Source organism: Zingiber officinale, chromosome 11B (assembly GCF_018446385.1).
Source record: "Zingiber officinale cultivar Zhangliang chromosome 11B, Zo_v1.1, whole genome shotgun sequence".
Lineage (NCBI taxonomy): Eukaryota > Viridiplantae > Streptophyta > Magnoliopsida > Zingiberales > Zingiberaceae > Zingiber > Zingiber officinale.
Window position 1 is genome coordinate 66,875,453 of NC_056007.1, and position 53,399 is coordinate 66,928,851.

The window sequence follows — 53,399 nt, forward strand, 5'->3', positions numbered from 1 at the left end:
ACCTTTTTTCAAAGGTCATCTGCGTTCTCATATTCACCTACATTCAATATTGCATTAGGAGGTAATAAATTAATTAAAATTCTAGTTACTTGCTTGTCCGTCTCTGATTGCTCCCTTTTCTCCTTGGTCCAATATCGACGTCGGAGACGCTTTCCCTTCTTGTCCGTTGGAGTTTTAAACGGTTCCTCCAACGCAATCCATTGGTTTCAATTCATTTGGAACCACATCTCCATGTGATTCCTCCAATAGTCGAAGTCCTCACGCTCGCATGGAGGTGGGATTCGGATGTCCCATCCGAGAGGTCCCTCCGACTCTATCTTCTTCCTCTAGCCGCTCGCTTAGCGATTAATCCAACAAGAGCTCACCTAGCTCTGGTACCACTTGTTGGGACCTTGACGCCCACTAGAGGGGGGGGTGAATAGCGTCTCACCCAAATCGATTGCTTCTTCCTACACTTTTTAGTTACGCAAAGGAAATACACACAAACAAGTAGAAAGCTAATATAAATACAAGACAAGAAATGCAAACCAAACTACGTGATCATTTAACGTTGTTCGGAGATTAAGGCTCCTACTCCACGGCTGCCCATAAGGTAGACGATCCCGATCCGTCGGTGGATGACTCACTGGTAAACTCCAGCTAGCTCACGTAACTCCTTTTGGGTGGAGAAACCTCACCACAACTCTCACAAGAACACTTGAGACGCTAGGGCACAGGTTGTAAAATACCGGAAATAGGCGAATATTAATAAGGGAATTTTCCGAAATTTTTGGAAATTTTTCGGGAATTTTTCGGAGCTCGTATGGACGAGTTAACGGGGATGAAAACGGGGCCCGGGGAAAAGCCTGTTTAGGCGACCCATTTAAGCGAGGAAATGTTTATTTTATATTTCCTTTTTCTTTTTCCTTTATTTTTTCCTTTTCCTCTCCGTTTCTTTTTCTCTCCCGTGCGTGCCCGACACTGCCTTCTCCCGTGCCCTAACCGGCGCCGAGCTAACCGCTCGCGATTTAAGCCCCGATCAAGGTTTGTTCCTTTTTCTTCTTCTCCGCTCTGCCGTCCCCAATTCGCCGGTGCCTAGCCTCTGCCCCGACTCCAGCGATGCCACTGCCGGCACCGATTTCCCAGCCTCGGCTGCCTTTCCTCTATGCCCTAGCATCTCTGCCGATGCCACTGTCTCTCTTTCTCCCGACGCCGAGCAGCACCGAGCCCTAGGTGCCAACGCCGTCGACGCCTTTTTCCGACCTCTTCTGTGCCACTCCGAGACTCCTTGTCTGAGTTCTCACCGTGCCCTAGCCCCCGCTCAGCAGATAGCCGGCTGCCAACACTCAAAGCAATTGTCGATTTGTAGCCTCTGCCCTAGCCTCTGTTTCCGACGCTGGTAAGGGTTCTGCCGTGGCCACCACTTGGGATCTGTATGTCGTCGTCGCCCCTTTGCTCTGGTTTACTGCCTCAGTAGCCCTTGCTGGAAACAACACCGGTGACCTAACTCCTCCGTCCTCTAATCCAGTGAGCTACTGGATGAAGGTAAGGATTAGGTTGAAATTTTAGTTGTGCACTAGTAGTTGATTGGGTTGTTGATGCATTTGTAGTGTGATTTCTTTCGATTCGATTGTTGGAAGACAGTGACCTAGTTGGTTCCGGTTATCACAGCATCAAGAGTTTGTTGCTGTCTCTGTTTGATTCCGGCCACCACCCCCTGTCAACAGCTTGACACACCTGAGGTAAGATTAGGTTGTAAGATGGGTTGTTGTTTGATTTGTGATTCCCAATTATTGATCTCAACATGATCTGATCAGTAGGAAGGATTCCAGCAGCAAACGATCCTACTTCCAACAGTGATAAAACGACTGTGAGTTTCAGGTAAGGCATAGGAATTTGATATATGCTATTGATCATGTATGGGTTGAATTGGGTTTATGTGTTGGTCAGGGATTTGCCCTAAACTAGGGTTAGAGAGTTATTTAGCTATTTATGAGAATGTAGCTAAATGAAATATATTTATATTCGTGACACAGGATCTTGACGCGAGACGAGTATCTTGGAGTCAGATTTGGATCACTTTATTGGAGGCGGGTACTTTGACTTATGTCTTTTGATATGCATGATAATATGTTTAACATATAACAGTAATTGTGTTACCTGTTTATTTTGGTTGGTCACTACATGATTAGTACATGTTGTTTGTTTATTGATTCTGCACTGCATATTATCTACCTGATCACATATGCCTTAGGTAGTGACCTAACCACATGCTCTGTTATATTATGGACCTAGGGTTTATTTGATACCCTCTTCGATTTGTGTACCTTCTATTTGATACGTCTTCTTGTGGTACACACTTTGTATCTATTTATATGGATCATGCCATGTTATTCATGAGATTGCCATGTTCAGTATCATGCATCATGATTGCATGCTGTGCGATTATCGGCTCTACTTTGGTTGAGCTCATCGCCAGTTACATGTACTGCACACATCACCCATGGATTTGTATATCTGGCTGGTGTGTGGCGGTTCTGCTGTTTGGCTCCGTTGGTCGGAGACTCGGCGTGGCCGGCAGTCGGTTCCGCTCTGTTTGGCTCCGTTGGCATTTAGGGTAGCAGCGTGCCGGCAGATGGTGGACTTTGTTTGGCTCCGTTGGTCGAGACTCGGTGGTAGGCCGGCAAAGATATCCTCCCGTCATCGTGTCCGGAGATGAGCATTGAGCTCCCCATTTATGATTTGGGGTCACGGGACGGGAGTACTCCACAAGATCCCGTTTACTCTGTCATTGCACAGGAGCATTGATTTCGAGTATGGGGTTGACATATGCATTTATTGCATTTTATTTACTTGTGATTGCACTTATATCTGCATTTGTTTGGATGCATTGATTGACATGCATACGATTATGACTCACTCGATCGACGACTGTTACCTTTATACTTTGATCCGTCGATCATTATCTTGATTTCATTTCGATTGCATTTATCCTCCTCATATTCAGGAGACTGCATGATTAGTGTTGTCTATTATTTGTTTTATTATGCATATCAGTTGTACTGCTGAGTGTTGGACTCACCCGCCTCCATTGTTGATATTTTCGGGTTGCGGAGCAGTTCCAGTCCATGGCCCCCATCTGCACGTAGAGCTAGTTCTCTACTAGGTTGTTATTTGCTTTATTTTGGTTTTTCTTCCATCAGACTATGTTTTAGTTTTGTTTTGGATTTTATTTATGGATATTGTACGGATTGTTACCGTTTGATGGACTTTTGGATGGTTTGGTTTTTATTCTACTATATGCCTGCCTGGACGGCAGAAGAGGTGAGTTCGTTGGATTTGAGCTTTACGAGTGTAGTAGAGTAGGATGGATTTTGAGTCAGAGTCCTATTGTTATGGATATCTTTATTAACTGCGTGGTGTTTGTCTTTATTTTTTTGTTATCATTCCAGCCGCCTGTGGCTGATGTATATGTGATATGTAGAAAGTTTCATATTGTCCGCTGTACAGGGGAGATGCTGCCGGAATTTCTTCGGACAGAGACTCCTCTGGGGCGTGACAATTTAGTGGTATCAGAGCAGGTATACGATACTTGCTATGTGTTCTGGATTTATACGATCTTTGTTTTCGTATTATGGATACTTTGAATAATCTGATATCAGTTTATTGGGTATCAGCGCGCCAAAGTTTGGCGATATTTATTTGATTTCCGTGTGTTGGATTTTCGGGATTTATCTGATACCAATTTATTTGGTATCAGAGCGGGTTATGATACCTGCTTTCGGTGTTCTGGTGATTTATCGGATACCTGTTTTTGGGTATTCTGGATTTTTGGATTAGCCCAAGTTTGCGAGTCAAACTGGGTAGTTGTTTGAGTGACATGGATTTTTCCATTACGATTGGGTTTGGATTTCCGTTTCGGATTTATATGGATTTCCGTTGTTGTTCTCGATCGGAAATTTTGAGGTCAATTTGGGGACTGGACAGCGACGGAACATCTCCAGACGGCATATAGGTATGATGCTTAATTTTATAGTTTATGACAGGTATTAGCATTCTTTATTTAGTACCTGTCTGGTTGCTGTAGCACATATTTTTTTTTTTTTTTTGTGATGAGTTAGCCATTGAGCATGGTTGACCTTAATAGAGATCAAGGATTATAGTCTCTGGTGATTTTTCACATCATACCATCAGTAGATTTTAGCTTCTGTTACTATTAGTAGGAGATGGAGGCACATACCAGCCTCTGCTATTGTTAGCTGGGTAGTGGATGATACCTACATATTTATGTTGTTTTAGCCAGTGGAGGTTTTATACTCATATCTTTTGGATATTAGGATACCCGATATGATGAAAAATTGTTCATTAGGGGAGTTACCATGTTTGATCATTGTTGAGAATGGTTTGAGGTTGAGGGATATTGTGAGATAAGATATTTTGATGTGTTGATTTCTAATGATTTAAGAGAGTAAATGTTATGTGGTTGTTGATGATCTTTTAGTGGATAACTATTTTGATGATCTTTTATTTGGGTTGTCATTGATGGTGATATAGTGAGTATCATGTATAGTGTTCACAGGTTGATGTTTATAGTTGGTGATCAGATTATAAATTGGAAGCTAGAGAGTTTATGTGCCTATGAGATTTTTGATTTTAATAAATCTGGTTAATTGTGGTTAGTTAACAGGATGATAAAATTGATATTTGTTTCATCTGATATTAAACTATGTGGATAAAAAATGATTTGATGTTTTGAATGCTAACTTACCCTCATGGAGAGTAGAGACTTATTCATCTGATATTAGTGGGCTGATATTTTTGAGGAAAAAAAAAATGAGGGTGTCTTGATGATATTGAATTCTAGCTTTTTCTTTTGGGTCGTACACGTTTATTCATATGATATTATGTGGATTGACATTCTCTAGTTTGAGATGATGTATTAGTGTTGAATTGACCCATGAACTGATTTAGTTATTTGATAATGTAGTATACCATTTGATCGTGGTTTGATATACCTTAGTTGCTTGTGGAGGATTAAGGTATTCTTGATTAGTTAGTAGATGAATGATTTAGTTTTGTTGGTTGATCAGTAGAGGATTGTCATACTCTATTCTTAGAGGTTTGAACCTTTAGGTTGTTTGTGCTTAGTTATGTATCTAGAGCACATTTGAGTACATGCTTTGTACTGACGTGGAAAGGACGGATTCAGCCGTATATCATTGTCGGCTTGGATAGGTTATAGAGGATCGATGTATTCTATTCCATGAAAACTTTGACCATGGACTGTATATACTTGGTGGGATAACTTAGAGGGTGCATTGGGATATGTGACCCTGCTGATGTAAGGAAGTGTAGAGCTAATTGCTTAACACTTATGGGATACAATCGTTACTAGTGTATACTGGGAGAGTACATTTGGATTTATGATGATAAAATTTTCCCCATTAGATATGGTCTTGGTAGGGTATGACATTGTCTTGCAATGTTATACCATGGTGTGTATATCTTTCTTGTCCGATATTAGTTCCTTGAACCTGGAGCAGGGTTGTTACTAGATGATTAGACTGCTTTATTTTGGGTTGCTTCTGATTGATGGATTCATGCTTGATACATATGCATGAATTTTGTTTAGATATACCTGTAACCCATGAGTGTTGGTAGCATAAGGTTGGTCTTTTTGGTTGAGCTGATATGCTGATTTTGCATGTATATTAGGATTGTTACGTGTTGTAGGAGACCTATGGTAGACTGTTCATTTGCAAGTAGTATATGTATCCATGTTCTGATATGATTTGAAGGCTCCTTGTGGATTATAGATATGTAGTTCGGAGTATGTATCCGGAGGTATTATTGAAGATAGCTTGTTGATTAAATCCGAGATGTAGTATAAGTACATCGGTGGTGTTTTGATGGAGGCATTTTGTCGACTTAATCTGAGTTGTGATATGTACATATGTGTTTGATGTGGTATCTGAGGTATCTTTTTGGATTATGTTTGATATGTGAGTGCACCTGGGTTTAGTATGCTTTATTGGAAGTATATGTTGGTTATACTCTTGGCATAGGTGAAGATATGTCATGTGAGGGTTGTTTGAGGTGTATTGTTGATTTTACCTACATTGATTTTGTACACGTGTTCGGTATGTATTGTTGGAGGTATCATACTGAATATACCTGAGTTGTGAGTATGTTTGGTGTATAATAATTGGAGGATTTTGTTGATTATACATATGTTGTGTGAGCATGTGTGCTAGGTGTATTATTGGTAGCAGTATGATGATTCTACTTATACTGAATGCAGAATGTGGAGTGACTGCATTATGTCATTTGTTGGATTAACCCATCAATTAATTTTCCTATCAGTGGATGACCCACTAGGATGCTGATAGAGTTGATGATGGATTTGATTAGTTACTAGGTAGTTATAGCCTAGGCTAACCACAGTGATTTGTGGTAGAGAGATCTTGTACAATCTCTAGTTGGATAGTTAGGTGCCTTGGGGTACTTATGTATTATTTTGTGGTGAGCGTTGCTCCCACATATCATGGATTGCTGGTAGTGGAGCATTGCTCCTATATTTATTACAGATACATATTTCAGATTATTTGTGGTGGAGTGTTGCTCCCACATATTGAGGATTTCTTGTGGTAGAGCGTTGCTTCCACATATGTGGTGTTTCCTGTGATGGAGCGTTGCTCTCACCCTGGAGGATTTATTCTTTGGTGATTTATGTTATTGATGATCAGATTTTTTGATTTATTATTGGAGATCTTATGGATAGGAATGTCTGTGATACGGACATTATGTGTATTGGTTTTTGCCATGTAGGCTTACAGTGCCTTAGATGTTTTCAGGGACTCGATGATCCTGGTATGTCGAGGATGTTTGGATAGGTGTCCATTATCGTTGTGGACGATGTTGTGATCTATTACGGATCCGAGGTGAGTCACGTACACTACCTTTGGATAGATCTAGAGATGATTCGACGAGAACATCTATATGTGATTATCGGTAGTGCGGTATGGATTGTCTTTTATGATGTTTGGGACACACGGTCACCGTAGGAGTGTACCGTGGTTCCGCAGAGATAGAGGTTGTTACCGTTGGAAGTAATCGAAATGTAGGAGATCCGCAGTCTTTTGTGACTCGCAGGATATTACAGACCTTTCATCGAGGGTATCTTCCGCATAGCTATGCTACTTTCACGCATGACCATGAAAGACGTGAAGTTTACTTGGACTGAGGATTGCAAGACCAGCTTCTAGGAGCTGAAGCGGAGACTAGTGTCGGCTTTGATTTTTGGCTTTTACCTTCTGGAGAGGACGAATTTGTCCTCTACACCGACGCGTCTCTACAGGGTATGGGTGCTGTTCTTATGTAGCACGGTAGAGTATTCTTATATGCTTATCGATAGTTGATGGAGCATGAGAAGAAATACCCAGTTCATGATCTGAAGTTGGCCGCTATTATTTTTGCTCTGAAGATTTTGCGGCAATACCTGTATGATATTACATTGAGATTCTCACTGACCATCGGAGTCTCAAATATCTGTTTCACTCAGAAGGAACTTAATCTTCGACCGAGGAGATAGATGAAGTTCCTGAAGGATTATGATTGTACCATTAGCTATCACCTGAGAAAAGCTAATGTGGTTGTCGATGCACTTAGCCAGAAGTCCAGAGGGACTTTAGCTTGCCACCGAGTTGTGGTCACAGATTTGATTCAGGATTTCTCTGAGTTAGACCTTGAGGAGCAGGGACAGACAGAGCAGGGTATTCTTGTTACCATAGTTGCTCAGTTGTCGATCAGGACGAGAATCCCTGAGGCCCAGTTGTTGGGACCTCATAGAGGTCAGCGTGAGGCAGAGTTGGTCTATATTATCAGACAGAGGATGTCAGAGGCATAAGACTGCCAGAAGTGTTATGCTGACCGGAGACAGAGACCTTTAGAGTTCTCCATTTGCGACTAGGTATTTCTGCGAGTTTCACCCATGAAAGGGGTGAAGAGATTGACCTCAGAGGTAAGCAAGCTCCGCGATACATTGGACCTTTCCAGATCTCGGAAAGGATTGGAGCAGTAGCTTATCGGTTGGCACTATTGCCGTTCTTGGCAGGCGTTCACGCCGTATTCCACGTATCTACGCTGAAGAGATACGTACCCGATCTGATACAAGTGTTGATAGATAATCTCAGTTCTCCTTTCAACCTGTCGTCACCTATGAGGAGGTTCCGGTATGGATTCTAGACCGGAAGGAACGTCAGTTGCGGAACAAGACTATCCGGCTGGTTAAAGTCGGATGACAGCATCATTCGGACGAGGAGGTTACTTGGGAGCTCGAGGATACGATCCGAGCTCGATATCCCCATCTTTTCACTTGAGGTGTGTGATTTAATTCACCGTTCAGCATTTATAATCGTTACCAGTTATTAGTACTTGCTGATGGTAGATATTGAAATTTGGGGACCAAATTTTTATTTGTGGGGGAGAATGTAAAATACCGGAAATAGGCGAATATTAATAAGGGAATTTTCCGGAATTTTTGGAAATTTTTCGGGAATTTTTCGGAGCTCGTATGGACGAGTTAACGGGGATGAAAACGGGGCCCGGGGAAAAGCCTGTTTAGGCGACCCATTTAAGCGAGGAAATGTTTATTTTATATTTCCTTTTTCTTTTTCCTTTATTTTTTCCTTTTCCTCTCCGTTTCTTTTTCTCTCCCGTGCGTGCCCGACACTGCCTTCTCCCGTGCCCTAACCGGCGCCGAGCTAACCGCTCGCGATTTAAGCCCCGATCAAGGTTTGTTCCTTTTTCTTCTTCTCCGCTCTGCCGTCCCCAATTCGCCGGTGCCTAGCCTCTGCCCCGACTCCAGCGATGCCACTGCCGGCATCGATTTCCCAGCCTCGGCTGCCTTTCCTCTATGCCCTAGCATCTCTGCCGATGCCACTGTCTCTCTTTCTCCCGACGCCGAGCAGCACCGAGCCCTAGGTGCCAACGCCGTCGACGCCTTTTTCCGACCTCTTCTGTGCCACTCCGAGACTCCTTGTCCGAGTTCTCACCGTGCCCTAGCCCCCGCTCAGCAGATAGCCGGCTGCCAACACTCAAAGCAATTGTCGATTTGTAGCCTCTGCCCTAGCCTCTGTTTCCGACGCTGGTAAGGGTTCTGCCGTGGCCACCACTTGGGATCTGTATGTCGTCGTCGCCCCTTTGCTCTGGTTTACTGCCTCAGTAGCCCTTGCTGGAAACAACACCGGTGACCTAACTCCTCCGTCCTCTAATCCAGTGAGCTACTGGATGAAGGTAAGGATTAGGTTGAAATTTTAGTTGTGCACTAGTAGTTGATTGGGTTGTTGATGCATTTGTAGTGTGATTTCTTTCGATTCGATTGTTGGAAGACAGTGACCTAGTTGGTTCCGGTTATCACAGCATCAAGAGTTTGTTGCTGTCTCTGTTTGATTCCGGCCACCACCCCCTGTCAACAGCTTGGCACACCTGAGGTAAGATTAGGTTGTAAGATGGGTTGTTGTTTGATTTGTGATTCCCAATTATTGATCTCAACATGATCTGATCAGTAGGAAGGATTCCAGCAGCAAACGATCCTACTTCCAACAGTGATAAAACTGCTGTGAGTTTCAGGTAAGGCATAGGAATTTGATATATGCTATTGATCATGTATGGGTTGAATTGGGTTTATGTGTTGGTCAGGGATTTGCCCTAAACTAGGGTTAGAGAGTTATTTAGCTATTTATGAGAATGTAGCTAAATGAAATATATTTATATTCGTGACACAGGATCTTGACGCGAGACGAGTATCTTGGAGTCAGATTTGGATCACTTTATTGGAGGCGGGTACTTTGACTTATGTCTTTTGATATGCATGATAATATGTTTAACATATAACAGTAATTGTGTTACCTGTTTATTTTGGTTGGTCACTACATGATTAGTACATGTTGTTTGTTTATTTATTCTGCACTGCATATTATCTACCTGATCACATATGCCTTAGGTAGTGACCTAACCACATGCTCTGTTATATTCTGGACCTAGGGTTTATTTGATACCCTCTTCGATTTGTGTACCTTCTATTTGATACGTCTTCTTGTGGTACACACTTTGTATCTATTTATATGGATCATGCCATGTTATTCATGAGATTGCCATGTTCAGTATCATGCATCATGATTGCATGCTGTGCGATTATCGGCTCTACTTTGGTTGAGCTCATCGCCATTACATGTACTGCACACATCACCCATGGATTTGTATATCCGGTGGTGTGTGGCGGTTCTTTGTTTAGCTCCGTTGGTCGAGACTCGGCGTGGCGGCCGTGATCGATTCAGCTCTGTTTGGCTCGTTGGCATTTAGGGTAGCAGCGTGGTCGGCAGATGGTGGACTTTGTTTGGCTCCGTTGGTCGAGACTCAGGTGGTAGCCGGCAGAGATATCCTCCCCGTCGCTATGTCTAGGGAGATGAGAGCATTGAGCTCCCCCATTTATGATTTGGGGTCACAGGACAGGAGTACTCCGACAGCATCCCGTTTACTCTGTCATTGCACAGGAGCATTGATTTCAGAGTATGGGGTTGACATATGCATTTATTGCATTTTTATTTGCTTGTGATTGCTGCACTTATATGCTGCATTTGTTTGGATGCATTGATTGACATGCATACAGGATTATGACTCACTCGGTCTGACGACCTGTTACCTTTATACTTTGATCCGGTCAGTACAGTTATCTTCTGATTTCATTTCAGTTGCATTTATCCTCCTCATATTCAGGAGACTGTACGCATGATTAGTGTTGTCTGTTATTTGTTTTATTATGCATATCAGTTGTACCTGCTGAGTGTTGGACTCACCCCGCCTCCATTGTTGATATTTTCAGGTTGAGGCTGTCCGGAGCAGTTCCAGTCGCTGGCCCCCCATCTGCACGTAGAGCTAGTTCTCTACTAGGTTGTTATTTGCTTTATTTTGGTTTTTCTTCCATCAGACTATGTTTTAGTTTTGTTTTGGATTTTATTTATGGATATTGTACGGATTGTTACTGTTTGATGGACTTTTGGATGGTTTGGTTTTTATTCTACTATATGCCTGCCTGGACGGCAGAAGAGGTGAGTTCGTTGGATTTGAGCTTTACGAGTGTAGTAGAGTAGGATGGATTTTGAGTCAGAGTCCTATTGTTATGGATATCTTTATTAACTGCGTGGTGTTTGTCTTTATTTTTTTGTTATCATTCCAGCCGCCTGTGGCTGATGTATATGTGATATGTAGAAAGTTTCATATTGTCCGCTGTACAGGGGAGATGCTGCCGGAATTTCTTCGGACAGAGACTCCTCTGGGGCGTGACACAGGTAAGACTACTAATAGGGGTTAACCATCTCTATTTCATCAACCTCAACCAACCTCCCAAGTCTTGGTTATATAGGCCACGGGTTGGAAAACCCCACCTACCAGTCAACTGCCCTTTGTGGAAATTCGACCGTTACAGCTCAACGGCTCGATACCAGCCCTCTGTTCGCTCCCAGTCGACTGGTGCAGTCAACTGCTACAGTACTGCTATAGTAACGCTACAGTACTGCTATATTACTGTTACAGTGCTGCTACAGTAAACCCTAATCCTAGGATTTAACCCCCGAGTACATTCACTCAGCATTCGTCCTCACCCGACCAACATAGATCTAGCCTTCTAGCCTCCTCCATTAGCCTTGTGTCCCTCGGATGTCTCCTCATCCTTCACGCCTTGCCTTCTGGAGCTTCCATCGGCCTTGTGATTATTGTCGGGTCTTCCTTTGCCAAAAGGTCGTGCCTCCGGGACTTCATCCATTGTCAAGTCACACTTGGACTTACGTTGCCAAGACTACATGCTTGGACTTACACCGCCAAGACTCATCCTTGGACTTTCCTCGTTTGCCAAGATTACACTTGGACTTTCCTTGTTGTATCTGTATCATACACACTCACAATGCATATCAAATACAACAATAAACCTAACTTAAACTTTTGCCCAAACATCAAAACTTAGGATACTCATATTGTTCCAACACTACTAGAACTACGTTATCGAGTGTCCGGTCAAACCCTTGACCCACTCGAACTTTTTTAGCTGTGCCAAGTGTCCAATCCTCTACGATATACTTGGACTTTGAAACACCAGATGTCTTGTCACCCTAGACCCACCTGGATTTTCACACACCTGCTTTCACTCACCAAGACTTTCTTACTGCCTAATTTCACTCACTAAGACTTTTAAACTGTCTGCTTTCACTCATCAGGACTTTCACCTGCATTCACTTACCAGAATTTTCTCATTGCCTAGCTTCACTCACTAGGACTTTCCATCTGTCTGGTTTCACTCACAAGGACTTTTGATAGTGTGTTCATGTGATGTTCCATTTTTGTTGGAATGGTTCGGTTATGAAGATTATTTTGTTTGGGAAATTGATTTAAGAGTTGGTTTTTGCTAAGTAAGGAATATTTTGAGTTAATCTAATTAATGACTATTAATTCATAACGTGTGTTTTGTGTGTTTTAATTTAGTTTTGTTGGTAAAGAGTTGGATGCATTATCACACTCGGGTTCACTCAAGTTCAGCCAACCTAGAATTTGAACTTGATTTGCACTAACCCAACCACTGTTGAATCAAGCCAAGCCAACTGAACTAGCTCAACCATTGTTGAACCCAAACCAGGACAGCTACTATGCGCATTGATTCAATACAACGTTTAAAAATGTGAGGCTGGCACGGTTCACCACTGTTCTTTATGTCAGTCTCTTCCTGAGGCACACTTGGCGGAGCTCCGTTCATTATTTTCAGATCTGAGAGCTAGTTCCTTCATCGATGGTGAATTCTAAGCTTCCGACAACCAGTGTCAAAAGGGACAGAGCATGACGGCGAAGTGTTTTTCCACGTCGCGACATTGTCTTCTGCATTTCTCTGCCACGTCACAGATCGAGGGCGCTTTCCTGATCTGTGATTTCCACCAGCCATCGGAGGTACTGGCGGTCTTTTCCCGACATTTCCAATCCATTTCCATCCTCCATCTTATCAATGACACCCTGATAGATTGGATCAATCGCTCGGGTGAATCATTTACCAGATTTCAACCTCTGATCCTTTGCATGATAAGATTGCCAGCCGATCGTGAGTTTGAAGGGTGTTTTCCAAGAGCTATGAGTGTAGTATGCTTTAACTAGAAGCTTAGGTATTCACTGTTGGTTGCTCAAAGGGTGTTCTCCAGAAGCGATTATGTTTCACGACAGAGGGGAGGAGCTATGCTTCACAATATGCGTTTGTGAATGTTTCATTTAACTTTATTTTTTTTCTCCATCAACTCACTCAGATCGAAGGATTTGATTTCTTTGCAATTGAAAATTTTCTTCTGTACATTCCTGCATTTCGTAACTACATTTTGTTGGGGCAATTTCCTTTGGTCAAGTTTGACCAGTTTGACTAAGCTTGAGTCAGGATTTGAGTTTTGATGTTTGACAATATAAGGAGATTGACAATATAGAAGATTGCTGGAGCAATCGTCCGGTTATGGAGATAGTCAAAGGGTTGACCAGGTTGATAAGAAGATAAGTTAAGCAGGTCAGGGATGACAGGAGACTTGACTCGGTAAGTCTTAACTGGAGGTTAGGCGTCTGGAAGTCCTAACTGGAAGTTAGGTAGTGGCAAAGTCCTAATGAAAAGTTAGGCAGGGGAAAGTCCTGGTGAGGTGCCAGGCAACGGGAAAATTCTAGTGAGGAGTTAAGCAGGAGAAAGTCCTGGTGAGGAGCCAGACAATTGGAAAGTCTTGGTGAGGAGGCAGGCAACGGGAAAGTCCTAGTGAGGAGCTAGGCAGGAGAAAGTCCTGGTGAGGAGCCAGACAATTGGAAAGTCCTGGTGAGGAGCCAGGCAATTGGAAAGTCCAAGTGTGATCTTGGCAAAGGTTGTAAGTCCAAGCATGTGGTCTTGGCAAGGTAAGTCCTAGTGTGACTTGGCAAGGAGAACGTGACAACTAGGATGAGGCCGAAGGAAGCTCTTGAAGGCAAGGCGTGAAGGATGGGGAGATATCCGAGGGACGCAAGGCTGATGGAGGAGGCTAGAAGGCTAGTTCGAGGTTGGTCAGGTGTGGCCAAATGCTAGGCATGGAGACCCAATAGATCACGGTTGACCAAGAGTTGGGTTGAAGATTTTGGACTTGAGTTTGAGTCAAGTTCAGGTTGGTAAATCGATCGGGCGATCGATTGAACTAGGGTTCAATCGATCAGTGGATCGATTGGAGTGTGTTGCGAAGGAAGGAATGACCCAATCGATTGGTCAATCGATTGGGACCATAATTCGCAAGCATAGAGGTCTTCCCAATCGATCGAGCTATCGATTGGGAGCTGTCGATCGATCAGTCGATCGATTGGGCAGGGGAGTTCTTGCGTGATCGCGAGAACACTGAAAGCTTCTGAATCGATCCACCGATCAATTCAGATGTTCCCAATCGATCGGTCGATCGATTGGCATTCGATCGTTGGGCAGGATGCAGGTGATGGACGGCTACAATGGAGCGGTGCTGATGTGGCAATCAATTGGGGATGGATTGGATCGATTGGGAGCACTGTTTAAAGCCTTGGCTGAGCATTTTCTCCGCAGAACTTTGCGTTCTTCTCCTGCGAGCTTACAGCGATTCTCATGGCGATTTCTCCAACACTCACGCTAGTTCTTGAAGGCACTTGAGGAGCATCTTCAAGGTTCAAGAGACAACGACAAGTAGCAAGAAGAAAGAGTATTCACTTGTATTCCTAGGGTTTTTCTTGTATTTGTGTTTGTGTTGTGTGTGAGTTTGTACGAAGCTTCTCCGCCTCCGGTTGCGACCGAGAATGAGTGTTTCATAGTGGAGGAGTGAGTCGGTGTGTGGATCCTTGGATTAGTCACCTCTTCTTGAGGTGGATACCAAGTAAATCCTACTTGTTAGCATTGTATAGTTTGTCTTCGAGTTGTATTCCGTTGCAAACCATCAAGACGAAGCAAACGATGCAAGTGCGCGACGAACCGCTATTCACCCCCCTCTAGCGGGCACAAAGATCCCTACACATTTTGCCCAATTCTTTGTTCAAGTCAGGAACCCTTAATCTTAGCGTTTGATCCATAATAATCTAAATTCTAATTGTTTTTCTTGTGTTTAGAGATTTGGATCTGAAACATCCTGCATAATTTTGTAGATATCATTTCTTATTTCTCAATTGTGTTACTAAATCTGATTAAATTCCTTGAATCTGACCAATTAATTTGAATTACATTGAATCAGAACATGTGGTCAACACAGTGTATTAACTCCAGTTTAATTCTTGCACTTGCATTAACTTGTTGTTGCTGAAGGGTTAGTTAAGAATAAAAGAGAGAGTGGTTAGAGCTATGAAGTTGACTGGATCAAGCTCAAGTTTATAGATTTGTTGCTTATCTATTAGCATTTAAATGTGAAGCTTTATTCATGCAATTCAGAGTGCATATTGAGAGCTCTAGTTAGCTTAATTGGATTCAATCTGATTTTCTAAGAGTTATCTATAAGAGAAGAAGATAAGCTGAATTCCACTTGTTCCTCGATTGAGTTTGACTAGAATATGAGCATAGTTTGGTTGATATTTGAATTCAATAAATAGATTTGACTTAGTTACAATTCACATTCCATTTGTAGATATAATCTCCTTACATTGAGTTAAATTTTATTGTTGATCTTAGCTAGCATATCTAGTGAATTTTCATTGTTTTGATTTCGACTAATTTTCCTTTGTTTAAAATCTTAAAATAAAACACTATTTCATTAAGAAAACCTAAAAAGAATAATTTGAGTCTAGAATACACACACATTTACTAGTTTTCCTTGAAAAAATATGACTTGGGAACTCTTTACTACATCTTATTTTTGAATTATAAGGATTTTCAATCTTAATTAATTTGAAGTGTCACGTGACATGCAATATGGGCTATATCAAATTTCCACATCAAGTGTCCGGTCAACACTGATCCACTTGGATTTTCATCATCTGCCAACCAACCCGTTGGACTTGCCATTGCCTAACTTCTAATTGGACTTCCCAGTCAAGTATCCGGTCAACCTTGACATATTTGACTCTTCTTCACACCAAACTGGTCAAACATTGACCAAAGGAGAATTGCTCCAGCAATCTCTCCAAATGGATAATTGTACAGACAATCTCCATATATTGTCAAATATCAAAACAACTATCAGACTCAAGCTTAAGCCAATTCAAGATTAGTTAACTTGATCAACCTTTACCTAGGGAAATTACACCAACAAAGACTTTGAATTAGAGAAAAAGTTCTTCCTCTCTACACACCAAAGAAAGCAGACAGGATGTCAGTGCTAAAAACCAAGGAGAGGATCCCTAGCGTAAGCTTTCCAATGCTCAAGTTAGTATAGTGCTTGAGTGGGAAAAGGGAGAAATGAACAGTAAATGCATGTACGTAAGATTGTCATAAGATGTGTACTTGGCCAACAGAGAGGATCCTCTTTATATACCACCTCTCATAACCTTCGCAATCATGAGATGACAGAGAATGTCGAGTATTAGAGGTTATCGGGTATGGGAAGATGTACAGCCTGGGAGATGTACCATCATCATCCAAGGAATCTTCCGACTTATTCTTTTCAGTCTCCCTGATGTGATTCTCCTTTTACTTAACGGGTTAAGCCCTTTGGCACAATTGATCTCATATCTCGTGGTCTGACACCATAAGTGATACAACACATGGGATAATGTGTGGATTGTCAAGGTATGTGGAATAATATGATTATATAGATATGGAATATAGCCACATGACTGTATGATACTGCGGAGATACGACGATGGGACATTTTCCATACTGAGATATAGTGTCTAATTAATGAAGAAGATATAGTTCCTTCTCTAGTAGTGTTATAAAAGGAGCCCACTCCCATGGGTAAAGGTACACAAACACGCACACTTGAACTGCTGCATCTTCTCCTCATTCGTTGTTCTTCATTTTTTTCTCTTTTCTCGTTAGAGGCTGACTTGAGCGTTGGAGTGACTAGGCTAGGGCATCCTTGACCTCCATTCTAACTCTCCTTTTTCTTCTCAGGCTTCCCTCCATTTAACTCTCCTTTTCTTCTCAAGCTTCACAGATACTCTAGTTGATATGATTCCCTCCCTTCTCTTCTTTAAAGTTTTGACAACTTCGTTAACGTAGAAGACAACTCGTTCGTCGGCGATCTCAAGCAATCCTACACACATTGCACTAGCTCTCACCCAAGCTTTAGCAATGATAACAGATATAGTAGCTGATATCAGCTGTGAGGCCAAAGATCAACATTGGTTGTAAGGTCAAAAATCAACTTTAGTTGTTAGGGCTGAGGAATCGAAGAAGATAAGATAAACTATACTTTCTTTTTGTATTTTCTTCTTCTATTTTAATTTTCCTTTCCCCTTTCAAAGTTTTTAGAGGAGATGGAAGGTTGTCCTTCGTTAGGTTCCTTTTTTTTTACTGAAGGATGAAAGTAAAAAGTCAATTCCAGTTTTGCTCCTATTGGGCTAGTAAACATAGCATGATGAAACCTTGTGTTAGTATGAATACGACAATGTGGTCTCGCTGAATCATCATTTGCATGTTATAAATGATTTGGTCTGAATACTAGAAAGCTGGCAAGCTGGGCAGGTGGCTGCATTGTTGACTGTGTGAAGACTTTGAATTAGAGAAGAAGTTCTTCCTCTTTATATACACCAAAAAAAGCAGACAAGACGTCAACACCAAAAATTAGGGAGGGGATCCCTGGCGTAGGCTCTTTGATGCTCAAGTTAGTATAGTGCCCGAGCGGGAAAAGGGAGAAATGAACAATAAATGTGTGTACGTAAGTAAGACTGTCTTAAGGCATGTACTTGGCCAACAGAGATGACTCCTTTATATACCACCTCTCATAACCTCCGCAATCATGAGATGACAAAGAATGTCGAGTGTCAGAAGTTGTCGGGTAGGGAAGATGTACAATTAACCTAGGAGATGTACCATCACCGTCCAAGGAATCTTTCGTTATCCATCTGTGCACATCTTTTGTAAATTACGCCATTAATGAGGTGATTGAAGGAATATGTTGTCATAAGTTGTCGGCTGATGGAAAGTGTAATTATCTTCGAAGAAGGTTCTAGTGAATGCTCATATTACGATAGAGGAATATTCTCTGACAAAATGATTGTTACTCTGACAAGTTGTTGTGATTTATTGACCATATTATCTACTGAATGTATCTTGACCGGATCTTTAAACCGACTGACTATATAGCCGCCCTTCCCTTAAGCTGCTTAATTATGCACTAAGTGATGTTGGAGATCTGCTCTGGAGGTAATATGAAACTAAGTTCTCTAGGTCCGGTCGGTTCTTTGACCGACTGACCATATACCGGATACTTGTCTCTAAGAAATGGGGAACTGAGTCTTAGGAGATTCAATCAGTACTTTAAGTCAGTCACCCAGATGATCGAAGACTTGCCTTTGAAGTGAGAAACTGAGATCAAGAAGTCCGACCGATTTATAAGGAGAGTTGCTTTACACTTATCTTCTGTATGTATAAGAGACGAGCATGCTGAGCGTATAAATCTAACCGAAGTTATTACCGACAGTCTATATGAAGGAGAACTGGCATATGAGAAAACTCATAGGATCGATCAATCATATGCTGAGAGATTTATACTGAGAGTGTGAGGCTAGATCCTGTTACTCTGGTCGGATATATGATCGACCGACTTTGTCGTAAGTCAGACATCCCTTGAACTCGGTCGGCTATCGAATGATCGGATATATAATAGATGTCTTAATACAGGAATGAAGCACCAGGTTCCCTAGATCCGATCGACTCATGGACCGGTCGTCCTCATACTAAATGTCCTAGGTTTGGGTGAAGAGCAAAGTTCTATTAAGAGTGACACGCTGATCAAATCATTTTGACTTAGACTATCATAGCATAACCGAATCCTCTCATAACATTATGTATCAATAAATAATCTCAAACTCCTATTTTGATTATGAATATTCATTTTAATGGATCTTGAAGAATTAAAATGAAAGTTTGAAATCATCAACGCAAATACTTAAAACTCGTATTTGAATTTTGATTGAGCCATTAAAGTGGAATAGTATAATTTCAATTTCAATAGTCTATTACGTTCAAAATAATTTTACCATAATTAAATGTCAACAAATGCAAGTTTGACACCGTCAATGTATTCTTATGACTCCAATAGGAACTCATTCATATTCTAATATTTGAATATGGATCTATACAAATCCATTAATATGTACTTTCTCATTTAAAACAGTCAAATTGTCATAAGATTAGCGTGGAGGCTTCTCCAAATGTTGTCAAATGTCAATGAACGTGGAGAAAGGTTTGAAATTCTTAGGTGGCAACGGAAATACAATCCCATCCCCTTTTTTTTTTGTCTGTTAATTTGTTTGAAATGTCTGCTATTCCAAGTCAAATTTGTTAATTTTAATGAATTTAATTCAAAAATTAGGATCAGGTCATCATCAGCACTACTACAAGTCTACGCTTGAGAAAAAAAAGATATCGACAGAAGAGACTCCTACCACTAAACAATACATTAGTATTTAATAATTGAAAATTTAAATACATACGCGAAAAGTGATTGAATTAGATTGTGATAAATAACAACTAAGATAAATTTCACAGAAATCTGGCAACCGAGCAGAGAACAAATTATCAAACATAAGATAACAAGAAGAAGTCACCATGACATTTAGCTTTTTTAAAGGAAAAAAAACAAAATAAAAAAAAATGAGATGATTAAGGAGCTACTCTATGACTGTTTCACGCTGCTATTTGTAAGTAGGTAAATTATAAAAGATTTTACTCATGTAGTGACTCTTTACATAAGGTATCAGATGTATCAATATAATAATAAATGATAGAATTTGTCATTCTAAGGGTCCCATATGATCAGCTCCACGATTATAATCGAGGAAATATATTGGAAAGTTATAGTTGATCAGTATGGAGAAAGATTTTTTTCTCGACTTTGTCAAAAATCGAACCCTTATCCTATAATAACAACTCTACTCCACATTAATCAACTTAACCTTATCTGGGGCATCAGATGTACCAACATGATATTATATATACGCTGAGGATTGACCTTATATTGCATTCCACGTACTGACGTACAAGTACTACCCGTGGGAAAAAAAAGCTTTGAAATGGACAACGAGCATCATTGTAATGTCTCCCAGCCCAATAAACGGGCTCAGGCCCAGATTAATAGCTAACGCCCTAAAATAAACGGTCACGATTATCTTCTGCTTACTATATATGTAACTCGCACCGTTAACCTCTAGGGCTTTGCTTGAACACTTGCGGGGGACGTCTCAGAGCAAGGTATTTCTCTTCCCGTCTCATGTCTTTCCTCACCTTTCAATTTTCTTGATTCTTCCTCGTTTTGTTGATTGCCCTTGTGGTTTAGTTTCTATCGCATTTAAGCTGTTTAAGCTTATGCTTCCCATTCTATCTTTTCGGCTGTAGAACTTTTCCATTTAGTAACTCGTGAAATTAGTTGTTTGGTATGCTTGCAAATTTGTTTAGTTACATGACGACGACTGCTAGGTCTTTATTCTTTGACTTTTGAAGTTGTGGAATTTTCTTTACTATCAATCTGATATAAAAACACGCTGGTTCTGTTGCCTTAGATTGATTTATAGTTTAAGATCTGTTTGCGGGGCAGACGAGTTTTTATGATTCATTTTGCCTCTCTAACGTTGTGACAATTATTTACTGTGTTGCGTTCTAATAAAGTCATCTGCAGAAGATTTGAGTTGCAAACTTTTCCAAACATCAGTTGGCTCTGAAAGTTACTTCAAATCCAGTCTTGTATTGTTCTAGTTTGCAGACATTTGTTCTATTATGAATCAGTATTCAAATGCTTATCTATATCATTTCATCACTTTGAAAGTTCATATAAACTTATTCGAGTTCATTATTCACGCCTTAGTTATTAATTGAAGTAACAGGTTAGTGTGATTTTCTTTTTGGCTGGAAGCACCATGGTAAGTAATATTTGTTCATTTTAAAAATGCATATCTTCTTAGTTGTCTAGATTATAGCAACTGAAAAGGATGTTTAGATAGATGATGGTCCTTATGTTTGATAACTGCAATGAGTTCTAAAACACTTATTTCTTGTTTAATTATAAAAAATTTACTAGAAGTCATACGGTGAGATTGCCATTTATCAATTTAACATTCAGAGTATTTGTGTTTTTATGCACAAGAGTTAAATTTTCAGTTACTATGATTGTTTTCTAGGATGTGTCATTGACTACAAGCTTAGTATTTTCTTAGGACGGGTTCTCTTGAATCAAGTTCTTAGCTTGCCATCATAATATCTTTTAGCTGATATCTGAAATCCATCAAGTTAAACTTTCAATACGTCGTGCTTTTCTTTGTGAGTATCTTATGTACATGTTAAATCTTTCTAACTAATAAGTATCATTGCTCTTTTAGTAAGAAATTGAAGGAAAACTAATATGTCAAGCTAATTTGTTAGCTTCTTACAAGCTATTATTTATTTAAATTCGTGTTTTAAATTACTACTAGATAGATTGATATGCATACACATGCTCAGCTGGAAAGATTTCCAAGTAATTAAAACCAATAATTAGTCTAATAGAGCTAATAAGTTGGATCAAGCTAGAATTTAATCAATTGTCGAAAGGAATCAATTGTGCATTGAGATGCCCAAAAAATAAGCTCTGTCAGTGAAAATCAGCTACTGTATCAAGTAGCATATGAGTATATTACATCTGCTCGGCTAGTGACCTCCACAAGAAATGGCCACATTGAGAGAAGGCACATTTGTAAGCTGACTGGATTCCATGAGAGGGTCACTGCCATCCTTCATCTGTGTTTGAAGAAACACTTTGAATAGTATTGCAACCCAGATAGGGTTATGAAAGCCTAATTTTATTGGCCCAACTGTAGGCCAAGGATTTACTTATGGTTTTCCAGTTGAATCCAACCCAGCCAAATACCTGCTGAATCATTTTCTTCTGTTTTTTTTTCCCTTTACTTTCTATTCTTTCATTTGTTGTATAGCTCACAGTTCTCTCTATATGATGAGTTTGGTCTCTTGTTGCAATCTCTGAACTGCAAAGTAATATTTGGCAAAATTTGTTTGCGCCTAGATGTACTGTTTGATATTTCCTGTGCCTTATGATTTGAAAAGGCTGTATTAATGTCTCCTTGTAGTGTTTTTTCTTAATACTATAGATTTTGTTTTTTTCAGTCATTCATGGCATTATATATTTTATTTTTTGCAGCTTGGTATTTTTTAATCAATTAATTTTGCAGTCCAAATGGCCACTATCCCTGAACCTCTCATCTGGGAGATTGTAAAGAAGAACAATTCTTTCCTTGTTAAGCAGTTTGGCAGCGGCACCAACAAGGTTGTGTTCAGCAGGGAGCCTAACAATCTTTACAATCTCAATTCCTACAAGCACTCAGGTAAGATTTTAGCTTTTCTGTTTGGGATGCTTTGGAAACATATTTATTTTCAATCGAGTTTAGTTACATTTGTTTTCATCTTGACTTGTATCCTGATTGAAATTTCACAGGCTTGGCAAACAAAAAGACAGTGGCCATTCTGCCAGGAGAGAAGGACCTCAATGTTGTCCTTGCCACTACTAAGACAAAGAAGCAGAATAAGCCTGCAAACTTGCACAACAGAACGGAACTGAAAAAGGAATTCTTCAAGATGGCTAAAATTGTCAAGAGTCAGGTATCATCTCTAGGCATTTCTACATGTTAATAGCTTCTCACAGGGAGCTTTCTGTACTTGTTCTGATAAAATGTTTTCTGTATCCATATATTTTTTTAATATTTGTATTGTATTGAATTCAGAATTCTGTATTAGAGTATGTTTCTTTATTTGTTTATCTGGTGACTTAATGACGGACCAATGACTGTCATTTATTTATTTTCCATTTATCTTATCTATTTATTTTGTTTTTCTTTTGTTCTTATTTGAAAATGTTATTATGATGAGCTTCTTTGCTAACATGAAAGGATAATTCTCTGTGCTGATTGGTCTCCAATGAAATTTGTTTGTTGCACCTGAGCTTGATTTTACTCGCACATTCCTTTTGAATTGACTTATTATTCTTATCATCTTATCATTCTGCATTTTTTTTGTCGTTTTAAGATGTTGCTATGATGAGCTGTATCATGTAAGGAGATCTTTCTCAGTTGATTGAGCTCCAATGAAATTTGCATCTTTACGCTTGGTTTCTGAGCCTAAATTTCCTCCCAAATTCCCCTTGAATCGTCTTAACTATTGTTAAATCTCTTTTGAAGCCTAAGATTATTATTCCATCTGTCTTTTTATCCTGCATTGGATTTCTGTTCATCATCATCTTTTTGTTTTTGGTTAATTGTGGTTTTTCCATCTATCTAACTAATTTTTCATGCAAATGTTTATCCGGTCACTCTTCTCTACCTGATTTGTTGTCTAGTGATGTATTGGGATGATTCAGTAACCATAAAAATGCTATTCTTGTTTCTCTGACTGTCCTAATAAAAATGTTCCAAGTTCTGATATTGTTCTTCTGTTTGCAGGTTACAGATAATTACTACAGGCCAGATCTAACCAAAGCAGCTCTTGCAAGGCTGAGTGCGGTTCATCGCAGCCTTAAGGTTGCCAAGTTTGGTGTGAAGAAGAAGAGACAAGCTGCAAAAGCTAAGAACTAAATCAGATGGTGGTTAGTTGTCATTTAGTTCTCTCTGCTTGTTTTGGTGTTCAAGTTTTCAATGAAACATTTGTAGTCTATAAAGATGACTCTATTTAGTGATAATGCCTATTGTTGGAATTTATACTTTATATAAATGTTTTAAATTATTTTCATACTTTGGCTTATGAAATTTTAGCTTATTGACGTGTGTAATAATCCTGTTAAATTTTACTTGATTATGATATTTTAATGATCTTTTTAAACATTCATTAGAGGTGGCAATGATTTGGTTTGGGCTTATTAGGCTCGTCAGAATGCTTGTAGGCCATTACCTAGTTTTAGATCGTTGTCATGTTGGTCATCGAAATGCTCCAAGGGTAGCATGCTCCAAGGGTAGCATGCAATTTAGGGATGTCATGTGTAGTTTGACATAATCTAACTTCGGTGGGCTTTATTTTATAATATTTTAGGTTTGAACTCATAGTTATGATTAGCATGAACCATCTGGCACATGTGTAGAAACACTAAGGTTCTACTCTTGGCCGATTCTAGATTACCATTGATCTGAGGTGAGTTATCAATTTTTTTAAAAAAAAAGTATCTTTAGAGTCTTTCAATTTGTATTTTTAATAAATTGAGAGTTCTTGTTGAAGAAAATGAGGTCAATATGGGGTTCAAATAGTCAGATGAGTGAGTTATCACTAGTTATTATACTTTAGAGAGCTAAAAAAAATAAATAAATCAAAGAGTAGAAACTTCTTGCGACTCAAACTGTTTTGGAAAGTGAACATGTTCCACTTTGTATTTTTAATAAATTGAGAGTTCTCATTAAGGAAAGTGGGAATAACATAGAGTCAAATAGTGTCGATTTAATGTGAGTGACTTGTTAATAGTTAAAAAAAAAATCTATAAAGAGCTAAAAATTAAAATTAAAGAGGGGATGCTTCTTGCGGCTAAAGATTATTTTGCACAAAGTGCATATAACTTATATTGGCTAGAGGCTGAGGGTGCATACTCTTTATTAATGGCATATATTTGAATTATTATGTTCATTATCCATCCTTTCTTGTGCAAGGTAGTTACTATAAATACATGGTGAGTACTTTTTTTTTATTATATTTAGATGTTAATTGTTCATTATTTTTTGATCTTTTACTAAACGTATTGGTTATATAATGGAGTCAATTTCTAATAATTGGATCATAAATACATTATATGATAACCCCAAATTATGAAATAAAAAGCTTGAATTTAAACCTCAAACAGATTAACAAAACCCTAGTTAAAACTATTTAATCCATAATCAATCCCCACTTAAAAGTAATAATGAAGATCATACCATATAGGTCCCAGCAGGAAAGCGCTTTGCGGATACTCAGATCTGAGTTCTGTCCCTCTTTGCTGCAGTGCTCTGTGCTCATGACCTTGTCGACGCCCATGGCCACTGCATTCGGCTGCTTCAGCGATTGCCATGACCGGTGCGCCAACAACATGCCTGCGCCTCCATGTGCTCCCAAGCATGCATGGTTAATTCGATTCCTAATCTATCAATTTGCTTCCATTTTTTCCATTTGTTAATTTATTAATCTCTCTATGCCTTCGATCCTCAGGAAATGTGTAGAGCACCTAATGCACATTACACTTGAGTAACAAACCAAACAAGATTACCTTGAAACTAATGATTAAAGAAAAAAACAAGCAAACAAGATTCCAAGTCTCTTATCTTAATCCATTTAAACATTCTTTTTGCCAAAATCCTTGATTAATTAAGCAAAATTTACCCATGATCTCCATTGCCTCGAGCGCAGTGAACGGAGGTGAAAAGTCCTCCAACCGGACTTGCTTCACAAATTCAATAGAAAGCTTCATGGGAAAAAAAATAACTAAAAGCGAGAAACACAAGGCTAAGCTAGTAAGCTTGTGCTGTTTACGTCATCTCTCCGTGTGAGAATCTCGATGCATGATAACCTAATTAGCCCATAACTTTCTTAATTCTATCTCTCTCAAATTCATCAAACCCAATGCCTCTTGTCTTTAATTTCTTCACCTTTCAAGCGACGGTGTTTTATCCTTGTTTATGTGACACAGATTCTTCACAGCTTCCCACGCATTGACTCTCTTATTTTATGCATTAAGTTGATTACTCTTCAGTATTTATTCATTTTTTTATCGTGTAATTTATTGATAATAAACCTTTTTCTTAGCATAAGTGCATTTTAAGCAAGCACTTACAAGCAACAGTTTAGTATGGTCAATCTTAACTTTGCTTTGAGGACAAGTTTAGGCAGGCTCTAAGAGATTAAGTGGTCCTTAATTGCACTGAGTATTTGTTTTTTTCATTTGCCTGTTCAATTTATTTAAATGCAAGCACAAAATTTATTTAAGCTTAAGAAGAGAAATTTTTGGCCATATTCTGCAAGTGGCTCTGTTTCAGTAAACCATGACTTCATGCATGCACGCACGCATGCTTACTCTGTCACTTCTCTTCTGTCTCCTAATAATGGAGAATAACTCAGTTAAAGCTGCCGGATTCTAACTACAATCTGCAGACTATCAATGGAGTCAAACCAAACAGTGAGTGAGTCAGATCAGAAGCAAAGATAACATCAGAAATCAAGTCTCATCTATTTGTATTTGCAAATTGCAATGGCGTGTAGTGCACATCCCTCCTGTGAGTCCACTGTATGTTCTGACAGCGTTCAGTCCTGTGCCATCTCCCACAACCTCAAGAGTGTCCTTTGCCGCTTTCCTCGCGTTGAGCTCTGTGAGAGGAGATCCCCTTCCTCAATTAATGTCTGCTCTGTCAATGTTTCTTACCATGTTGAATATTATAACAATCGATGCAAAACTGAGAACAATGTCTTAAAGCACCAGTATTCCCAGTGTTCCAGAAATGAGACTGCTGATGATTTAGTGGTTTTAGTCTTGTAATTCTTTCTTCTGAATATTAGATTCAGACAACACTAGCAGACACAGAGAAGTTCCAAGAGATGTAAAAAAGAGGCTCCTCACAAGAAGGTGCGAGTACTATGGATGACAATGATTAAAGAAAGAGCAGAAGAACATATGATAGCTGCACGAATTGACCTCTCATTGCTCAAAAGGGATCAATCCAGCAACCTCTCATTTCTATATGTTAAATGCAATGCTCTCAACCAGCTTTACAGGAAGGAATCACAGCAAGAAAAATCTCAGATTCTTACATAACACAATCTGCTCACTAATGAAATATGTACAAAATTGTGTGGGCACCATGAATCTGAGTGAGATCAGGAGCAAAGCCTGGGCAGTGATCTGGATCCACTTGGACTAACTCTTCTGCTCTTCGTGGCCTTCTCCACCTGCGCCTTCATCTTCTTGCAAATCTTCTCCAGCTCTATCACCTTCCATCGCATTCCTTGAAGCTGTGTCTTGAGCCTCTTGTTCTCTCCTGAAATCTCGAGCTTCTTCGTGTAAAGAATGATCTGCTGATCATCACTGAACTGTTTTTTCTTGCCCCGACTTTGCTCCGGCGGCGATTCTTTCGATCGGTTGGTCTCTTGGAGAAGGTTCCTGAGCTTTCTTTGCTGAGAAATCAGAGCCCTGATTACTGTTCTTGAGGGGAATTTTGAGTTCATTGCAAGATGTTTGCAGGATTCAATTGAGAGCTTCTCATAGTTTATAGCACAAAACAGCTTTGTCTTCTCTTCATCCAGTAGTTGAGTATGGACCTAAGTATTAGCGAACAGGTTAAAACAACTAATTGTTAGAAAAAATCTGAATAACAGACCAAAATCAAAATAAGTACTGAAAATTTTACGGAGATATACCTCAAGATACATGTCAATTGCTCGGTAAATTGCATCATGAGAATCTCTTGTTTCATCAGGTAGAGCTGTGGCAAGTGACAAAAACATTAAAGGCTTCAAAGAGGAATCAGGAGCGACCTCAGCCAAGTATGAGTCCATCAGCTGTGCTGCCTGCTTCAATCGAGCTTTCGATTCTGTAACATTGCTTGTGCTAAGAAAAGACTTCAAGAATCTCAAGATTAGACAAACATCATAGAGACAATCAATCCCTGCAGGTGCTGGAATTAGTAGACTATCTAACAAGGCATGGTCAAATTTTCTTCCAATCATATTCTCCAGTTTAATTTGGCAGCCCTTGTTAAGCTTCAAAGGTGCTGAGACCCTGAGAACATCGAACAAGCCCTTACAAGACACAGAGCTTCCTCCATCAAGAGAGTAGAGCAGATCTATGATAATTTCGGCAGCCTTTTTCTTGTTACATGAGGCACTGGATACGTGACTCTTTAGATAGTGCATGAGGAACCTACTGAGCAGAACATGATCTAACTTCTGCAAAACCATGTTTTTGATGACCTCTTCGATCATGTCAGGGCTCAAGCTTAGGAAATCCTCGAACCACCAATTTCGTTGGCAACCGTTCTTCGTGCTGATTGTGCTTCTTGTATCAACTGACAACCTTAGTGCTGAGCTTTCAGGAGACGAACCAGATGGGCTAGCGTCAGTTACTGATGTGATTCTACCGACAACAGACTCCAACACTCGATCCAGCATCCCCGAAGAAACTGAACCTGGAAGCAAGTCTTGGCATTGTTTCAAAGCGTGCATGATCTCAGGCCATGACCAGTAAGGGAGTCCCTCCAGAGATTTCTCGGTCAAGTCAAGCAAGTTAGAAACACCATCACTCATGTCCATGGAGTGTGCAGCATAGTACAGAAGGCAAGCGTCGCGGGGTGTTACTTCAGTTCTGCCTTTGTTGTATAAGAACTTTGTCATCAGCTCAAATGCTTCTGCTCCTCCAGGGAAGCCATGGATTGCAACTTGGAAGGGTGTAGTGGATGAAATGATCGATTCTCTGTCCCTCAAATTTCTTAGCCGGCCACAGAAGGATGAGACTACTTCCTGTAATTAAGAAATCCGCTTAGAGCGATGGATTAAACAGACAGTGAACATTTTAAGAAAAGTAAGGGAATCTGAAAGCATTAAATTCAACGATCAAATGAGACAGTCTAGTGGGGAATGAAGAGTCGTTCCACTGGTTCATTGTGCAAAAGGAAAAAGAAAGCGAACTGTAACTAGCGCTTTAAATGGCCACAGTGAAGCAAGAGAAAGAAGCGACCGGATCATTCCCTCATAAACGGAAACATAATTTCGACGTTGAAACCTTCTTTTTACTCATGTAAAAGAGATGAAGGGAAAGGAAGTAAATGACTGAAGCATTAAATGGCCACATGAAGACATCATAAATGAGGAGAGGAGAAAGCCAAAGGCTCGCCAACAAAGATGAGGATGAATTGTACATGGAAATGGAACAGCGCATTTAAGAATAGTAATGGAATACAGAGCAATGGAAATGAAGAGATGGAGAACACGATTCAAGAGAGCTCAACAAATCGAGTCGAAATGACACCGAATAGTAACTGTTCGTTGAAGAAGAATATTTGCTAGAAAAGAAACTTAAAAGCGATCAAGCTTACCTTATCAAGCAGGAAAGTCTGTTCGCCATCGACGTCGACTTCAAGGTCACAAGGCATGGCTTTGCAATGGCTAGAAAGTCCGCTAAAAGAAGTATGGCAAAAAGGAACTACAGTCTACAGTGACGAAGAAGACGAAGGAATTCCAAGGTAGAAAGGAGAACGCGAAGCCATGTCTTGAGGTGAAACAACGCGACAAAGAGGAGCAGAGGCGAGAGCAGCTCCTCTGTTCAACGTACAAGAAGCGAAGGGGAAGAAGATAAGTAGAAGAGGAACATAGAATTTCACGCAGAGACCGAGGTGACTGCTGATAAATCTCTCTCGACACCTCCCACACATATATGCATAATCACTGTAGTAGAATGCTAATCTCTGTCTCGCTCATCCCTAGCAAATACTCTACCAAAAAGATCAACTCATTGTGCACTTATGAAGTTTCCTAAAGCGAATTCTGAATTTCTGATTCGTGACGATCAATTCAAATAAAGAAAGGCATTGTGTTGGAAACTGAGCTGTCGTGGCCTTCGTCAGTGAAAGTGGCTGTCCCGCCTTTTCTCGGTGTTTATGGGTCCGTGTTCGGTATTTTGGGCCCCATCGCTACAAAGAACCCAAGGCCCAAAAGTATAGATATAGAGCTTCTGGTGGATGGTATGACCCACTGCGATATAGGCGATGGGTATGTATGGAAGGTGACACCCAACGATTCACTTTTTTTTTTAGTTTTAATAGATATCTTTAATTAATTTATTGATTTGGCACATTAATTACATATTCTTTTAGTTGTTTTATTATATTTGTATCAAATTAAAGTTTTTTATTGGGCTAGATCTCAGGTGAAGGAACATTTACTCTAATTCTATTGGATAAGGTAGGCTAACATGTGGTTTCACCCTTGTTCATTAGGATTAGTAGATATGTATGTGGATATTTAAAGAGATTATTGGCTGGTCTTTGAGGTTATAGAATCCTATCAATTCCACAAAGATATATATGTATGAAATCTATCATCATTCATGAGGTATCTTTCTTCCAAATAACTAATTAATAATTTTGAGATTAAGTAGCTTAGCCATTCATTTGCTCAAGGATTAAACAATTCTAAATCCAAACAAGATGTGGATTTGATGTTTTAGTTACTTACAATGGTTATAACTGCAGCTCTTGCCACTAGGGCCATGATGTCTGCACAGGAAACAACCCCTGGGCATTCAGCTTCCACTAAGCTTTTTACTTGATCAACAAAATCAAATCCACGAAGGCTTTGGCTTGGCAATGCTGCTTTCTCTGCTTTGTTATTGCTGGTGGAGTTTAGCAGCACAGAAGCATATCACAACCCTGAACGATAAACATTTAAGGCAAAACTTAAGACTCATGGTGTCACATTCCAAGCCTTATAAACTCTCCAGTTTGATCCATATCGATAACTTACCCTGACAAAGCAGTCATCCTGAGAAGAGCAGCTGCAAAAGAAGATGTATTTGTTATATGCTTCTTGACATAATCATATATTATCTTCTAAGCATTTGGACAATTCTTGTAGTAGAAACCCAACTCAAGATCAGACTTCGCACAGCAGAACATTAGACACTTGACTTCCATTGATTCGGTCTAAAAATTAAAGAGATGGCGTGCTAGGCATGTGGTTGCGTTGTTGACTGCGTGAAGACTTTGAATTAGAGAAAAAAGGACTTCTTCCTCTCTGCATACACCAAAGAGAGCAGATAGGACGTCAACACCAAAATTAGAGAGGGGGTCCCTGACATAGGTTCTCCGACGCTCAAATCAATACTGTGTCCGAGGGAAAAATGAAGAGATAAATAGTAAATGCGTGTGCGGCATAGGCTCTCCGACGCTAAAGTCAGTACCGTGTCCTATCGTAAGGCATGTACCTGACCAACGGAGATGACCCTTTTAAATGTCACCTTTCATAACCTCCGTAATCATAAGGTGACAGATAATGTCGAGTGTCAGATGTTGTCGGGTAAGGGAAGATATATAGCTTGAGAGATATACCGTCACCGTCCGAGGAATCTTCTATTACCCATATATACGCCTCTTTTGTAACCTATGTCATTAATGAGACGGTTGAAAGAATATGTTGTCATAATAAATTGCTGATGGAAAGTATAATCACTTTCAAGGAACGTTCTAGTGAATGCTCATATCACAATAGAAGAATACTCTATGCCAAAATGATTATTATTCTGACAGATTATTGTGATTCTCTGACAATGTTGCCTATTTAGTGTGTCTCAATCGGATCTTTGAACAGGCTGATTGTATGGTCGTCCTTCCCTTAAGTCGCTTGATTATGCACTACATAATGTTGGAGATATGCTCTTGAAGTAATATGAAGCTAAGTCCCCTAGGTCTGATCGATTCTATGACCGACCGACTATATACTGGGATATTTGCCTTTGAAAAATGAGGAACTGAGTCCTGAGAGATTCGACCGGTACTTTAAGTCGATCGTCCATATGAGAAGAGACTTGTCTTTGAAGTGAGAACTTGAGATCTGGGAGTCCGACCAAGTTTATAAGAAGAGCTGCTTTACACTTTTATCTTCTATATGTATAAGAGACGAGCATGCTGATCTGTATGAATCTGACCGAAGTTATTACCGACTGGCTATATGAAGGAGGACCGACATGTGAGAAAATCCTTAAGGTCGGCCGGTAGTGGGGTCGACCGGTCATATACTAGAAAACTTGTACTGAGTGGGGAGCTGGACCCCCTTATTCCGGTCGGGCATATGATCGGTCGACTCTGTGGTAGGTCAAATATCTCTTAAAATCGGTCGGCTATTGAATGATCAGATATATAATAGATGTCTTAATACAAGAATAAAGCACTAGGTTCGACCGACTCATGGGACGGTCGTCCTCGTATTCAAGGCCTCAGCACTTGCCAAAGAGTAAAATCCTGTTAAGAATGACACATTGGTTGCCACATTCCCTTGACTTTGGCTACCACACCACCTTGACTTTGATCATCATGTCATATTCGGGTCCACCCATAATATCCCGTATCACTAGCCTCCCCTTTAAGTCTAGTCGAAAGAGACTTATAACCAACTAACTGGACCTGAGTCTTATTTTCATCTGATCGCCCAACTTACTGGTTCGACCAGAGGGATGAGCTCCTACTCACCCGTTAATGCTATACTTAATTATATTTCTTGAAAAATAGATGTCAAATACTAGACATGTCACCATTGATATGCAGGAAAGCATATTTCAGCGTAATGTTTTTGTTATTATATCCATCATAAATGTCAATTTATGAGTATATGCCACGTGCCCCATTAACACATTCTTTGAAGCAACTGCTGATGCACGCCTCTCCGTACGGACCAACAACACTCTTTCTTTTGTAAATCAACGGTCATTAGTGAGCAGGCCATTTTGATCAAATAGTTGTGGTTGAGCTATATCTCGTGCCTTACGTTTAAAAACCCTAAACGATTAGAAACAAATCACTTGCACTTTATCTTCTTCAACCTACTCTCCTGTGATTCCCATTGACAGACTTTCCCTTCTTACGATTTGAATCAGTAAGTCCTTCTGGTTCTTCTTTGCTTTCCTTATCTTTTCCCATGGCTCAAGAGTCCTTTCCTCCTTGGTACATTTTTACTTACTCATATTTTAATAATGTTGATCGAAATTTAATCTGTTTATAAAATGAAATCCCCAAAAACTATCGTATCATCCTTCCTTCCCCCCAAGATCGTCCTCATCGCCCTCCTACGGGCCATGTTAACTTCTTTAAGGATTAGATTATAGCTAGTTTGCATTTTCCTATCCCTTCATTTATTTCTAAAATAGATCGCTACCTCAACCTTCCTCTTCAACAACTTGCGCCAAACGCATTCCGCACTATATGTGGAATGTTCATTTTGTTTCACCTATATGGCATTCCTCCAACTCTCGACAACTTTCACCTATTTTCTTACCCCAAGAGATTAGACCCAGGAGTTTTTTTTTATTATAATCCCATCCTAAGGAAGTATTCTTTAAAGAACTATCTTATTCGATTAAGGGATGGAAATCCCATTTCTTTTTTATTCAAATGTCACAGTCGACCTCCTGGCCAACTGAGTGGAGATCTGACTTTTTCCCTATTCCTGACCTTGGGAACTTTAAACTCAACCTGATTTTCATTTCCTATTCAAAGAAGCTGGGCGATGTATAATTTAAAGTTCCTAAGTTGCTGCAAGAGAGCCTGTTATGTCTGTTCGAATAAATCCCTGTCCGGGTGTCACTTCATTGTTCTTTCAGTAAGCCTTGTCAACTTGTCCATTGTGTTATTACTAACTAAGATCTCTTTTGTCTTATGTAGTGCATACTTTCTATGAGGCTTTGGTTGTTGAGCGCATTCAAGTGGAAGATGACAAGCTAATTCGGTAAGAGCAAATGTTGTTAGCTGAGCTAGCTCAACTGCCGAATGACCCCTCTGGTGAAGGATCCAGTAGCCAGACGACTGAATGTAGCATGACACCTGCCCCAGAAGAGGTGCCCTCCGACCCTTTCTCGACCTCCAAAGGTTCTCCATCTTCTGAAGACGACCCTGAAGAGGAGGCACAAGAGACATCGACTCTTCCTTCAGAGTTCAGACCTAAGTTCCTGAGGACCGGGCGTCTCCACTCCGAATGTCTTCGCCTCGCCTTGCACCTGTCTGAGAGGAAACCTCGATGTAATCATCTGAGTGGACTTTGTTTGCTCTACCCTCCATCAGTCCAATCCGAGAAGAAATCACATCCCATTTGGGCAGCTCTTCTACTATTACTTCACGTTTGCCTTCCACTTTTCTTGCCAAGACTTCGCCGGTAGTATCCTCCATCGCGGAGCCAAAAAAGATCTACCAATTCTCGGCCACCTACGATGTACCATCCTCCCAAGCCATGGCTTCTCCTTCAGTTTCCTCGCTGATCAACGAACGATTATTACTGACGGGCTAATTAATAGAGGCCTAAGAGTTAGCTATGAGCCGACTGTAGCAGAGACGACGGATGGATATTCACGTGATTCAACCATAGTAAATTATTATTTTCCAACTATCTTTTACTCCAGACATCTCTGACAATGTCTGTTTTGTAGCAATAGGAAGTAGGGATGGTTGTGGCGCAAATATTGGCAACTTTGACCGGGGAAAATGAGGCTTTGAAAGAGTGCCTATTAGAGGTTGGCTCTATATATGCCTCCACCTGGTCACAAGAGATTCAAGCGCAACTCAACCGGCTAAGCGAGCTAGAAAGACAACTCCTATTTGCGCAAGGTCGGAGAGAGCTGAGACCAAGAAGGCAAGCAAATTACAGGCTACCCTAAACATTTCTAAAGATTGGCTCTGCTTGGAGACAATTCGCCGAATAAAAATAGTGGCCGAGCTAGATGAGAAGATCACAGAAATCCAGTGTATCTCTGCTCAACTAGAAGAATCAAAGGCTACTCATATCACATAGATGGCTACTAAGGAGTCCGAGCTGACGGTCAAAATCCAGCTAGCATCTGAGCAGCAATAAAGTTTGGACGCCCAAAGAGCTGAGCAGGCGAGACTCTCGGCCAAACTAACAGCCTCCCAGGTGGAGCTAACAACCTATCAAATGGGGGAGAACGAATGGTTCGAAACAAGGAAAATAGTCCTTCTCTACTCATGGGGCTTTAACACGTTGATCGTCAACTCTATTAACAAAGCTCTTCTCCTTGGAGCTGATGGTGTGGTTAAGAAACTTAAAGAGGGGGGCTACTTTGCGTCGGAACCTCTAGCTCGTTTCCTTGACTGCCAAAGACTACTAAAAGAGCGCCGACCCAGATTATTCCCCCATCTAAAATAGTTTTATCTTTACTTGTGGGCTAACAATTCTTATATAATGAGGTTTTTTTTTTTTTTATAACTAAGGTTTTGTTTGTTTTAATCTACTCCTAATTTATGCTTGTCTTATTCACTGTTATTTTTCCCATGTGCTTGAGAGCACAACCTCTATTTAAGTGGAAGTCTCAATCTCACTTCATATACTGAGTGACTTAGAAATCCTGTCAATCATAAAGTAACAAAACTTCAAAGGTCCGATTGGATATTGGGTTGGTCAAGTATATAGTATAGATTTCTTAAGAACGGAACCTTTATGGACCACCCGGATTTAGGTCTGTTCAAAATTAAAACTCACTAGACTTTGAGGGTTGACCGGGTTTTGGGCCAATCGAATACGTGGTGGGGAATATATATGCAAAAGTAAGAGAGACAAAGGCTTTAAAAATCCAGTTGGAATTAGGTACAACCACACTTTAGATGACTTAAGCAAAAACACAAAACGAAGGTTCACCTCGATGAGTGCACCGACTCTTTGAAATAATGATTTACCTATTACATCCGCCATAAATATGCATCTCCTATTGGTGACACGTGTCTGACAACTTTATTCCTCTAATACGACAATCAATGCACAATTACTACATGCCCATTGATTCATCTTCTAATCCGGCGGCTACAATAATTAGCCCACCTTTTTTACCACCTTGATCCAACGATCCTTATTAAAAGAGGATTTGAAAAGTTTCCTTTGAAAGCTCTTTAAAAACCCTAAGGTATTTTTCTTCCTTAGTGTTAGCGGGCCTTCTGCTTTTGTAAACTCACTGAACTCTCTACTTCTTCATTCACCTTCCCTTGATCTTACTTCTTGATTTTTACCATGGATACTCTTGGCGTATGATATACACTCCTCACCTTGAACTTTAATGAGGTGCACATAATCATACCAATCGAGCAAGAGCACCCTCATCTTCCCCCAAAAGGTCATGTAACCATCTTCAAAGGGCAAATCTTGGCAGGACTACATTTTTCCATTCTACCTTTCTTTACTGAGGAGAGTCAATATTTTCATATTTCCCTTTATCAACTAATCCCCAATTCCATTCGCCTCTTGTGTGGGGCTTCTATCATTTTTCATTTGTTCAGGGTTTCTTTGCCCCCTTGTTTGTTCCATTACTTTTTCTACCCTCAACAAGTAATCGAGGGCGTATTCATTTTCACGCTCGTCCCAAGAACACCCTATTCAATAAAATTTCTCCTTAGAGTGAGTGGAGGTATAAATATTTATTCATCAGACTTTTACTCCCATATCTTGGCCAATAATTTGGTGAAGTTTGATATTTTTGGGCTACATCAGGAGGAGTTATTATATATCTTTGGGGCGAGTCCTATCAAAATTGGGTCGGACTCCTCCTTTGGTAAAAAATATTTCCCTTCTCACTTCATTTTTATGAAAAATCCCTTATCTCATGGTATTTAACCTTATTTCTATAGTGGAAACCATTTCAAAAGCTCTCCTTTTCAAAAATATTTGGATAAAGGAAGACACGCTAAACCAACTAGGCCAAGTACTTTTGAAGAAGCATAAGGCCGAGCAGGCATTTTCATCTTTCGGACGCCCCCTATTAACAACGGTCTCTCTTCAATCTACTAATTCGAATACGCCACTTACCTTTAGGCGTAAAAAAGGCACTGATTGGATGCTCTTATTTTATCTGAATGACCATTGGATGAGCAGACTATTATTGATACGACCCAAGCTCTTTCTGCTCGAGGAAAAGATCTGATCATAGAGGAGTGTCCTTTGACTAGGCCCATAATTTTAAGGTCGGTCAGTCCTTCTTCTAGGCTTTTTGCATCTGCTCGGCCTTCTCGGCCGGTTAAGTCAACTTGTAAACTTTCATCGCAACGTTAGGCGCCCCCAATGGGCTCTACTTTGAGCACCCCTTCTCCCAGGCCAGGTTCTCCTCCCGACTTAATTCATCAATTTAACCTCACATTTGGCTTACCATCCCAACAGGGGATGGTCTCAACTCAGCCATCTTATGGGGTAATGAAGATGAAAGGCCCACTAGCTGATTCTTAGACAACTGCAAGAAGGCGATCGAAGGATTCTACAACTTCTGAGTGGCCAGATGAATATGCTCAGAATGCAATTGCGGTAAGCGCTTAATTTCGATTTCCTTCATTACATAGAACCTCTCACCGCTATTCTTTTTAGCTTTATGCTATTTGGCTGAATTTAAGCAACTTAGCGGTCAATCTAGAGTGGGATAATAAAATCCTATGAGAGCGTGTAGAAGAACTAGAAGCCTTTACATCCAATCCAAACACGGAGGTGACTAATTTGCAAAAAATAAGTGAGTTATCAAGACAGGCTGCTATCGGATATGGAGAAGATGATGAGAGACTCCCAGCAATTGGTGGAATCTCAACAAGTAGAAAAAAGTAAACTAGAAATCCTGTTGCAGACCAACGAAACTAAGCTCCGAGCGAACAGAATAATGAGAGACAAGGCAATCTCTGACTTGGCATAAAAATCTGCCCTACTAGAGGAGCTGAAGGTTATTCAAGCTTCGGGATCCACTGAGCAAGCCAAAGAACTATCGTCTAAGGATATGTTAATATTAGAACAATAACACAACTTGAATACGCAAGAAGCCCAGCTGGAATCAATAAAGGATGAACTAGAGTTTGCTAAATCCGAGATGGCAGCTTAGCTTATAAGGCCAGGGAGGATGAGAGTTTTGAGATCAGGCGGAAAGCCCATCTCGAATTCCATAAATTCAGCTAGCAATTTGTCGTGCGCATTTTGAGGACACTCACTCTTGGAGCTGAAGGAGCAGTTCGACAATTAAGGGAGGGTGGCTACTTATCGACAGAGCCTCCCCAACGATTCATAAATGGCCAACGACTTCTCAAAGAGCCCACAAAAGACTTCTTGAGTAAATTTAATTGAATGTATGACATGATTTTCTTTATGCCTAGTAATTACTAATGGGAACAAAACTTAAATGATAAACATGTATTGATCATTATTAAATCATACCTATCTTCTTGTATATATTCACAATTTTATTAATACCTCCTTTGTATGATGAAATCCGAATGAACACTTCCTCACAAGAAAGGTCCAGTATTACAGAGATCTAGAGATTAGACGTATAAGTGATCATCATAATTAAACCGAATTGAATAATAGGTTTGGCAGGATAATGATTCCAAGAAGAATAATCGGTCCAGAAGGAATAATGCAATTGCAGACAAATTATTTCGAATGGAGGAGTTCAATATTTGGACGCCTGAATCGACACGCATATGCTTTTGATTGACCAATTAGATAAAATAGAATAAGATACCCCTTGTGACTCAAGTGACGTAATAAAGCTATGAGAAATTTATCCGAGCGATCTGTGAATAATATGCACGCAAAGAGCATGCTCACTTATAACCCAGTCGGACGACCCAGGAATCTCGTAAAATATATAGGTGCAAGTACACACTCGCCTATAACCTGACATGCTACATGGGACTCTGGAATATATAGCTCGAGAGCATATTCTCTTATAACTCGGCCTACTATACAGGAGTTTGGAATATATAGTTGCAAGAGCATGCTCATTTATAACCGACCTACTGCACGGGAGTTTAGAATATATATCTGTGAGAGCATGCTTGTTTATAACCCAGCCTACTACATGGGAGTCTCGAATATAGAGATGCGAGAGAACGCTCGCTTATAACCCAGACGGTGACTCGAGAGTCTAGAATACATAAACATAAAAACATGCTCGCTTATAACTCGACCATGTAGGGGGAGTTTAGAATATATAAACACCAGAGCATGCTCGCTTATAGCTTGACCTATTACACGAGAGTTTGGAATATATAGACGCGAGAACATGCTCACTTATAACTTGCCCAGAGGCTTGAGAGTCTGAGAAAATATATAGGTGTGAGAGTAAACTCACTTATAACCCGGTTGGCTGCTCGAAAGTCTGGAAAAATATATAGGCATAAGAGCAAGCTCGCTTATAACATGTCCAGAAGCTTGGGAGTCTGGGACTTAGTGCGAGAGCATGTTCACTATAACCTGCCCAGAGGCACGGGAGTCGGGGACTTGGCATGAGGGCATGCTCGCTTATAAACCCGTTAGCTGCTCGGGAGTCTGAAAATATATAGGCACGAGAGCAAGCTCGCTTATAACCTGTTCGGAAGCTCGGGAGTCTAGGACTTGGCGCGAGAGTAAGCTCTCTTATAAGTTGCCCAGAGGCTTGGGAGTCTAGGACTTGACGCGAGAGCAAGCTCGCTCATAACTCGCCTGGAGACTTGGGAGTCTGGGACTTGGTGCGAGAGCATGCTCGCTTATAATATGTCCGGAGGATTGGGAGTTTGGGACTTGGCATGATAGCAAGCTCACTTATAACCCTCCCAGAGGCTCGGGAATCTGGGACTTGGTGCGAGAGCAAGCTCGCTTATAACCCGCTCGGAGGCTTGGGAGTATGGAACATGGCAGGAGAGCATGCTCGCTTATAACCCACCTAGAGGCTCTAGAGTCTGGGACTTAGAGTTTTTTAGGTAAATTTGTTTATATTTTTATTAAGTTTTTTAATGAAAAGGTAAATATATATCATCAAAAATGCACAAACATACAAAAGTGATCATGAAACCTTTTATGTCATATCTGATGAAGTATCAGATCTGGAAGGGGAACCATGGTCACGTACATGTGCTCACTAGTATACCATCTATCTCTGTCTCCTCTGCATATGCTGGCTACAAGCTCATCCTCAGTACTAGATACTGAAGCTGAGGTTTCATCTAACACTACCTTCTATCTCTGTCCAGCTGCTCATGTGTCTACATCATCAATGTCCATGCTATATCTTGTGTCTATTGTAAGCCCGTGCCTCGCACCTCCACCATGTTTCTCAGGTCTCCCTGTGTCGGCGAGTCTCTAGTGACTCCAATCCATCTCCTCCTGTGTCATGGGCCAAGGCCTCATGAAGTCACTTTGAGCAAGTGCCCAGCTATCAATGGATTTAGCGCACCTTTACCATGAGCCATTTGCTGCGAGCTAAATAGGTCTTTATGGTGGACCTATGCACCCTCCTAGGATTTTTAGAAAAGTTCTAGCCATAAATGGATTTGATGTTGTCTTTACAGTGAGTCATTTGTTGCGGACTAGATAGGCCTATTCACCCTCTTGGACTTTTTGGCAAAGCTGTAATCATAAACAGATTTCACATGTCTTTACTGCTAGCCATTTGTTGTGAAATATATAGATCTTTCTAAGGTGGATCTATGCACCTATACATCACTCTCATCCCCTATATGCTATCCCACATACAATCCTCATGCTGTACTACATGACTCCATCCGTTGTGGTATCTTCTCAATACATCACCCACATCCCATTAGATAACCCACATGCAGTTCTCACGCTCTACTACATGACTCCATCTGCTGTGGCATCACCTCACTACTCTCCTCATCTCACACTCAGACTGTGGTACCATCTATGAGTTCCAACCATGACATCAGTGTGCTCCTGCAATTGTCCAGCATCTCATTAGCATCCTGCTCCAGTAGTCATTAATGTATCCCTCTAGCTAGCCACTAGAGGGTGTCTCTGTGTCTAGGTCATCTGCCAGTGGGTGTATCCGAAAGGAGGTATCCACCGTTATGGTGGTGTCATGAAGTGTTAATGCTCGTGGTCCTCCATGTGTAGACATAGCTGCTACTAGCTCCTGATCAGGTACATAAACTTTTTTTCCTTTTTTTATTTGTTTTTACCAAGGTCGTACTTTGGCTTGACCGAATATCGGCTAGACTAGCGCCCCAGTTTTATCTATGTAACAAGGGCATATGGGTGGCCAACAAACATATGTTGGCCCAGATGATATCTAAAATATCAATTTAGTCCATTATAATTTCTAACTTGTTGAACACGTGAGAATGCAAAATTCTTTAAATTTTTTATTTCTATTTTTAATTTTTAATTTTTATCTTGTCAAGATCTTCTAATCGAAAAGATGTTGCTAAGGTAAATTTTAACTCATTTTCTTTTTAAAATTGTTCATTTTATATTTCTAATTTACAAGCATTTCTAGACAACATTTTTATATATTTATATAACTAGTTAGGAGGTAGGGACCGTACCTAACTTACCTTGTCGATTTCATTATCTGAAGCTCTCCCTGTAGTGCTGTCTCCTTCTGACGTTGCTTCCCCTTCATCGATACTTTCAATACTCATTTCGGATGAGCTTGCTTCATCTTCTTCTTCTTGGTGACTTGCCATCAGCGTAAGTCCGGCATGGGCTTCGATCTCTAACTTTAATGACGTTTCATCCCACGTTACCTTTAGGTTTTTGTGCTTTGTTTGGATCGACTTCTTGTCCTTCTCCTTATTCTTTAATTTTGAGCAATTGTCTTTGATGTGCCCTTTTTTATTACATTGATAGCATCTTACATTTCTTCTTCTTTTCTTGGCCTACACTTGATTGAAATTATTAGCTTTAAGAACTTTTTTGAACTTCCTTACCAAAAATGTCATTTCGTCATTGTCAAGGGATGTCTCAGAATTTGGTTCATCCATTTTTTTCTTTAAGACAATGTTGTGCTTTGCCTCCTTTAGATCTACATATCTTAACTTATGAATTTCAAAAGTAGAGAACAATTCTTCTAAATTGCTTACCTCTAAGTCCCTAGAGATGAAATATGCATCTACTAGGGCTGCCTATTCAGGAGTCTTAGGAAAAGCGTTAAGCGCGTACCTTAGCGAATCTAGATTGGTTACCTTTTCTCCGAGATTCGTGAGTCCGGTGATGAGTTCCTTGATTCTCGAGTGGAGGTGTGCGACGATTTTGCCTTCTTCTAACTGGAGCTTGTAGATCTAGTTCTGAAGTAGGTCTCATTTCGTGAGTTTTGCCTCTGATATCCCTTTATGCAGTTTCAAGAATTTATCTCAAAGCTCTTTGCTGACTTGTAGACTCTGATCTGGTTGACTTCTTGTGGAGGTAAAATGCTCAGCAAATGGAATTCTGCCTTGCCATTTGCCACGAAGTTGGCTTGCTACTTTTTCGTCTATTGATGTTCTGCTTTGTCATTCTCTTATTGATCCTTTGGTGCTACAAAAGTATACTTCATTATTATTAATAATTCAAAGTCAGTTTTGAAGAATACCTTTATATTCTTTTTTCAAAACACAAACTCCCCCTCGAACTTAGGCGGGTAGATGCTTTATCCGACCATCGTCTTCTGTGCTTCGGTCGGCGGTTAGTTCTTCTGAAACGGCTGGGCTCTGATACCACTTGTTGGTCTATGTAGGCTGACAAGAGAGGAGTGAATTGCTCTGAAATGAAATGAATATCTTTCTCGACTTTTCAAGTTAAATTATGAAACAACACTTGTATAATAATAAACTAATTAACACGAAAGAAAGAAGAGACAGATCTTTTACTTGGTTTGTAATAAAGAGATTACTAGTCTAAGACGTTGAAAAACTCACTATCAAATCTCCTTGTAGTGAAAAAGCCTTTTATAGCAGTTTAAGCACAAGATTACAAAGTAGAACAAAAAGGAAGATTGTTTTCAAGTGTTGTGTTGAACTACTGAGACCAGGGCTGTATTTATATTTGTGATCTGGGCACTTGGAAGGTTTTCAAGCACTTGAATGTGGATAAAATTTTATCTATGTCGCAATGGATCGCAACAGCTCGATCTGGATAAAACCTCTTTGCTCCAAGCGCCTGGAATAGCTCCAGGCACTTGGACCCTTGTTGACTTTTATCAAAAAAGTCACCGAGTCGAGGCACCCTCGAGCTACCTCAGGGGTCTGAGCGTTCGGGTGCTTGAACCATGTCCAGGCGCTCGGACCAGTCAGCTTCAGCTAACTGGCCCAACTCTTTCTTCGATCGCTTGGGTGATTTCGACCATCCAGAATTAGGCGCACCTAAACCTATCTTCCGGCCTACTCGAGCAATCTTCTGATCTGAGTTCTCATCCCTCAGACATGTCGCGCACTCCCTTCTCATTCACCGGTGTACTTTTCTGTAGCACCTCGTCCCTCAGACTCACCGAGCCCGTCGACTCTCTCCCGCGCCATCCTTCTTGCTAGCTACATCTTTCACTCAACTTCATGTGCTCTTAAGTTTTTGTACACTTAGACATAACGTATTAAAAGATAACAGGACCTAACCTGACTTGGTTGATCATATCAAAACTACCACGGTGTACTTATATTATATATTACCTTTCATAACCTTCACAATCATAAGGTGACAAATAATATCGAGTGTCAGAGTTTGTCAGGTAACTTAAATCAAATTTAACTCAAAACAACCTTAATCTAACTCAAATTAAATTTAAATCAAACTAACTTAAATCAAATTTAACTCAAATCAATCTTAATCTTACCCAGATTAAATTAAATTTAAAATCAAACTAACTTAAAGAAAATTTAACTCAAATCAACCATAATCTAACTGAAATCAAATTAAATTCAAATCAAATTAACCTTAAATCAAATGTAACTAAAATCAAATTAGCCAATTAATCAAATTAAACTGAAATCTAATCAATCAAATCAAATTTAAAACTTAAATCTAATTAATCTTACAAACATAAATTAAACTAAATTAACCATCTCATAATCACCCATAGGTATAACATGATTAACAACCTAACACTACAACAAAAACTACAAACGACAACACCCCTATGACAACGATTTTAAGAGAAAGCGTTGCGTATTTGCTCAAAGACAACGGTTTTTGCCAAAACCGTTGTCTTTGAACTCCCCATTAAATAAAAAAGACAACGGTTTTAGCAAAACTGTTGTCATTGAGCGATTTTTTTTAAAACGACAACACTTTTTACAACGATTTTATAAACCGCTGTCTTTATCCGCGTTTTTAGCGGCTACGACAACAGTTTTGAAAAAACCGTTGTAATTGAATTTGGTCATTTCCCCCCTTCGCTGTTTTCCTTTCCCTTGTTGTTTTCTTTTTGGCGTCGTGTTTTCACATTCCCAAACCTAAGCCGCCATTTATCTTTCCCTCTCCTCATACGACGTTGTGCTCCTTCTCGTTTCCTGGTGAGCGGCAGCGTTCTCCAATGGGCTGCCGAAGATCCAGACGCACGGGAGGGAGAAACCGGAGAACGGGATTTGCCACGACGACAACACGCCGGCGGTGAAGGCGAAGACCATCGACGAACTGCACTCCCTGCAGAAGAAGAGGTCGGCGCCGACCACCCCCATCAAGGACGACGCGCAGCAGGGCAACGCTGCCTTCGCCACCATCTCAGAGGAGGAGCGCCAGAAGCTCCAGCTCCAATCCATCAGGTCAATATTTAATCTCCATCTTCTTGAGAACAAGAAGGTGGAACCCAATCTTTCTCCCGCGTTTCTTGTAATGAAATCGTGTTGTGCGCAGTGATTCATTGGCATCGCTGACGAGGGAGACAGGGCCGAAGGTGGTGAGGGGCGATCCGGCCAGGAAGGTGGAGGCGACCAAGGTCGTCGCTGAGCACCACCAGTACTTGACGCCGACCATCAGCGTCAGCGACAGCGCCCTCAAGTTTACCCATGCCCTCTACAACCTCTCCCCGCCCGGTATCTGCTCTCATCTCCTCTTCATCACTCAAATCATCACATTTCATTATCATTGAAAGAATCACGAATTCCTTGTAGAACTCTACGAGCAAGCCATAAAACATGAACATGGATCATTCATAACATCAACTGGAGCCTTGGCTACCTTGTCCGTCACGAAGACTGGCCGTTCGCCGAGGGACAAGCGCGTCGTCAAGGATGAAACCACTGCCAATGAGCTTTGGTGGGGAAAGTAAGTCCACACAACTAATTCATGATCCTTCCATTGATGGTTCCTTCTCAAAATGTATGTGCACTATTCACGCAAAGGCTCACCGAACATAGAGATGGATGAGCACACCTTCCTGGTGAACAGGGAGAGGGTTGTCGATTACCTCAACTCTTTGGATAAGGTACACATGCACATCAAGTGTTTGATGTAATTCCTCATAGATCCTAATATGCCATCTGAATGATTGCACATCAAGTGTTTGATGTAATTCCTTATAGATCCTAATATGTCATCTGAATGATACAAGGTATTTGTGAATGACCAATTCCTCAACTGGGATCCCGAGCATCGAATCAAAGTTCAAATTGTCTCTGCAAGGGCCTATCATTCCTTGTTCATGCACAACATGTAAGTGAAAAATACTACTAATAAGAATGCTAAAGATGCTCTTCAATTCTACAGTTCAATAGTTATCCAGATAAGTCATCTTTACGTTGGTTCTGTTGATCTCTAGTAGTGAATCATAATTGTGTTAGTAGCAGGCTGGATCATACATATGCATATATTAGTGTTAGTGAGCTAACTAGCTCCTCTTTCTCTCCTTAATGCCAAGGGAAAACATGTAAACTAGAAGAAGAAAAACTCTCTTTTGCATGAAATAATTGGAAGGATCGCAGGTGCATCCGTCCTACGCCTGAAGAACTGGAGGATTTCAGTACTCCGGACTTCACAATTTATAATGCTGGCTAGTTTCCATGTAATCAATACACACACTACATGACTACCTCCACTAGCATTGATCTTAATCTTGATAGGAAAGAAATGGTCATCCTTGGCACACAATATGCCGGGGAGATGAAGAAGGGTTTGTTCGGTGTGTTGCACTATCTAATGCCTAAAAGAAACATTCTCTCCCTGTACTCTAGCAACAATATGGGCAAAGATGGTGATGTTGCCCTCTTCTTTGGACTATCAGGTAAGTGTTGGTCGGACGAAATTCTGGCACATCACCTGCCCATTGATGGATTGCTGAAGTCACAGATTTAGGTGAATCTTTCATCTGACTAAATACGTCATGGGCAATTGCATTTTCTGCCGATTTGTGACAACTCTCCTAGAATTGTTCTGACTGCAAGAAAATATAAAAAAGTTTCATAGATACTTCATGGTTTCTCATGCAGCTGTGAGAGCCCTTCATTTTGGTTAGAAGTTGAGCCATTCAGATTTGACTCTTGCATTACTGCACACTTGTTTTTTTTTCTCATATGATATCTTGCAAGGAAAAGAAAAGGAAAATATGAGTGAGGTTAGATAGGAGGATATTGAAAGGCATGGTACACTCCTAGTCCTACAATTGGGCAACCTACTTATCCAAGCAAACAAAGAAACAAGTTTGGGATGAGAGGAAAAAAAGGTAGATAGGAAAGGTAAGATGCTCCCGACCCGTTCAGTGAGTTCAAGCTGCGGTTTTCGGGTTGTTGAATTGGTTGGTTGGTCCGGTTCACAATAACTTTGGTATGCACAATCTTGGGAACAAAAGAATCAGTCTTTAAGCTTGTGACTTGCTTAACATGTTTTTGCGTTCTCTTTATTTATTTATTTTCCTTGAGTTATTGCGATGCTTCTTTGAAACAGTTCAAATTTGCCTTCCTGGAGAATGTCTTTAATGACTTGCTCTTTGGATCTCCAAGCTGATTAACTTGTTTGCATCCACTGATCAACCTCAGTTTTTTTTAACTTTCAAAATGATCTCAATTATAAAAACAGGATTTTTCTTTAATTTGTCTTTTCCTCAGATTGAGTTAAATGAGTACAATGGCATGAGAAAGGTTCCGCCTCTTCAGAGCATCTAAACTGACACAAAGTGTGCGCGGTGGAGTCCAAGTTGTATTGGGAGGCATGCCCACCCTTTGAGCCAAGTGTTCTCTCACCACCTCCATGAGCTCTAACTCAAGCCACTTGGCTCCATCTGACAGCAACACTCTTTAACCATGGTTAAGAGTTGAACAAATCCATCCATTTATGAGTTGTCACTATAAATCCATGGTTAAGCTGAAACCACCCCCTTCCTCTCCTATATATGCACTCACAAACATCCTCCTTCAATTATTTCACATATACTTTTGTGATGGGTCTATTTATTGCAGATCAATTTGCAGCTCCTGGAAACTTGTTACTTGCAAAATGAAAAAGCATATTGTGCCTACCAGGTCTCAAAGGTAATGCAGTCTGGAAAATGTCACAGAAAATTGCATGAATATTTTGTTTCAAGATGTTAATGGATGTAATGTGCTTTGCATGGATTCTATTGATCTTGGATGATAGTTCACTTAAATAATGTTAGCTGCATGCAGTGCTAATTATTTAATAAACTATGCTAAGCTAGGTATCACTGCTCCTAGTAGATTCCATGTACTGTTATTCTCTAATAAACACCTCTTTTTGTTTCCTTCATTTGGTTTGTTTTTGCCTTCTATGCACTACAGATTGGTTAATTACATTCTCCTTTTGGAATTCTAGAATTTGATAAATTTTGTTAAATTTTCTCTTGCAGGTCGGGCAATTTGTGAGGCTTGAGTTTTTTTTATGCAAGAAGTGAGCTTTGTTAGGATGTAGCTTGCCTTGCTAATTTGTAAATTAAAAGCCATATGGAGAACATCAAATGGAAAACATGTGATATAATGTATATGGAGAGTAATGGAAAACATGTGTATTTTGATGAGTAACAACTCATTTTGTATATTTTTGTATATGTGGCTACAAGATGAATTATATATGGATGTTTATTTTGGATTTAATGTAGTAAATATTTAGTTTTGTATTAGTGGCTTGCTTAGTAAAATAAGATTGGTTGTTTGGTATTAATGAACATTAAAGACAACAGTTAAAAATGTTGTAAAAATTAGGTAAACCACAACGAATTTTTTTTGTAAAAAGTAATAAAAGACAACGGTTTTATCCATTGTAAAATATATTAAAACTGTTGTAAAAAAAATAAAACGTGTCAAATATTATCTACCACAACAGTTTATATCTGTTGTAAAAAATGTCTACAACAATGGTTTATTTCTGTTGTTGAAATTATCTACTACAACAGTTTTAAAACGTTGTCGTATCCTTCGTAGCCAAATTTTGGGCATATAAACAACAACGGATAAAAACCGTTGTCAAATGTCTACAAAGACAACGGATTCAAAACCGTTGTCGTAGGGCAATACATTCTACAACACCCTCAGTTACAACGGTTTTTTGACCCTACGACAACGGATAATATCCATTGTCATTTGCAGTTTTTGTTGTAGTGTAAACTAGGTGAGATGGAAAATTAAAGGGTTGAATTCAATCAATCTATCTTATAATCTATCAAAATTAGATCCAAATCAAATACTTTATGTGTAGGAACATAATAATTTGGACGAATGAATGTTGGATAGTGGATGCTCCAAACACATGACTGGAAACCGATTGAAGTTCACCAAGCCAAAACTCAAGAATTTAGGGTCGTTGCATTTGGCAATGACGAAAAACTTAAGGTAATCGGAATAGATAATATCGAACTGAGTCCCTATTTCATTATTCGAAAAGTCTTGTTAGTTGACAAATTTAATTTTAACTTACTTAGTATAAGGTAACTGTGTAACTTTGGATACTTAGTAACGTTTTCTAACCTTGAATGTTTAATTAAAAATATTGAAAACCCTGAAATTACACTTAAGGGAATTAGGAAAAATAGCATTTATGCAATTAGCCTACCAACCTTCTCACTAAAGTGTTTTTTGACACAACAAGAGGAAACTAAATTGTGGCACAGAAAACTGGGTCACACTCACATCAGACTCATTTCAAAATGAGTTAAAATGATTTAGTTAGAGGTCTACCTAAGTTAAAAAATTTAGAAAATATAATCTGTAATACTTATCAACAAGGTAAACAGACTAAGTCAACCAGCATACCTAAATCGAACCAACTCAATACTTGAGCTCCTACACTTTGACCTATTTGATTTACACGGAGCCAAGTCATTAAGCATAAACCAATATTGCTTAGTTATAATTGATAATTACTCAAGATTTACTTGGATAAAATTTCTAAAAATCAAAGATGAAACTTTTGAAATCTTTAACAATTTTTACAAATTAATATAAAATGGAAAAAATACTCAAATTAAAGAATTAGAAGTGATCATGGGGGAAATTTGAAAATCACAGGTTTACCAAATTTTGTCAAACTAATGAATATAAATATGAATTTTCATATCCTAGAACTTCCCAATAAAATAGTCTAGTAGAACGGAAAAATAAAACATTACAAAAAGTCACTAAAACCATGTTAAACGAATATAACCTAAGTAACTAATTTTGGGTTGAAACAATAAATACAACATGCTATATTCAAAATAGAATATTAATTAATAAATTTTATAATAAAACTCCCTATGAAATATATTACAATAAAATACTCAATCTAAATTATCTAAAAGTTTTTGGATATAAAGTACATATATTAAACACTAAGGACTACTTATGTAAATTTACATCAAAATCTTCAACTAGCATCTTTTTAGAAATTCAACGGCTAGTAGAGCCTATTACAAGGATGCCCTAAAAGTTAAAAAGACAACCAATGTAATATTTGATGAATAAAATAATTTACCTAATTTAATCAATGACAATAATAATCAAATTACAAGAAATATAGAAGATGATGAAGATAATGAAATTAGACCTAAACTAAGTGAAACAGAAGAGCAAATTGTTGACCCTAACCTAAGACCATCAAGAATAAGATCTAATCACCTGTCCGATCAAATTTTGGGTGACCCAACCTTAGGAGTTTGAACTCGATCATCTCATAGAAACCTAAGTTAAATAACACTTATTTTCAAAATTGAACCCAAAACTATAGAAGAAGTCCTACCTAACCCAGATTGGATAATTGCTATGCAAGAGGAACTAGCCCAATTTAAAAAAATCAAGTCTGGGAACTACTGCTTAAACTCATAAATAAAGCTATAATTGATACTAAGTGGGTCTTTAGAAATAAAGCTAGACTAGTGGCAAAAGGGTTCAGCCAAGTAGAAGGGTTAGTTTATGATGAAATCATTGCATCAATAGCCAGACTTGAATCCATCAAGATGTTGCTAGCCTATGTAGCACATAAAGGATTCAAGTTATACATAATGGATATCAAGTCCACATTCTTTAATGGGTTCATCAAAGAAGATATCTATGTAAATCAACCCCTATGATTTGAGGATTTAGACCACCCAAACCATATCTTCAGGTAAAAAAAAGTTTTATATGGACTAAAACAAGCTCCTAGGGCCTGGTATGGATGATTATCAACATACCTAATATCTAAAAGGTTTAACCAAGGCCAAATAGACTAAACTTTATTTGTTAAAACCTTAGAAAAGGATATTTTTTATAGCTCAAATTTATGTAGACGACATAATTTTTGACTCAATTAATATTAAAATTTTAAAATAATTCATTAAATTAATAGGAAATGATTTTGAAATGAGTCTAGTAGGAGAACTTAATTTTTTTCTTAGGTTTACAAATAAAATAAATAAAAGAGGGAGTTTATGTTTTTCAAACAAAATATGCTAAGGAGTTAATTAAAAAGTTTAGAATGGAAAATTTCAAAAACATAAATACCCCAATGGCAACCAATGTTAAAATTGATTCTGATTTAAAAGAAAAATAGTAGACTTAAAAATAGTATAGAAGTACAATAGGAAGTCTACTATACCTAACTCTAAGTCAACTTGATATTTTATTTGCAGTAGGTATGCGTGCTAGGTATCAATCTTGTACAAAAGAATCACACTTAACTAATGTAAAAAGAATACTTAAATACATTAAGGGAACCCTAAGTGTAAGACTTTGGTATTCTAGGATTAGCACATTTGACTTAATTGGGTACTCTAACTAAGACTATGCTGGGTGCAAACTAGATAGAAAAAGTACAAGTTGAAATTATCAATTTCTAGGTCGGTGCCTAGTAAGATGGTCTAATAGAAAGTAACACTGTGTTACTTTATCCACTACTGAAGCAGAGTACATGCCCATAGGAGAATGTGCATCTCAACTATTATGGATGATGCATACTTTAAAAGATTACGAATTAGAATATAAAAATATAAAAATATCAATTGATAACATAAATTCCATCAATTTAACTAAATATCCAATACACCACTCAAGGACTAAACACATAGAGGTTAAGCATCACTTTGTAAGGGATCATGTAGCTAGAGGTGATATTATACTTGACTATATTAAGTCTAAGTCAAACCTAATAGATATTTTCACAAAACCCTTACCTAAACTTGAGTTTAGTACACTTAGAATACAGTTAGGTATGTGCTTAGTAGAATAGATTCTAAAATATTCAAAATCATTCTTTTTATTGTGTTATTTTTTAAAAAAATGGTATTTTTAATTACTTCCTCAAAATTAGCTTAATTTTAAAATTTTAGGATAAAATCATTTTGTTTTTCTTCAAAACTTCTAATTTTACTAGTGCTTTCAAAAGATTGGACTTAGCCTAGATCTTTCCCCCTAGAAATCATGTACCCATAGGTTTTAGCCATAGCATCTCACAAGCACACTAGGAATACCTTCCTTGTGTATAAAAAAACATACTTAGAATGGTATGAGATATATAGGGTATTACCTGGACTTCATAATTCTTATGTCTGCGCATTGATATAAGTCTAGACTATAAATATCAATTCAAATTGATCAAGTTGAGTCATCTTTTTAGTCAAACTAAATGGATCACATAGTTAACTTAACTAACCAAGGGAATGCTACTACCTTATGGTAAACAACTAATAGTTAAAGGTTAGATATTCATTTTAAGGAAAGTAGATGAATGTATTTAAAGTTTGTTTTTTCAAAAAATTCGTTTTACTTTGAACTTTACACTTTACATGCTTGGACTTAGGATAAGAATCAATTAATTCTCCCTTTTCTCCCTTCTCCTTTTCTAAGATTCTTTTTGATATATGTCAAAGGGGGAGGAATAGTAGAAGCTAAGTTAAATAAAGTTTTTAACTAAGTTTTAGTTTTTAAAGCTAAGTACTTAACCAAGTTTAGTTTTTATAAAAATCTTTTTAAAGCTAAGTACTTAATTGAGTTTTAAAGCTAAGTTTTTATAAATCTTTTTAAAAGCTAAGTACTTAACTAAGTCTTAAAGCTAAGTTTTTTGAAAGCTAAGTACTTAACAAAGTTTTTTTTAAAAGGTTAAGTACTTAACTAAGTCTCCATCAATTTTTTTTTTAAAAAAGCTAAGTACTTAACTAAGTTTTTATAAGAAATCTTTTCAAAAGCTCAGAACTTAACAAAGTTTATTCAAAATCTAAGTGTGTAGCTAAGTCATTGATTAAGGAAAAAGCTAAGAAAATACTATGGTTTAGAGGAAGTTTTTTGAACTCTTTAAAGAATTCTTAGTTCCATTTCAAAACTTAGAAACTTAGTGTTTGAAAAAGTTATCTACTTGTAAGAAACTTATTTAGCTTTATTTGATTTTACTTGTTTTAAATTAACTTTGAATTGTATTGCCATAATAAAAAAGGGAGAGATTGTTAGTGCAGAAAGTACCAGATGATTGAACCTAAGTTTTAATTATGGTAAATGGTCCAAAGTTAAGATGTCTTGTGATCTAACACGTGTGACTAAGTGTGCAGAAAAAATCCTAGTTTAGGCTAGGCAGGTGAAAAGTCCTAGCTGCAGTTAGGCGACGAAATCCTAATCCTAGGGATTGGGTGAAGTCTTGATGGGTCGAGGATTTTAGGCAAAATCCTAGAGTCAAGGACTCTAGGTGAAAATCCTGGGGGTAGTGGACACTAGGTAAAAGACTGAACGAATCATGGATCAGACATTCAGCATGAAGTCCTAAAGTCTCGGACGTTGAGCAAAAGTCCAGATGGTCTATAGGACCGGTCTGACAAAAGGTAATTTCTCCTGAAAGGAGTAGGTGAGGACGCATTCCCCGAAGAGAGAATAATAGGTGTCGGTCTGACCTAGAGTTTTCGAGAAACTCAAAGTCAAAACTGGACAGTCTGAAGACTATCAAAGTTATCTTTTATATACTGTTTATAGGAAAATTAACATTTTACAGGTTAGGATTTTATTTTGTTCGGTTGATCGAAAGTTTGGATTAGTCGACCGAACCCCCAAGCAAAAAGATCAAATTTTCTGTGACTTGATCTGGTTCAACCAAGGGATCGGTCAACTGAACCTTGGGTTCAGTTGATCGAATGGTGGATAAGCAGCACCTTGATCAGGCTGGGTTAATCGAACCAGATAAGCCAAGGATCATCAACGGATTAGTCAACCTAACATCCGGATCGATCGACCGAATGAAGCCTCTTATCTAAAGTAGCAACATCTAGATGGGAAGCTAGGCAGATTCAGAAGGTTTGATCAATCGAACGGCTAGATCGGTTGACCGATCAATGCCGAGTTAAATAGTGATCTTGAGATTAGTGGATCTGGATTAGCTTCAATTCAGCTATAAAAAGGGTTCGACCAGCAGCTTCGAGTACAAATACTAAAATTAT

General features: G+C 39.2%; 2 protein-coding genes, 2 long non-coding RNA genes, 1 other non-coding gene and 1 pseudogene across 6 annotated transcripts; 5 read left to right on the forward strand and 1 right to left on the reverse strand.

The window, feature by feature from the left end:
• Positions 1-987: 987 nt before the first annotated feature.
• Positions 988-1,862, forward strand: LOC122034913. Its single transcript, XR_006126823.1, has 3 exons — positions 988-1,524; positions 1,651-1,721; positions 1,797-1,862. It is a non-coding gene; the product is annotated as an uncharacterized LOC122034913 (long non-coding RNA).
• A 7,012-nt stretch (positions 1,863-8,874) lies between these two features.
• Positions 8,875-9,588, forward strand: LOC122034818. Its single transcript, XR_006126788.1, has 3 exons — positions 8,875-9,273; positions 9,400-9,470; positions 9,546-9,588. It is a non-coding gene; the product is annotated as an uncharacterized LOC122034818 (long non-coding RNA).
• A 10,717-nt stretch (positions 9,589-20,305) lies between these two features.
• LOC122035177 (60S ribosomal protein L28-2-like) lies at positions 20,306-23,887 on the forward strand. Of its 2 annotated transcripts, none has more exons than XM_042594580.1 (4): positions 20,306-20,371; positions 22,339-22,491; positions 22,602-22,765; positions 23,602-23,887. In XM_042594580.1, exons 2-4 carry the CDS (start codon positions 22,344-22,346, stop codon positions 23,731-23,733), a joined length of 444 nt encoding a protein of 147 aa, XP_042450514.1. In that variant the 5' UTR covers positions 20,306-20,371; positions 22,339-22,343; the 3' UTR covers positions 23,734-23,887. The 2 variants fall into 2 exon arrangements, with proteins under 2 accessions (XP_042450514.1, XP_042450515.1); XM_042594581.1 differs by having other exon boundaries at positions 20,346-20,371; positions 22,308-22,491.
• On the forward strand, positions 23,191-23,283 carry LOC122035617. Its single transcript, XR_006127147.1, has one exon. It is a non-coding gene; the product is annotated as a small nucleolar RNA R24 (small nucleolar RNA).
• Positions 23,888-26,719: 2,832 nt separating the features above from the next.
• LOC122035275 (BTB/POZ domain-containing protein At3g22104-like) lies at positions 26,720-29,712 on the reverse strand. Its single transcript, XM_042594693.1, has 3 exons — positions 29,197-29,712; positions 27,524-28,621; positions 26,720-27,424 (listed from the first exon to the last, which is right to left on the reverse strand). The coding sequence occupies exons 1-3, from the start codon at positions 29,251-29,253 to the stop codon at positions 26,984-26,986; spliced, it is 1,596 nt and encodes a 531-aa protein (XP_042450627.1). The 5' UTR covers positions 29,254-29,712; the 3' UTR covers positions 26,720-26,983.
• Positions 29,713-33,605: 3,893 nt separating this feature from the next.
• On the forward strand, positions 33,606-45,874 carry LOC122033981 (annotated as a pseudogene).
• Positions 45,875-53,399: the final 7,525 nt, after the last annotated feature.

Bases quoted from the DNA above. Each gene is read 5' to 3' on its own strand.
- LOC122035177 (XM_042594580.1), top strand. From the start codon at position 22,344: ATGGCCACTATCCCTGAACCTCTCATCTGGGAGATTGTAAAGAAGAAC. The intron at 22,492-22,601 runs GTAAGATTTTAG...GAAATTTCACAG, and splicing joins CAATTCCTACAAGCACTCAG to GCTTGGCAAACAAAAAGACA. The intron at 22,766-23,601 runs GTATCATCTCTA...TTCTGTTTGCAG, and splicing joins CTAAAATTGTCAAGAGTCAG to GTTACAGATAATTACTACAG.
- LOC122035275 (XM_042594693.1), bottom strand. From the start codon at position 29,253: ATGCCTTGTGACCTTGAAGTCGACGTCGATGGCGAACAGACTTTCCTG. The intron at 28,622-29,196 runs GTAAGCTTGATC...TCTTAATTACAG, and splicing joins AGACTTTCCTGCTTGATAAG to GAAGTAGTCTCATCCTTCTG. The intron at 27,425-27,523 runs GTATATCTCCGT...GCTAATACTTAG, and splicing joins CAATTGACATGTATCTTGAG to GTCCATACTCAACTACTGGA.